Consider the following 62,190-nt stretch of genomic DNA (forward strand, 5'->3'; position numbering starts at 1 on the left):
GTGTGCAAAAAAACCTCCCAAGAACCCACCAGGAAATGCCTTCATCCCCCTTCATTAGAGTTTTGTGCTGCCTAGATCTTCCATTTCCCAATCTAGTCTACCTGAGCACATCTACTTGCGGTCCCTTCTCCAAATACTTACTGAGTCCATCCTGCTTAGCTTTTCAGGATCCGCCCAGATGTGCGTGGTGCTTTGCCTCACCCGATGGGGAGTGCACCACCCTGGCCACAAAAAGTGTCTCTCACCCCCCCTCCCCATTTTGTTTTGCGATTGCTAGACGGAAGAGTTGGCTCTGTCTCATTCCGCAATTCGGGACGGCGTGTTTAAATAACCAGATGGTTATTTTCCCGGAGCCTCCAATGTAGGCTACAGGGTTAGATTGGCAGCGAGTGATTCACTCTTGCTAAAGAACAGCTAGGTGTCCTTCCTATTTCCTTCACAGTAGGGGCAGCTTCTCCACAGCCAAGGACTCGTACTCAGCTGGCCCATTTCCTTCCATTGTGTCTACGTGTGTGAATATGTAAGCAGCCAGAAAACTGCTTGACCGACATTTTAATCCAAGATCCAGGCAGAGTGGACAGGGGGGCATAGCTGTCCCTAGAATCCCAGGGGGGGCATCACTGTCCCTCAATTTTTGGAGAGACAGTTGCTTACTTGATTTCCCAAAAGATTGTACTCTTCGACGTGGCCGAAAAAAGAAGCTGTATCTTGTGAATGCAGGTCTCTTCAAGTTGTCTCCTTCTTCATCTCCTAGGAATTCAGTCCAGCAGTAAGGTTTATGTCATGGTGACCTAACCCATTTCCGGTATCGGTTAGAGAGGGAATTTAACAGAGGAGGAGAAGGCTTTGTATTTCCTCTTGAGAGACCAGGACAGCTGCCTCAGACCACAATATGACTCAGGGCTTCCTAACCTTGGCCACCTTAAGTGGTGTGGGCTTCAATTCCCAGAATTCCTCAGCCAGCATCCATGAACTTCAACTCCTGGAATTCTCCAGCCGGCTGGAGATTTGGGCCATGCATGTTGACTGAGGGGCTGAGGTCCATGCATGCCGGCTGGGGAATTCTGGGAGTTGGAGTCCACCATTCTTAAAGTTTCCAAGGCTGAAAAAGATGGGCTTAGTGGAGCCGCTGTTCTGGTGTCACAAGCAAGGCCTCTGGGACTTGTGTCTTAAAGTTGCCAAGGTTGGAGACCCTTGCTCTAGGATACCTTGATCTGGACCAGACCAGAATCTCTTGGATCTGGAAGGTCCTATCTTCTCTCCAGGAGTGTCTGTTAAGGGCCAACTGCTCTGCATTCCACTTGTCTTCTGTCAAGGCATCCAAGGGACGTCCTCCATGACATTCTGCGGTAGGAAGTTCCAGTGAGGCAATGCTTACTTGAGAACACTTGAGGCCATCTAATTGTGCCCCTCAGAATGATCAGCCACTGCTTCTCTTTCCCAACCCTGGACCTTTATCGGTTCATTCTGGATCAGGATCTCACCACCAAGAAGGAATCAGCCCATTGTTTGGTACAGGTTTACCGTTAACCTCCCAGGGGGATGAAATGGCGCCCTACAGATATCCTGGTGGGGAAAATAAATTTCTTTTCTTCAGCAGAAACAATTTCTCTCTTGATTCTTCTGTCTCTGCCATGTCCGCTTGCTTGACCCATTGCTTCTTATTGCAAGGTTCTCCGCCTTTTTTTTTAATTCCATCCAGATATCTCTACCCCTCCCCAATTTTATCTTGCTGCTTTGCGATGAATTTTCGACAAATTCACAAGCTTCCTCTGCGGCTTTTTGATTTGCCCTCCCATAAAAGGGGAAAGTAATTTCCCATCTGTCTCTTCCTCCAGATGGACCAACACAGCTGTGTGCAATTTGGAATTGAGGCGGGGGGGGGGGGGGCAGGCAGAGAGAACAGAAAGAGAACAAAAGAACAACTCCAGCACATATAACACAAACACAAATCCATGCTAACTTTATTTCCTTGGCTTTTTGTATTCCTCGCTATACAACTTCGAAAGAGGCACCTATTGCTGGGTTTTACTGGGAGGCGGAAAGGAGAGATGCAAGATTTGCAATTCGTTGGGGGTGAAGCAGCCATTCCTAAAACATGTGTTTGTGTAGGAAGACGTAAAATTGTGGGGTTAGGAGAGCCATTTCCCCATGATAAACAGGAATGATGTTGACTCCCTCGAGAGCAAAATGCCTTTGTCCCACTTGATTGCAACCCTTGCAGGGATTAGAAAGTTCCTACGGCTTTTTCTCTTTTAAAGATGACCCCCCTCGTTCTTTCATCTCCCACCATTCAAACCACATGATCTTCCAACATTCCTCAGGACTGGTTTGAAGCAGCTGGAGACGTCAATCGATTCCATTCAGGAAAGAAACAACTACCCAAATCCCCCCACCCCTTTTAAAGGCATGACTTAGTGAAGTTGAGTCCAGCTGGGAAGGATAGTTGTTCTCTGCCTCAGTCTCAATTCTTCTGTCCAGAAGGATTGAAATTTTGGAGGAAGACGACCTAAAGACTTCTCCTCGGTTGGATGTCATGTTAAAAATAGAAGAAGCCCTGCTGGATTGGAACTCTGGCCCATCTCATCCAGTAGTGGTCAACCAGCTGCCCAAAGAGGTCCACCAGACTCTCAGCAATGGCTTTCAGGAGCCATCCTCCTGCCATCAAGGCTAAGATCGGCCGATCCCCATGAATTGGCCCAACTCATGTTTGGAAGCCAGCCAAGCTGGCAGCCAGCACCACTGAGAACCACTAGTCCAGTAGCCCTTTCCCCAACGGTTGACCAACATACTGCCCAAGGAAGCCCACCTTCAGAGGCCATCTCTGTGACCTCAAAGCTGATGATCCCCAGGACTTCATGAATTGATCCAACCCTTTTAGAAACTTGCCACGCTATAACAGTTCCTGATGGGATTGTATGTTCACGCACCCTCTGTCATCCATCACAGTGTCAGGCCTGCAGCCATCTTTTCTTTTGGGTCTTCGGCCTGCCACACTTTCTATTATTCTACTATGCATTTTCTATTGTGGGAAAATGGGAGGGGGAAATTGTACGGAGTTAGATGATAGGTAGCCATAACAAAATTCTTTCTAGAAATCCAAGGTCATCCTTTGGGTGGGTGGAACTGCCAGCATGGCAGTGGAAGATTGGACCATGTGATGGACTTGTGGGTATGGGGGCAAGATCTTGAACTTTCAACTGGGTGGGGAAAACTGAGAAGCTTTCAGATTCAGGTTTTTCCAGATGTGCCAACATGGCTCTCTTCATAAATTGGAACTTTGAGGACTCCTTTGCCTCGGACTTTGATTTTATTTTGGATGCCATTTGGAACCCTGACACATAGTGTAGGAGACAAAGTGGTGTAGGGTTTCCTGCCTAGGCAGGGGGTTGGACTAGAAGACCTCCAAGGTCCCTTCCAACTCTGGTATTCTGTGTATAAGAAGAGAGAGAGGCTCCATGTCCCTCAGCACTGATTTGTTACTAGCAAGCATTAGATCCTAGTTTTTGCTTCCTCCCGCCTTGATTCATGGGATGAAGAAGCTCCAGACCCTTATTTGGGGGGTGGCAGGGAAGGGGGAGAAGAGAATCCAAGAGTCTTATCAAGCCACCTTTTCCAAAAATCTGGGGCCTTAGAAAACAAAATGCCTCACCTTTGGAAAAAAAAAAAGTATACAGGAATGCAACTGAATTACTTTTGCAGGACAAAGTGAGTTTCACAGCTTCTAAATTGCTTTAAAAAAACTGGGGAGGGAGGAATGTTTTTTTTAAGTTATGGCTCTTAGCATGAGTCATATCAAATGCAAAACAATTTATTTCTCTCCTGGCCCCCTTCCCTTGAACTATAGTTGACACTTCTTTATAAAACTGGGGCCCTTAATTGCTGGTAACAGCGTGTTTCAAGCACCAGTGAGCAGAATGCAATAATTTATTAGTAATCGGTACCTGGGTCAGATTGGCAATTTCCACAGCTTCCTACCGTGTCAAAAAGCCATTCTGGAGCTCTGGAATTTCTTTCTCTCCCCCCTCTGCCCCCCCCCACCTCCCATGATTGCCAAAGGCAGCTCAGTGGGGTAATGAGATGACAAAGAAAAAAAAAGTTTTATCCACCGGTATGATTGTTCAGCGTTGCCTGACAATTTCTGCCAGCTGAGTCATTCTGTGCTTGTGTGATTTGTAAGTTTGTGCCAAACTCCAAATAAACCCCCCCAAATACAAGGGAGACACACAGTTACCTCTAAGCATCTTCCTTTATTGTTTTGGTTGCGAACAACTTGCGAATAGCATAGCATAGAATTAGAAATAGAAATAGAAATAATAATAATAATAATAATAATAATAATAATAATAATAATAATAATAATAATAATAATAATAATAATAATAATATTTAATGCTTCTAGACCGCCCCCTCTCCCAAAAGGGACTCGGGGCGGTGTACAGTTCATACAAAATACAAAATACAAAATATACCAAGATACAATAAAATTAAATATGTACAGTTGACAATTGACATGGAGGAGGTTAAAATGCAGTTAAAAGAACTGTACAAAGCAGATATAAAATAAATTCAAAACCCCTAAAAACAAATACAGTAAATTAAAAAAACCCTAAAATAACCAGATATAATACATTTGCCAGGAGGGACAGTTGAATTATGCCAGGCCTGCTATAGAAATGGAAATTAGAATAGAATAGAAATAATGGAATAGAGTAGAGTAGGATAGGATAGAATTCTTCACTGGCCAAGTGTGTTTTGGCACACAAGGAATTTGTCTTTGTTGCTTCTGCTCTCAGTGTACATAAAAAGACAAGATACATTCGTCAAGAATCATAAGGTTTGGGCAAAATTTGGACGAAGGGCCCAAACAGCAGGGATGGGAAGGGACTTTTGCAGTTGCCCTGTGACGGTAGACTTCCGTGGTCAGCCTTCTCCAGATCTTTGTGTTTGTTGGACTCATCAATGCCACCCAAACTGGTTGCTGCAGGAAGAGGCCTCTAATGGGATCCAGCAAAGCGATTCCTTGATTGACTCAACGGTTTGTCGTCTTTCCTTTCCAGGTGACTATTTTGGCATTCTTATGGAGACGAAGGTGACTTCCTTCCCCTTCACCGTCATGGAGAATCCGATGTACTGGGGTAGCACTTCCATCTATCTCGGATGGTCCCTCCTGTAAGTCCTGTCTTCTTTCTCTCCTGCTTCTTCACCAGGATAAAGGGTTTGGGACCCTGGAAAGAAATTACGTTTCATTTCATTTGGGGTTTGTTTTTTTTGCAACCCACAGCCATAAAAGAGTCACTGCTTGCTCCCTGCATTGACATAAAATATTTGACTTTTCTGCTTTGAGGAGATGCAGAATCCTTCCCCTGCCATGCCCACCAAACCACACCATGCCCACCAAGCCACGCCCACAGAACCGGTAGCAAAAAAAATTGAATTTTACCGCTGGTCTAAAGCCACCCATCCTAGGGAATCTGTGCGATGGTTGGATATGCTCTCATATCGGGTAGAGAAGGAGATGTCTAGATATCTGCCTGACTTCAGTGGGTCCACCCTCCTCGCCAAGCCAGGTTTGGGCGAGGCCGTGTGTCCCTCGGAGGAGAGGGAGTAAACCAGGATAGTGGTGGGGCTTCAGAGCTCCAGCTTGAATGACGCACTAACTTTTGCTCAGAAACATCTCTGCCGCTTTAATTGGCCGCTAAATGAGAGTTGCGATGAGCTGGCAACGGAGCCAAATGGCTCTCCATAAAGTGGGGATGAAAAACAATCCCCGAGCCAAGAAAGCATCAGAGAGGAAGACGGAGAGATTTCTCGGCCTCTCAAGGAGAGGCATTTAGGCGCTGATTTGGAAGACGCTCTTAACGGCCACTTCAGAAGTTGAACGATGGCCAAGAAACGGGTCTCGGAGGATCACAACTCGGTCTGCAAGCCTGCAGCTCTCCTCAGGAGCTGGCGTATCTCATCCTTGTGGTGTCCCGTTCTCAAGACTCATCTTTTTCTTTTTCCTGCTCTGACTTTGCTTTGCGGCCGCAGCATTCTTCTCCCCGTCCGTTTGAGGGACAGCCATCCCCATTCCAAGATGGCTCTTCCAATTAAAAAAGAAAGAAAGGCAACCGTGGGCATGCAGGAGAGCATGTGCGGTTGCTAGGAGAGGAGCCTGCAAATTTGGGGGCCCCAAGGTGCCCATCAGGCTGGGCCTGGCTGGAGGGGTTGGCAGGTGGGTAGGCCACCCCCCAATTTTGGGGAGAGCTTTTCAGAACAGTTTGGGGAGATGGAGCGGTCTGCTAGAGGCATTCCGTTCCCCTCAATTCCCCCAAACCCCCTTGCAATATAAATAGGGCCAATTGTTCTCCCTCTGACTCTCTCTCTTACACACACACACACACACACACACACACACACACACACAGACAGACTCGAAGGGGCCTCAGAAGAGATGTTAGCCCCTATTATTCCAGCACCATTAGGCTAAATCTGTCTGGCATTGCCAGCTTCCAACCAACTCTGCAGTAGGATATCTTGGTTCGAATTCAGACCTAAAAAGGGCAAAATATATTTTGGGAACCACATTTTCCTTCTTCCTGCAAAAAATCCCACCCTGGCATCATCACAGGAGGGACACAGGAGCTGACCCTCCGGATTAGACCTCCTCCCTTTAAGCCACCCCTTTAAAGCCTCCGTCAGCCTTGGCAAAGGTTTTCCCACCATCCGTGGCATTTCTGGGCATTCTTTTCCCAATGCTTGTGCCCTTTGGATCAGGCTTATGGTGAGCAGACCATCATATTTGGAGAGCCTGCGGGGTTTTCGAAGCACCCCCAAACCTGATGGGTTTGCAAGGAGAACATTAAAGCAAAATTTTTAAACCAGCTAAATGGGTGGCTCTCGCCATCCCTGGCCCTTCTCTCTGCTGATTCCGAGTGAAAGGCTGTGATTGTGTTATAAAAGCCTCTCAGTGGCTACCTCATCGCTGTCTCCATGACATCCGAGCCCCAAGGCTATTTCCTTCCACTTCATGACAACAATTTTTTGCTATGACCTCATGAAAAGGAGCAAGGGAGCAGATCATATTTCCTGGTCTGACACTAAACACACCCGGACTGGTATTAAAAAGCCCAGCAATAAGCATTTTCCTCTTCATAAATGTTGCAAACCTAGGACTAAATTAGACCCGACAATGGGATTATTTGCATCAACTGTTTCCCAGTTTGAAACAGTTCTAGCAGGGTGGAAAAAATAAATGCATTTAAGAAACGCAACGCTTAGGGTTTTTTTAAATGGCTACTGGTTGTGTGCTTATTGTTGGGACTGATACACAAAACAATGCACGAGACCAGGAAAAAAATTAAGACTAGAAAACAGCAGCCATTTTTTAAACCCATCTGCCTGTTTTTGGAAAGTCTGGTCAAAGAAATAATCTAAAATGTGTTTGTTGCTGGTCAAACATTCCTAAATAAACAGCATTTGAACTGGAAATTGAGGGAAAAGATGCCTAGACTTATTTGGCTGGCATTCTAATTTCTATTTGCCAAATAAAATCTGCAAATCCGAATGTAATTCTTTAAAAGTCAAGTTAAAAGTTCTACAATGACGTTTTCCAAGGACAGGAGAAAACAAAATTGCAGCCAAAAGAAGTCAGATAAGAAAAGTCCAAAAAAGAAGTGAATTGAGGAAAAGTGGGCTCTAAAATGCTTAGAGTTCCCTGTGGATTGGCATAGATGAAGATAAGGAGATATTATAGGCAGGTCGCACAATTGAGTGAGCTTTAGATTGGAAAAACCTAAGAGGAACTGGATTTCTGTAATTCCATTTCTTACAGGAAAACACACAGCTTGATGGCAAGTTTGCTCCTCCAGACTGGGAACCCCAAATGGATTGGGGTGGAATTAGAGCTCCCCACATGCTCCCTGTACAACGGGCAGAAATCTGGATCATATATCTGGAGGACCTCAGGATGGGGCTGAACCAAGGACCTCCAAAAACTGTAGAGTCCCTCAGTCTTCAGGCAAAGTTTTTTTGGAAGCCAGGTGTTCCCCAGCCATCTATTATGGTTGACCCCCTTCTGCATTTTACTTATTTGCTGGTTGTTCGAAAGTTTTAAAATAGAATAGAGCTGGAAGGGACCTTGGAAGTCTTCTAGTCCAGCCCTCTGCTCAAGCAGGAGACTCTATGCTCTTTTAGACAAATGACTATCCAATCTCTTCTTAAAAACCTCCAGTGATGAAGCCCCCCACAGCTTCTGAAGGCAACTTCTGTTCCACTGGTTGATTGTCTTCACTGCCAGGAAGTTTCTCCTGAATTCCAGGTTGCTTCTCTTCTTGATTAGTTAGACTGGTGTTGAGCCCTGTTAGTGAAATCTCCCTGGCCTTTGATCAGTGAGACACTGACTGGAAGAGGAAGAAACTGGAGCAAGAAAAATGGATACGTTTGGAGTGTCTCCTTCTCCTCTTGGCCCCATAGGAAAGTGTGAGTGTCCTCTTTTACGCAGCCTTCCTGTTGACAGCTAATTTTTTCCCCTTGAAGGAGAAAAAAATCCATGTTTATTAAGGGGTCTGAAAATGAGCTCGCCTATGGGGAGAAGCGTGATTAAGGACTAATGACTCAAATCTATTACAGAGCCGTATTCCAGAAGTTGAACTGAGGCTATTTTAATCTCCCTTCCACTTGCTTTCCTTCCATCTTCCCCCTCAAGATGTAGCTCCATCAGGTCCCCCAAATCGGTTTAGGCTGCCCTCCAAAAAGCAATCTGTTTAGAAAGAGGGAGGAGTGGCTCTTTGCGTCCTCCTTAAATCATCTTCCTGGAGTCAAACTCAGTAATTCCACTGCAAGGTCTAGGTGACTTCATCTCCATGCAGGGATGAGGTCAGTTTGAGGTCTCAACAGGCTTGCTAGAAGCTCTTTCATTGTGCGCGAGAGACAGAAGGTCTCTCTTTTGTTGGGGGAAAAAAACCTGGATAATACTCTGTGTTTACCGAAATAAAGAGAGTTCAGAATCAGAATAGAGCTGGAAGGGACCTTGGAGGTCTTCTAGTCCAGCCCCCTGCTCAAGCAGGAGATCTTATACCATTTCAGACAAGTGACTGTCCCAGTCTATTCTTGAAAACCTCTAGTGATGGAACACCCACAACATCTGGTGGCAAGTTGTTCCACAGATTAACTCTCCTCACTGTTAGGAAGTTTCTCCTCAATTCCAGGTTGCTTCTCTCCTTGATTAGTTCCTATCCATGGTTTCTTGTCCTGCCTTCTGGTGCTTTGGAAAATAGGATGACCCCCTCTTCCTTGGGGCAGCCCCTCAAATACTGGAAGACTGCTATCACGTCCCCCTCGGCCCTTCTTTTCCCTAGAGTAGCCAAACCCAAACTTCGTATGTTTTAGCCTGCAAGCCTTCAATCATCTTAGTTGCTCTTCTCTGCACTTTTCCCCCCCAAAGTCTCAACATATTTTTTGGAACGGGGTGACCAAAACTGGATGCAGGATTCCAGGTGTGGTCACCACACTCCAAAATAGCATTCTGGAGAGCAGGAGATGGCAACCTCTTTTCTAAGTAAGATGTTCCCCACTACAACTTTTATCAACCCCAACCTGCATGTATGTCCAAGGATGAATATGATGGAAATATGCTAGTGAAAACATCCGGAGGACAATTCTAGATTTGATGACCACTTCTTTGGAAGGGACCTTGGAGGTCTTCTAGTCCAACCTCTTGCTGAAGCAGGAGGCTCTATACAATTTCAGACCATGGACTCTTCTTAAAAATCTCCAGGGTTAGAGGACCAACAAACGGTTTAGTTTCAACCCTCTTGCAAAACTTGGCCGGAGCTTAAACCTACAGGCTGGATTGCAATGAATGAAGCCAACTCAAAGCTAGAATAAATCCTGATCTGCCGTATATGTTGGAAAGCATTTAGAAGCCATCATTATAGAATTCCACAGGCTGCTGAAAAGAAGGACGTCTTTATGGAACCCATCTTTTTGCACTCTTTCTCCTCCTCATCTGGAAGGCCCAGCAGTCTTATGGAGGACACCTGGTTTCCACCGGTTCTTTGTTTTCACAGCACTCAGCTTTATGGTCATGCTGTTTCTCTCCAACGGTTATGAAAGTCTCACAGCTGGGGCATCTTCTCCATTACAGGATCCTCAAGAGATGCTTGGTGACCCCCTTTTCTTCTGGCCTGCTTTCATAACTGGGCAGTGGAATGAGGCCATCCTTGAGCCCCCTCTCCCTTTCGTGGCTCAATCATTTTGGAAAATCTCAGTCACCTCCATGTTTCGTTTCTTGGAGAGGTGGATCCCCGTGGGTGAATCCGACTGAGGAACCAGGAAATGAATCTTCAATCCTCAGCATTGTATTTTGAACCTGATGTCGTTTAGATGAGTTGCTGACCGATTCTGTTTTTGGCTCAATAGAGTTGGCCCGTCTGATCTCCACTCCCTGGTGTTTAATTGTCCTCTCTCTCTCTCAGCGTTTCCCAGTGTGGCCTCTGTGAGACTGGACACGGTCACCCACTTTCCATCAGAAGGTCTGCCACTCACTCTTTAGCATCTGCTTAATCATGTCCATTCATTATTCCTTTGGTCAGTGACCTATTTCTTCTACAGCTAAGTCAACCTAGGCTAGAGGGGGGGGGGCAAACAGTGGAAGGTTTCCTCCTTACACATTTCTAAGAGGGATTAAGGCAGAAACAACATCATGAGTTAGTCTTGGCTGAAGAAAGGAGCAGATTACGTGGAGGTGAAATCAAAGCGGTTGCCAACGTTGTCGAAAGATTCTCTTGGGAAACTGGTTGGTGCCCAGTTAGACTTTTGACTGCCAGCTCCAGGGTGTCAAAGTGAATAATAACGCATCACAAACTTAGACCACTTTCCCACAAGTTTCTACAAATCCTATCTAAGTAGCAATTTTGGGAATTAAAGGGTTTGTTGGGTGCCCCGCCCCTGAGCAGCAGTCTCTGTGGAGGTTAGATGGAGTGAATAGATTTAGCGGTACTTTAGATCCTATGGAGATTTTCAGTCCTCCAGGCCATGCTTCTCCCAAAGGTGCTTTTCTGAAGAGGCATCTGGACTTTCTGGCTTTTCTTTGAAGAAGTTTCACTTCTCATTCAAGAAGCTTCTTCAGCTCTGAGGAAGCTTCTTGGATGAGAAGCAAAACCTCTCCAAAAAACAACAACAGAAAGTTAGGGAGGGATAGGAAGAGGAGGAGAGAGGAGTAGGAAGGGGAAGAGGAGGAGAGGAGTAGGAAGGGGAAGAAGGAAAGGGAAAGGAGAGGAGGAAAGAAGGAAGTAGAGAAGAAGGGAGGGAGGGAGAAAAGGAAAGAAAAGTAGGGTTATGGTAAAATAAAACAGGTGTATGGGATGGTAAGCAAAGCAATCCTGATTATATGTTTTAATTTTTTATATGGAAAAATGAATGTGTAAAAATGTTAAAGCACAATGTGAATAATAGCTGTGAGAATGTATACTTGCAAATGTAGGTATGAGATTTAAAAAAAATTTTTTTTTACAAAAATGAAAAGCCAGGAAATCTTGAAAAAAGCTCTTTTGGGATGACTTCTGACCCATTGGCCTTTATCCTGGAGAGGTTCCAAAGCTATCACTTAAGAATTCCTTCGGACAACAGTAGCCGAACTTAAGATATTTCGGGGCCAACTTTTTGAAGGACCCCAAGGCAATGTAGAAGACAGCAATGCAGTCTCTGAAGCATAAATAATTAAATCAGCATTACTCATTAAACGCCAGATGAAAAAAAAAATCACGGCTGGGCATTTAGAAGGCCAAATTGAAGAGATGTGTTTGCTCTTATTCTAAATTGCTAAGTGAGCTGGGACCTGCCTGAGCTTGGAAAAGAGACCAGAGGGGGAGGGACGGAGGCCCGCTCGTGTTCTGGCAAGGATTAACTAATTTGAAAGCCAGACCTGAGCCGTTTACAGGTTTAAAGTTGAATCGGAGGACATGGTGGCCCTCTAGAAGTCCTCCAGCATTGTTTGGATTGTCTCAGCACTGCCGGAGGCTCAGTCAGTTGTCCCCTGAATGTGGGATCCTTGGTTTTCTTGGAGCTTGGTGGTTCTCTTACAGAAGTTTCATGTCTGCAAGAAAGAAAACCAAGCTAAGGGAGCACCAAGGACCCCACAGTCCTCCCCCTCCCTGCAGATCCCACTTCCTTATGGTACCAATGATGCTGCCTAGTTGGGTCATGAAACGTCTGTGAGAAAGAGCCCAGCTCAGAGAACACCAAGGACCTCACAGTCCAACCCTGAGCTACAAATTTTCTCTTCCACTGGTCTTCCTTAAATAATCAGTCAACCCATCATTCCACACACTGATGGTCACTTTCCATCATAGAGAAATAGAGGCCTAGAAAGCTTCAGAAGTTGGATGATAAACCAATCTTGGAAGAACGTTGCCAGGATTATTATTATGAAAGAAAAATCTGTTGGTCCAAGACTCATCTCATTGGGGAGTGGTCTTCCTTTGGAGACCCATCTCATTCCTGTTCTGACTGTGGCCTACATTGTTGCCCTGGATTTGGGGAGATTTCTGCTCAGTTGTAGCCATTCTCCGCCCCCTCCCCATGTTGTATAACCAACTTCTTCAGAGCCGTCATAATCTCCCAGCTTTGTCCTCGTAGCTCCATCTCCAGAGAGCCAAATCACATTATTTAATATAGCCAAAGCCACCGACACCTTCCCATCCTCCCACCTTCCAAGATTTGATGGAGTTATGACTCAATTAGGTCAGGATAAATATTATTATTTTTTACAATGATGTTCTTTTTGTGCAACTTTTTGACCGGGTGACCTAGTTTGCCTGTGGACGGGCAAGTTCCCAGCTCAGGTATTGTCGGGAGGTGGGGGACGGATGACCTCGGTGTCACTCTTGCTGATTCACCCTTCTCTCCCCTTCCCAAATTTTGTTCTCCTCTTCTGCCTTTCAAATCAGGAACGCCAGCCCAGTGGGACTCATCCTGACAGTGGAGGTGGCTTTGTGCTATGCAATTGCTCTGCTCTACGAAGGGTGAGTGGCCTCCATGCGGGATGGAGAAAAATAATGAGGCATGATTTCATTTCAGGGAATTGTGTTGAGAAAGGGAGCCGTGTCTTTCCCCCCCCCCTCCTCCCTGCCTTCAGTTAACCTACTTGCTGTGTTTTCCCAGCAGACTTAATATAAAGACGTGCTATGATTCAGAGAGATGGTTTGGTGTTATCTACCCTGCTCATCAAATCTAGAATTGTCCTCCGGATGTTTTCACTAGCATATTTCCATCATATTCATCCTTGGACATACATGCAGGTTGGGGTTGATAAAAGTTGTAGTGGGGAACATCTTACTTAGAAAAGAGGTTGCCATCTCCCGCTCTCCAGAATACTATTTTGGAGTGTGGTGACCACACCTGGAATCCTGCATCCAGTTTTGGTCACCCCGTTCCAAAAAATATGTTGAGACTTTGGGGGAAAAAAGTGTCGAGAAGAGCAACTAAGATGATTGAAGGCCTGCAGGCTAAAACATACGAAGTTTGGGTTTGGCTACTCTAGGGAAAAGAAGGGCTGAGGGGGACGTGATAGCAGTCTTCCAGTATTTGAGGGGCTGCCCCAAGGAAGAGGGGGTCATCCTATTCTCCAAATCACCTGAGGGCAGGACAGGAAACCATGGATAGGAACTAATCAAGGAGAGAAGCAACCTGGAATTGAGGAGAAACTTCCTAACAGTGAGGAGAGTTAATCTGTGGAACAACTTGCCACCAGATGTTGTGGGTGTTTCATCACTAGAGGTTTTCAAGAAGAGACCGGAGAGCCACTGTTCTGAAATGGTATAAGATCTCCCTGCTTGATCAGGAGGCTGGACTAGAAGACCTCCAAGGTCCCTTCCAGCTCTATTCTGATTCTGATTCAACCAGGTGAGAAGAAAGTCATTCTTAATCTGCCGTGTCAGGCCCACCAGCTCAATAGGTCCAGACCCATCTTTGGATTTTCCTCCCTTCAAATGATAAACTTGTTTTGGGTCAGTGAGGCTGAGGAATACTATAAGCGTGGAGAATCCCATGCCATTCCCATGCCGACACCTGAGGCTCTTTTTCAGAGTTTGGTCACCAGGTGGGCCTGGGTTGGGCCAACCTGGGGCTGATGTTTCGTTTGGTCAGTTGAAACTCCTGATGGGAACAACCCACCAGCGAGAACATTTATAACCTGTATAATAATGTGGGGTCCAACTTTTCCAAGAAACCTTCTGTTTTGCAAGTTTCATTGACGTGTTGATGAATTTACCCACACGTCCCTGGAATAAGCCTCTCCGGCTGTGTTAATCGTATGCCTGCAGTTATGGATATTTCCAGGTCATTCATTCAGAAGTGATTCATCAAAGGAAGGGGAGGTTTACCTTGGATTCTTCTGAGCCACCTGCGGGGCCTGTGAGATGGCCACACTCTGAGTCTTTCCTTGCATGCCGGCTAAATGCCAATCAGCCCAAAGAGTGGGACAAGCTGTGTCCATTGTATCGTTTAGTGTTTATGTTCTATGATGCTATCGGGGGCGTTCAACCCTGTTCAACCCAGAACTTGGGTTTAGTTCCACTATGGCTTCTGCTTCTGTCTTTTGATGAAGCTCAATTGATCAATAACTTCTCACTGATCAAAGGAATCTCACTGACATTGCTCAATAGTGGAATACTAATCAAGGGGAGAAGCAACTTGGAATTAAGGAGAAGCTTCCCAACAGTGAGGACAATTAAACAGTGGACAATTTCCGAGCTTGCCTTCAGGAATCATGGATGATCCATTACTGGACGTTTTTAAGAACAGATTTGTCTGAAATGGCATACATTCTCCTGCTTGTGCAGGAGGCTAGACTAGAAGACCTCCAAGGCCCCTTCCAACTCCTATTCTGTTCTGTTCATCACTGGAGGTTTTATAGAAGAGACTGGAAAGTCGCTTGTCTAGGATGATATAGGTTCTCCTGCTTGAGCAGGGGGTTGGACTGGAAGACCTCCAAGGTTCCCTCCAGCTCTATTCTATTCTAAATCACTGTGCCAAAACAAGCCACCGCACAATGTTTCCAGCTGATAGTCGTTCCAACATCCCAGGCACACCTAGTCCATCCAAAGAGATAATAGTTATGGATAGAAAGCAGGTTCTGCTAGAAAGCAGGTGTCTGGAGGACAAATCCCAAAGGTCTTTTTTCAAAAGGCAACTGGACTTTGTTTCTCCTTGAAGACATTTCTCTCATCATCCAAGAAGCGAAAGATCTTCAAGGGAAAAGAAAGTCCAGTTGCCTTTCAAAGAAGCACCTTGGGACAACCATCACCTGGACGACTGAGAATCCCCATAGATATTTAAAGCATAAATGGTGACTGTGTGTGATTTTTATGGAAGAAGGTTCCAAGCATTCACTCAAAGAGAATGGAGAACAGGATCCAGGAGAACTTTACACCTTGGACATCCACCTCCCTCTCAGCATGAGAAGTGGAGGTTAGATGTTCCATGGGTTGGTACTTAGGAGTTCCCTCCAGGGACAAATTCCTGCTTACAGTTTTTCTTGCATACTTTTCTCAGAGGACATTAAAGAGACTGAAGGAGGACAGAGGTGGAGAGCTCCCTGCCTTGCCAGTTCTCCTTTTTCAGATACGATGACCTCTTTGCCCAGAGAAAAAAGAAAGAATGTAGGCCAGTTTTTCTCAACAACTTGACGTTGTCTGGATTTCAACTGGGAAATTCTGGGAGTTGAAGTCCACACAGCTTAAAATTGCTACGGGTGAGAACATTGATCTAGGTGGGATGAGAGAGGCAAGGCGAGGGCAGTAGGACCTCTGAATATTCACCACTTTTTTTTCTTGCTCCCCTTCCCACCAAACCCTGGTGCCCATTCCCTCACCCCCATCTCCCCTCTCCCTCTCCTAGGCCTTTCACCGAGGAAATCTACCGCAAGAAAGCCCCGAAGTGTAAATAAGGCCACCACACCAGTTGCGAAGGCCTCCCCCAACGCTGGGATTGGTTGGACACATATTGCCTGCCCTGCTGGTGTCTCCGAGATGGGACAATTGGATAGGATGAGAGAACTTCAGGCTGACTTCTGTCGCATTCCTCAAACTCCTCAACAAATACACAAACACACAAACAGGCCCCGTTCTTATTTTTTTGTTTGTTTCACGGGAACGCCCAACCCCGAAAGGAAAGACTTCACAAACACGCAGAGGCCAAGCCAGGCCCAGCAAGGGGGCTCTTGAATGCTGATGTTTGCTTTCCTTCGCCTTTCAGCCCCTTCCATTAGCTACAGTAATTCTGCATGTTTTGATTATAGGCTGGAGAGCATCGGAAAGGCGGCCCAGGCAGGAGACCCTGAGTGGTTTATCTAACTGGAACCGTGTGGGGGACACGTACAAAGAGAGGGATTGAAAGTATGAAAAAGCACAGAGTGTGTACATTCCTTGACAGGAGAAACAAAGCCACAAGGGTGCGTATGCGCTACACTCCTTGCCAGTATTTGTGGGGGGGAAGGAATTGGATGCTTCAGCGGGGAGGCATGGACTCCTTGTGAATGTGCAGCATCTGTATTTACGCAACAGACCTACAACTGGGAACGCAACTCATCCATTTTCTGGATTGGGGCCATGCCTTAAGATCTTAAGGTCACCAAAGGGCTGATATGCAAAGCCGTAAACAACCCCTAACCATGTTGGTCACAAATCAAGGTTAGCGTGTTTTTAGGAAGGCGTCTCCTTGGGTCATGATCTGACCTGCTTAAGCTTGAGGTGTTCTTGGTGCCCTCTAAGCTTGGTGGTTTTCTTGCCAACGTTTCGTGACCCAACTAGGCAACATCATCAATGCTAGAAGGGAATATGGTTTGTGGCAAATTTTGAACAGGGCTGCTCTTTAAACAAAAATGGGAAATTCTCTCTGGATAACCAGTGACGTCAGGAAGAAGACTGAAATTCGTGTTCTCCAGAATTTGGTAGAAAACAGTATGTTCGCATTGTATCTTCTCCATTGTCCCTCAGCTGAAATAGTGCACCCCTTCGAAATGACTTTTTCAGTTTTGGGGTTTCAGATACACCCCATTTATTGCTACCACGGCCTTTTCTCTATGTGCTGTGATATCTTAACTTCTTAAAGCATCTTCTTAGCTTCTGGACCTCACCACCGATGGTGTGTTTTCTCAACAACGTTGGTGGACTTTTGTAGCCAAAGCAACTATGGTTTAGTTTTTGTGGTGTTCCAGAGAATGTTAGATCTTGGAAGCATATCCATACGGATATCCATAAGCCCCAGAATGTTGCTTTAGGTGCTGAGTTTTACTCAGAGAGGTAGGAATGGGTCAGATTCAGCGGTACGGTTGGTTAATCTCGAGTTATCATTTCTGGAAAAGGAACAAAAACAGCAGTATTTTTTTCATCCTTTGAAGAGTGCAAGACTTTTGCCACACATTTTTGACTCTCCTCCGTGATGTTCATCTCCTCAAACTTCTCCTGAGGCTCCAAAGACAGCTGTTCTTCAATGAAATGAACATCTGATGAATGGATTCTAAGAGATGTAGGTCACTAAGAGATGGCCTAGATTCTTCACCCATGAAAAATGCTCCGTTTGTCTCTGTCTCAAGAGTGATCAGTGGTAGAGAACCTGGTGGCATCTCTGAAATCCTTTGAAGATCAAAGAATGGAAAGCCATCAGGTGAAGTGAGCACTTTCACAAGGTTTTCTTCTTATGTCTTAGGGGGCTATAAATTCCTTTCTCTTTGTTCTCCATTACTATCATTTTCTCCCAGCTATCATGAAAACGTTGTAAATGCCTTTCACCTCCCATTGTTTTCACATTTTTCCAAACAATCTCCAGATACTAGCTTCTGAGAATTACACACACACACACACACACACAAACACACACACACACACACACACAAACACACACTGATGTCCTGTCCTTCCCAAGTTTGAGTTCTCTAGCCCAGCAGGAGCTGAAGAAGAGATGGTTTAACCATCACATTGGACTCGCTATGAGACAACATACATTTTGGGTGGTACATCACATGGATTTTATGTCCTTATATTTCACTATGTCCATAATAATTGTAACTGAAGTGCCTGCAGACAAGATACCATTTCAAAATAAATTTCAAAAGAGAACCACAACCATCTCAAAGAAAGTTTATTGATATGCATTCCTTCTTTCGGCTGGATGCATATTGCCTGCTGCCTGTCTTACTTTCTGATCCCCATTATTCATAATGATCTTTCCTGCAAAGGAATATTTATATTTAGAGTCATTTTCTACAGCCCCTTCTCATGTATGCTGTACCCATAACAACCGAACAAGCAGGAATACGCTGCATTATTCAGGCAACCGTTACCAGACTGTCAATCTGAGTTACAGTAACGGGTTTAAATTTGTTCTTTTATCATGAAGAGGAATTTTCTGGAAGGAAACAAAACCTGTTATCTTTCTTGAACGGTTTACAAAGACAGTCCCAGTTTTATCTCTATTTTTTCCTTCCGTTTTATCTCTCTTTGCCCCAGCTTTAAAAGAAGCATGATTCACATTTTGTTTGCAAGAATGGCTTCTCCATTTTTAAACATTTGTCCTTGGCCTCTGCAGCCACCAATTGTACAATCTAACCTAATTTTTTCCCCTGTCTGTGGCATGTAAACTGACAATGTGAAATTTGGCATCCCTAAAATTTTAGAGAGGACTTGATACTCTCCAAAAGATAATCCCAAATTCTACTGTATTTTATGCACTAATGGAGAGGAATCGGGTCATTTTTGTTCCATTTAAATGCAAATGACATCTCTTTCCATTTTCCTCCTGCCACTAGTAAACCAGCCATAGGCAAAAGGCAGCTTACTGCCCAGAACAAAGTATATTGCCCATGTCAGATATAAATGCCAACCCACTAATATTACAAAACAGGGAAGCTCTATAAACTCTGTTTTATAAATGAAAGTTGTCCCTAAATCTGATGCAATTCAGCTGTTAGGGATGGAGAATAATTCTTAGTCCTACAATGTTATGCTCAACCGTAAACCACAAAGAAATCCTATTTTGGCTCAACTGGAGGAAGCTGAGTTTCTACCTAGACCACACCAGAGTCCTGCATCCAGTTTTGGTCACCACGCTACAAAAAAAGATGTTGAGACTCTGGAAAGAGTGCAGAGAAGAGCAACCAGGATGATTAGGGGACTGGAGACTAAAACACAATGAAGAATAGTTACGGGAACTGGGCATGGCTAGTCTAATGAAGCGAAGGACCAGGGGAGACATGATAGCATCTTCCAATATCTGAGCGGGGCTGCCACAGAGTGGAGGGGGAGAACCTATTTTCCAAAGCACCCGAAGGCCAGACAAGGAATAATGGATGGAAACTGATCAAAGAGAGATTCAACCTGGAAATGAGGATACATTTTCTGACAGGGAGAGCAATCAAACCATGGAACAGAAGTTGACTTCGGAGGTTGTGGGAGCTTCATCCGTGGAGGCTTCCAAGAAGAGACTGGACTGCCATCTGTCAGAAATGGTGCAGGGTCTCCTGCTTGGGCGGGGGGTTGGACTAGATGACCTACAAGGTCCCTTCCAACTCTGCTAATCTGTTACCTTGCTAGCATTGCCCACTCTTATCTCCATCAAAACATGGTGCAGCTCAAGTGTCTTGTCTGAACCAGGGTTGTTGGCAACTGTAAGACTTACTGAGGAATTCTGGGAGTTGAAGTCCACGTGTTAAAAGTGGTCAAGAACCCTGATCTAAAAGGATGGCTAAAGTGGAGTCCTCCCCTTCTCTCTCCATTTCATAAACCCAAGACAGGTAAGTCGAGCCGAATCCCCTTCCTTTGAGTCACCTGGGGCTCTGGTCAGCTGATCTGCACCAGCCAATTCCATCCTCCCGAAAAGTACCTTGTGTCTGAGTGTTTCTGTATAGAGAACAATTTCCAGAAGCAAAAGGGACAGGTTTTTCTCCTTTTTCTAGGAAAAAAATATATAGCAGCAGCTGTTCTAATTAGTTTTCAAGAGGATTGTTTCCAAATAATGCCATCTTTTCTTCTAAACATGGATGGCAGGAGTGCTTTATTGGTTATATCACCCCATTGTCCTATCGCTGTGCCAGTTTTAATGCTCGAGTTTAGATATGCCGAAGCCTAAAATTGAACAAATAGGGCATATTAACATGATGGAATTGTGGCTGCTGTTGCTTCTGCACAGACCAGAATCTGTTTCTAAGAATTGGAGATGCCAACAGGCATTGTGTAAAGCACAGGACGGACTATTTTACAGGGGATTAGGACAGAAATGTCCTAGAAATCCGGCTCCTTTGGTGAAGTGTACTGTGTGAACTCAGGAAATGGGTTAATTCGGTGAAGGGAGGCTCTGTGTGAACCCAGAAAATTGGGCTAATTGAATAAACTCAGTTAAGTTATCAGGGAGAAGTATATTGTGCGAACAACACGAATCAGTCAATAGTTTTGCATGCAGCAGCTATGATTCAATACCGACCTTGCTGATGTTCCTTTGGACGAGGGCAGGATAAACATTGGAAGGTGCGAGAGGATGGCCATAAAGGATGCTTTAAAAAAACTATGAAGAGGGCAGATCTCTCTAATCAACATCAATGTCCAGCTGTTCGTGGTGTGCATAACCAGAAGAGGATAGAAACTTGTCTGAAGTTTTTTAAATGTTGCCTAGGTGCTAAAAAAATAATAATTGGTTGATAATTGCTCTATCAACCTAAGCAGAGCAGGCTAGTTTCAACATCATTACTCTTGGCCAGACCTGATCCTTGCTGAAAATTCTTGCTCCGTCTTCCCTTGAGAGATTCAGTGTTTTGTTTTGTGCTCCTTGGAAGGAAATGTAACCCTTTGAGCAGAGAAAACGTTAACATCCACTGGGTTGCCCTGCCTCAAAGGAAGGTTGGTCTGTGTAGCTTCACCATTCCAATAATACTTTCTCCCTGCAACTCTTGGTTCCTCTTTCTTTGTGTGGCTGGAAGACTATCCAGGTAGACTATGTCCTTGCTGGTCTTCTCTTGACTATTCTTAAAGGTAAAGGTTCCCCTCGCACATATGTGCTAGTCGTTCCTGACTCTAGGGGGTGGTCTCCATTTCAAAGCCAAAGAGCCAGCGCTGTCCGAAGACACCTCTGGGGTCATGTGGCCGGCATGACTCAACGCTGAAGGCTCATAGAATGTTGTTCCCTTCCCATCAAAGGTGGTTCCTATTTTTCTACTTGCATTTTTTATGTGCTTTCGAACTGCTAGGTAGGCAGTGACTGGGACAAGTCACGGGAGCTCACTCCGTTATGCAGCGCTAGGGATTCGAACTGCCAAACTCCCTACCTTTCATTTGACAAGCTCAGCGTCTTAGCCACTGAGCCACCGCGTCCCCTGACTATTCGTAGGAGAACTCAAAACCCACAGGGTGATGTTTTGCCCACAAAGAAAATCGACTCAGATTCATTGCTAACCAAGGCTCATGAATGCACGTCTTCACGCCTACTAAGTTGCGTTTGTGCAAATGAAAGTCTTGTTTGGGGGCCTCTGAGCTTGCTTGTTTCCATGCAGATGTTCCTTTAATCAGTGCTAGTAAGGAGTGATGTTTGCTGTCAGTTTATATTCTGGTGGCTTTCCCTGTCAATGTTGGTGCCAACGATCTTAGAGATTCTTTGGTTGAGCTGTTTGCTGTTGGCTTCTTTGGCAGTTCCTTGATTTGGGGTGATTGGTCTGATGCTACCTTTAGAATTAATCTTTGCTGATATGGGTAGTGGGGGAGATGCTGGGGTCTTTTTGTGCTCTTTTTGGCTGGTTGGTTGTCTCTTTTGCATCGTCTGCAGATGTTATTAACGTCGTATGTGTCCATTGATGGCTGATTTGTAAGTCCCATTTCTCATAATTGGATTCAGCCCAGTGAAACAGCATTGATTCTACCAGTGTTATTTCCTTCAAAGTGTGAGAGTGTTTGGCCATTATTTCCAACAACTGTTGTTCGTTCTTCCTTCAAAAAGTGCAACACTGAACTTATTAATGGCTTTTTAAAAAAAAGATCACCTGACTTCTACTTTCCCTTCACTTCTAACAAAATAATCTTGGGGAACTTTAATTTGGCAGAAAATTCAGATCAAACGTGGGAAGCTCTTCCTTACCTAAAGCAGGAAAAAACCCACGAGTTTTATTGCTGTAGTAAAGTCTATTCACTCTTGGCTTATGTGTGTAAGCCAAGCAGGGGTGTTGAGCAAGCCCCCCCTTTTTTTAACAGCTCCAGAAACTCCCCAAGATGGCATGGCCAACTGTTGCAGCATACAATGCCAGTGTCATTTTCTGCCTGTTTGTTGTAGGCAAATAAAGGAGGAGAATTAGCCTGAAGGAAGCTACAATGTTGGGGGGGGGGGGTTACACACAGACACACACACACCAAAACAAGAAGGAAGGCAGGTAACAATTGCAACCCCCAGGAACTTGGAAATGCAAATATCCCAGGTTCTGGGATTCCAAGGACTTAAAACTGGGATGCTAAGGACTAGAAACCTAAGCGTAGTAGACAAAATTATCTGCTACAATGTCCTACCTGTCAACGACTACTTCAGCTTCAACCGCAATAATGCACGAGGACATAATAGATAGAAACTCAAGGTAAACCACTCCAAACTCGATTGCAGAAAATACGACTTCAGCCACAGAGTGGTCAACGCCTGGAATGCTCTGCCTGACTCCGTTGTTACATCCTCAAACCCCCACAGCTTCAACCTCAAACTGTCCACCGTGGACCTCACCCCATTCCTAAGAGGTCCGTAAAGGGGGCGTGCATAAGCGCACCAGCGTGCCTTCCGTCCCCATCCTACTGTCCCCATTTATTTGCACCCATTTCATGTGTTCTTATTCCTGTTTATTCTTATTCCTGTAATCTTGTACATGAATGACAAACTAAATAAATAAATAAACTGAACCTCTGGCCCTGCCTGCAAAGCATCATTTGCAATCAGTTTGCTGGCTGAACCGAATATGGGTGGCCTGAGCTCTACCCAATACAGGGGGTGCCCCCTTTCCATTAAAATATCTTACAGCTTTGCCCACCCAACGTCTGGGTGTCCCAGTTGTCCTCTCTGTGGTCTCCTCAACGCAGGTCTTTTTCCAGAGCGCGTCCCCTGCAAATAATCCTTTAAAAAAAAAGAGAAAGAAAGAGAGAGAGTGTGTGTGTGTAGCAACACAAAATTCTCCAGGGACTTAATTAAGCAGCTCGATGACATTTATGAATGAAGGCTCGGCGGGAGGGAAGAGCAGCAGGCTAAAAGCCCCCCAGGCAAAGCTGCGTTGAGCCCTGTTTGTTGTTGATTTAAGAGATGGTTGTGTTTGAATTTCTGCATGGTGGGGTGCAGATTAATTGGGGGCCTGGATAGTCGGTGTCAGATCCGACCTGCCTTGGCTAATCGGCAGGTGGAAAAGCTGGTTTTCCCCCCATTCACCCCAAGTTGCAGTCATTGAACCAGGCTTGACTGGCTCCTTCACGAGAACGGTCGGTTTGGGGAAAATGCGAGATGGTGAACTGGGGGCCCCTGGAAGAACGCAGCTGGGGCCCAAAGAAAGGCCGCTCCATGACGGTTTTACCTGGCCCTGGGGACAAATGAGCCTACTGTCCCTGTCCTTCTGTCCCCATTTATCTGAATTTACTTCCTTTGTTCTTGTTTAGGTTCACACCTACCCTTGTTATCTTGTACATGTTTGACAAACAAGCAAACAAATAAACAAAGGAGCTGCAATTGCTCCCAGAGACGCAATCACGCCGTCCGTTTGCAGAATGCAGGATCCGTTCCCACTCTACGCTGCTTCCTGCCTGTGATAGCGATATAAGTGTTTTGCTAATAACTCCTATCAGTGTTTTCTTCCTGTTTGGTAGACGTTGTAAAACATTTCTGCCATTTGCAGAAAGGCCTGCAGTTTCTCTCTCTCTCTCTCTCTCTTTCCTTTTCCCCCCTCTCTCCATCTGGTCCAATCAGCGTTAATATTTGCCTGGCTCTTTCTGAACCTGGGGCCATGTTTGCTTTTCCACATAAACGAAGAGTTACCTGGAAATGCTCGCCCTTCGGAGTCCTTCCCACCCTGCACCCCACCCACCACATGTTCGTTTCAGTTCAGGGCGAGCAAACATTTCTCACTCCAAGCAAATAAACGGATCCACGTGGGGAGAGAAGCAGCAATCCAGCTCACAGTAAATAAATAAACAGCGGAATGCCTACGAAAGTTAACACTGGATTCACTTCCTGGGCTAAAATTCATGATTTGGTTTCAATTAAGGAGAAGGTTTGTAGTTCAGGGTTGAAATGAGGGCTCCTTGGTGCTCCCTGAACTTGGGGTTTTTCCTGCGGACGTTTCATGACCCAACTAGGTAACATCATCAGTGCTAGAAGGAAGTGGGACTTGGGGAGGAAGAGGAGGAGGAGGAGAATGACTGTGGGGGTCCTTAATGCTCTCTGAACTTGGTGGTTTTCTTGTGGACGTTTCATGACCCAATTAGGTAACATCATCAGTGTTAGAAGGAGGTGGAGAGGAGGAGGAGGAGGACGGCTATGGGGTCTTTGATGCTCTCTGAGTTGGTAGTTTTCTTGCCAAATTTTGGGCAGATTAGATCTTCCTTTGCAACAAAACCCAACTTGGTGCTTTTTTTAAAAAGAAAAAAATCCTAATTTATTCATTAAACTTAAATGCCATCCATCTGACTGTTGGAGCCACTCTTTAGAAAGGTAGCAAACCATTTGGCTTAGCTCACTTGCTAAACAAAGTACCATTTATTGCAAAGCATGACTTCCTTTTCTTAGGCTGGGAATGATTCGAAGGAGCTACGGTTTGCTTTTGAAACAAAAATAAAAACTTTGCTCTTAAACAGAGTTCTGTTGGAGTTTACAATCCCTCTTGCGGGGAGTCAAACCTACCCACATTCGCAAACTCTCAACCCTTGGTGTCATCTTTAATGCTTGGATTCATGAATACGGTTTCATAATATGGTTTCTCTGGCCTTATGGTGGTCATTTGTAAACATGGTTGGTGTCTTGGTACATTGGGTGACCAGCAAGTTGATTGCACCATAAACCGCGAAGGCTTAAGCACACTAAGGGTTACCCTGAGGCTGAAATAGGCTGAATAGTTTTCAGCCAAGTCATCATATGGTCTTAGAAGACGCTACAATGAACAATTCCCCAGGTATGTTCACAAATCAGAATTTTCTGGGGAGGAGTGCCTCCTTCTAAGAGACTTTGTGTTGGAAGGGAAAAAGCTTGGGACATAGAACATAGAATAAGAGAGGGGGCTTGGAGGTCTTCTATTCCAACCCCCTGCTCAGGTGGCCCAATATGATTCCGAACAAATGGTTGTCCAATCTCTTCTTGAAACCCCGCAGTGATGGAGCACCTATGACGTCTTGTAGAGGGAAAAACTTGACCTTCCTGGCTTGAAAGAACTTGTTGAGTGGTGAGGAGGAGGAGGAGGAGGAGGAGGAGGAGGAGAAGAAGAAGAAGAACCAAGCCAATGTTGAGACCAGAACATCTGCTTTGGTGTTTTGGAGCGCAACAGCTGGGCTCCCTGTTCTCCGTGGCCTATATTTCACAGCAAGGTGTGCAGAGTTCAGACTGTCTCTGGTTACCGCTGACATTTGCCTCCTAATCCTGCCCTCTTTTAAAGCCAGGCCGAGGTGTCAGAATGGCACTTGCTTTCTGGGTACAGCCGCACAACATGCTAATGCTTCGGTCTCCACCACCAGAGGGAACAAAAACCAGCCCTGCTCTTCTCTCTCCCCCCACCCAGGGTTTTGAAACACAGCGGGGTCCTCTTTCTAAACACCGTGTTCCGAAGAACCAGCGTAGCTGCCAGCTAACCAGGGGGTGATAATTTCAACCGAGGATCAGGCTGGAACATTGAGTGCGTCGCCTGTGTAACCAAGCAGAGCAGAGAAGGATGAACATGAGGGAGACATGTTGGTGGGGGGAGGCTAGGAACACAGTCAAAAGGGGGGAGGGATTCCTCTAGCCCCATGGCCAGTGGGACCCCAAGGAGCTTCATCCCTTGCAGCCTGGAGGGCTTCGTCACTACTGAATGCGCACCCCGCACCCCTTGGTCTCCGAACAAGCCGAACTTTGCTTGTCCTTCTTCCTCTTGTCTGAAAAGTCCATATCAGAGAAGCTGATTTGGGGCCTTGAGGAAGCTCATTTCACCCCTTAATTATTTACAATGCGATGAAATGTTTCTCTTCATTCCTCTGACTCTCTCGCGCTGTTTCCTTAAGCTGGTTTGCAGCAGTGGTGGGATTCAAATAATTTAACAACCAGTAATGATTTCCTCCAACAACCAGTTCACCAAACTGCTCACAAACTTTACAACCAGCTCTCTCGAAGTGGTGCGAAAATGCTGAATCCCACCACTGTTTTGTGGGTTTCTGCTTGTGTATTGCGCCCCCCCCCCCAGCCTTTGCGGTGTGTACTGATGGTTCTCGCTTTACAACTATTCATTTAGTGACTGTTCAAGGTTGCAACAGCCCCGAAGAACGAGTTACAACCAGTGCTTGCATTTACAAATGTCTCCATATGGTCACGTGTTCAAAACTTGGGCATTTGGCAACGGGCATACATATAGGATGGTTGTGGTGTCCTGGGGTCATACCAGCCTCATGCGCAACCTTCCCAGCTGGCTCCCGACAAGCAAAGCCAATAGGGGAAGTGTGATCTGCTTAATGGCCGCATGCTTCACTTATCCATCAGGAAAAAAGTCACTGACTTGAGTGGGACTCACTTAACAGCAAGGGAAATTCTGGTCCGAATTACAGTCGTGAGTCCAGAACTACCAGTAAATCGTGATTTACGACTTGGCGTGTTGGGTCTCCCAGCTGAAAGTGGTCAAAGACTGGCTAAACGTGATGGGTGAACTGGGCCGTGAGTTCAAATCTCGTGACCCAAGTAGGCAGGACATCTGCCTTGATCAAAACAAGCGTTTTCAGAGCTGGGAGATTCTTAGATAGTTGAGTCCAGTTGTTATTTTACTCCATTCCTGTTCTGAGCGCCTTTTGCCTTATCTGCAAACACCGTGTGCTTTTCAAGGTCTCGGTGTGGGAGTTTCCCCACTCGGAGATCAACAGCCAATGTTTATCAACACCGCCCGCTTTGGATTTTGACGCTGGCCTGCGATACCTTCATCCCAGCAGCAAACACGGAGGAGGGGGGGGGGAGGAGAGGGAGATGCTCCATTTGGCCCTGCTGGGATGTCCTGATTCAAGCAGGATAGTCTGAACCGTGGGTGCAAAAGGACGACATGAGCTGCTGCCCGAACACCAAAGCTCTTTGACATGGTAGTTCCCACGTGTTGCCCTGACCAAGAAGCTCTCGCCAGCTTTTCCCCAAGGGCTTTGGCAGGTCAAAAGCAATGAGTCACTCCCCATTAGGGCACACCTGTGGGGAGAGAGGTGGGGGTGGTGGTTCCCCCTCCCCCCTTCGGCGAAGGAGGTGCCATCGGTGACTCAGTATGTCCTTTGCAAGAAAAGATAACTGGCTGCTGCTCCACAAAAGTCACTTTTCTTGAAAGGAAAGGATTTAAAAGAGCATGAATTTAACAGCATAACAGAGTCGGGAGGTATCTTAGAGGTCATCTAGTCCAACCCCCTGCCCCTTCTTCAAAATCTCCAGTGATGGAGCAGCCACAATGTCTGTAGGCAAGCAGATAAATGAGTGCAGTTTAATTAATTTATGATGGGCATAGATGGGAGAAGAGGCACGCATTGGGCCATAGGCTGCCTTTTTCTTGGCCATTTCTTTGCAGGCGGTCTTCGTTGAGTGACTGCACCTGGGAGGGGCAATTCTGCCATCAACTAAAGCAGTCGCTAAGTGAAACCAGCTTACAATCTTCCTTCAGCTTTCTTTGCTTCGCCAACCTGCTGAGGTCACAAGTGATGAGAACTGATCGCTATGTTAACGGTTGCTAAATGAAGCCGTTGCTAAATGAGGACTACCTCTCAGCAGCTGGGGAGTTCTGGGATTTGAAGTCCACATATCTTCAAGGGGCCAAGGCTGGGAGGCACCTGTGTCCTGGTTTGGCCTCCTTCGTGCATTAGAAGGACATTGAACCGTTTTCCCGTCTTCCTGTTCAGCAGGTGTCCACAACGGGCCCCCATCCTGTTTACTTCTCTTGGGAAGGAAATGAAAAACTCTTAAGGCGACTGATTTCTCCCCACATGACAGGCCCAAACTTTGCAGATCGAGCAGGTTAGAGGTGACCTCAATGGCTCGCCTAATGAGAAAGGAATCGATACTAATTCCGTAGGGCACTTCAAATACAAAAATGAAAGTATAAGCTACAGGGTTAGGCACATTAGGTGTCACCTGCCTTTCTCCTTTGCCTGTTTTCTTGGCCCAATGCAACCCCCAGTTTTTCTGAGTGTCTCCCAGTTTATTTCCACTCTTCTGCTTGGTGGGTATTGGCAAACGGAAAGAAAGAAATTAGTTGAAGAGAACGCTTGTGGCTAAACCCTAGGAGAAAAAGAGAGGAAAAAAATGATTATGGACTCTGGAACCTTGTAAAATTCTCTGTATGCGGAACAGGGCAACTGCACCATCAATTCACCTACCGCTAGCACAGTTCGGGCTGTATGAATCCTCCCTATCCAGAGGCAGTCTATCCCCCACAAAATTAGACAATGTAAAATTCTTTTTTTACATTGCAGAACAGGGCATTTGCACAATAAATATACCCACCCCAGTTACTGTTTGGACTGCATGAATCTGCCATATCCAGAGGCAGTCTACCTCTGAATGCCAGTTCAGAGGAATGCCAAAAATAAGAGTAATTAGAAAGTGCCCAGAATGGGTTGCCCATTTTATGAAACACGAAAGCTGCCTCTTTTGCATGATCCCTGCTCTTCTTGCCTCATCCAGAGCCCAAGGTGGGGCTGTTTTTTAAAATTATTATTATTATAGCATGGGGTCTCCAAACTTGGCAAATTTAAGACTTGTGGACTCTGACTCCCAGAATTCCCCAGCCAGCTTAGCTGAAGTTGAAGTCCACAAGTCTTAAAACTTGCCAAGATTGGAGAGCATTAGAGGGCTTGTGTCAAAAGGCTCCAAGGCAGGTGTGCCATTGTTTGATCTGCTTTGATGACAACCTCAAAGAAATCACTCATATTTCAGAAGATGCTGCGAACTCCTCAGCTAATAGCAACTGGCACCGTGCAAACGTCAGCCGCATTCGACAAGGCTGCCTTTGTATTTGTGTGTGTGTGTGTGTATGTGTATGTGTACTACTTGTAAAGGAGAAATATTAATAAGTCATGTTGCCTCCCCATCCCCAGTTCTCCTTGACTTTGGGCACAGGAGGCTACAAATGTACTTCTTCAAGGTTGGGAGGAGAGAGAAAGAGAAAGAAAGGAAGGAAGGAAGGAAGGAAGGAAGGAAGGAAGGAAGGAAAGAATGAGAGAGAGAGAAAGAAAGAAAGAATGAGAGAGAGAGAAAGAAAGAAAGAATGAGAGAGAGAAAGGAAGGAAGGAAAGAAAAGAAAAGAAAGAAAGAGAGAGAGAGAGAGAGAGAGAGAAAAGGAAGGAAGGAAGGAAAGAAAGAAAGAGATACGAATGCTACTGAAGTTCAAGAAGTCACAGGCTATACTAGTGACCCAGAATTAGATCTGAAGCCTTAGCAAAGTGGTTTGTGTTGACTTCAAACTGCTACCACTGTTCCTTTGATCTGAAGTCCCCTCGAGGCCAAAGTCAAGATGCTTTGATAGGTCAGCTGGCTCTACTGAGATGAAAGAGGGTCATTCTTTTCCAGATATTCCTATTAAAAAGCGAATAGGCCAGAAAGTCAACTCTCTGGAAGAAATGAGAAGATACAAGCTCCAGCTCTCAACTTCATAATAATCTTCAATGGCCATTGAAGATTCGTCTTCAATGGGTCTGCTAAATAGCTGGATAGATTCAATTTCATTGATGAATGTTCATTCATATGGACTTTAAGAAGGATGAATAAGCTAGAGGTCTTGTGTCCCCACAGACTTCCCGAAAAGATTGAAATCCATTGACATTCTCAATGCCACTTTAGCTACCAAGGAAGTGGAGCATCATAGACCAACATCCCCCCCCCCAGATATGGACTCCAAAAACCATCAGGAACAGCATCACTGATTTTGTCCAGCTTCCTTCAAAACTGCTGTCCAAGATGGCAACTTGTAACTTTGTGCTGCAGAAAACAATCCCATAATTTTCTTTAATCGCTACCACCTATTTAATTCAGTGGGGAAAAATATAATTCTAAAGTGTGGACTTTGCTCCTGCAACCCTCCAAAGGTGGATTTAATCCCTCTCTCGGTTTCTACAATGCCCTGAGTCATAGCCAAACCAATTGCCTGGATTGCCACAACATGCTAGGCTAGAAAAAACAAAATGAAAGAAAGATTGGTAGTGATGTCCCATCTTAGTTTATTTTGCAGGTCTAACTGTTAGGCCTTTCACTAACCTGATTAACGTGTTGTGTGAACACAGCCTGTGAATAGTGGAGATTTTCCATTTTCTCCCTCCCCCCTCCCCAATAATTATTTTTATTTTTTTTAACATTCTGAGAAACACACTTTCTGAACAAAACAAAAACCCCAATGTACGCCGAATAAAACAGTTTTACCATGTCCGATTCTTGGTATCTGATTTATACCTTTATAATCCAACCTGGATTGGAAATGAAATTGCCAGGGAAGTATTACCTGTTGGGTTTTTGCGCTTGGGGCTCTTCTAAAAAGGAAGAACTGATAAACCTTGTTTAGTCAGAGAGAGAAACAGACCAGATAATTTCTGAGAAGGATATTTTCTGAACTGCCAGAAAACACTTATTTTCTTGGGGTTGCAACTCCTCCATGGTTTCGAAAAAGGCAAAGCGCCACCGGGAGCATCAGAGAAGAGTGTGGGTCATATTGTTGATTTGTACAAACAGCAGACCTCCCGGGGCTCAGTTGACTGGAAATGGCTTTGTATTCTTGATGCCAATCTCAGGTTCTCATAATTCTGCCCATGTTAAATGGAAATATTGTGGACCGCATGAATCAGAGGCTCCCCTGGCAGGTGTGGAGAAACAAGAAATCCGAGCAAGAAATGCTGGGGTTGGACTGGGTGGGAAGAAACCCGGTGAAGAATAATCTCCTAAAACCCCTCAGAGCCAAGAAAAGTGATAATTTGTCCTTGCAAGTTATTGTCTTCTGCCTCTGTGATATAAAATATTGCTTTCTTTCCTGTTGAGAAGAAAAGATGACTTTCCCAGGTGGTTAGAAAAAGGCAATATTTGAAAACACGCCGCTTTTCAGAGAAGGTGGGGGCAGCCCTGGAGAATCAATTTTAGAAGTTCAAAGGCTCATCTAGATCAGGGGTCTCCAAACTTGGGCCCTTTAAGACCTGTGGACTTCAACTCCCAGAATTCCCCTACGAGCAAAATCCGGAGAGTTGAAGTCCACAGCTCTTAAAGGGCCCAAATTTGGACACCCCTGATCTAGAGGGGCAGCAACGGGTGGACTTCAGGACCCTGGACAGTGACCCCACAGCAACTGCCAAGCTTTTGAAAGAAGCCTTTAGATAACTTTCTAACACTCCATCCGGTCAACTAAGGGACATTTTTTTTTTAAAAAAATGGTTGGAATTATGGAAAATGAATTAGAGGACTGCATCTTTGGATGGTTTGGGATCCGTGTCGTGTAATCTGAGGGGCAAAGATAACTCATCAGTTCAGGTGAGAGGTCAGAGAAGGTAGCCTTCAAGGATGGACCAAGGAAGACCCCTGGACTCAATAACCAGCTCCTTCTCCACTGCTTGAGCTCCTTTTTTGAGGACCTCTGATCTCAAGTGAGCCAAACATGACTCCTCCAACAAGTCCCTGGGTTGAATTTTATGGGTATTTAGGGACACGAGCTTCTTTGAAGGCCTGTTCTGGTTCCTTCCAGAACCTTCTGTAGTCCTGTTTCCATTCTGTTTATACAGCACCCCAAAAACCCTTCCCACCCAGATCTTCTCCGACTATCGATGGCACCGACTCATGGACGAGAGCAAATGTTTCCCGATGCCAGCTATGCTCAGAGGAGCTGGTTATTTTTCACACACACACACACACAAACACAAACACAGACATGCACACAAACACAGTGATGTATCCACAATCCAAGCCATTACGGATAGAATCGTAATCAATGGTTTAATTCGTACCCAAAGGAATAACAGTTCTCCCTGGTGGTTATTGCTGCTGCTAACTATTGTTCTTTGCACGGTGTTTATGGATTGGGCAGGGGGGAATCCTGTGGGTGGCTTTTATAATTAGCTCATAAACCACTTTCCCTGTTTGAATTGCCTGAACAAAACAAAGCTCCGGGGTCTAAACTGTTGGATGGGGAGAATTAATTTTCCATCAATTCTCACCCCAGGTCTAAGGGCTCCAGTTATTTCTTCTCCTGACTGTGTTCCTTCATTTCTGCCCTCCCAGCTGCCTACTTCCCACACTGGCCGTGTGTCTTATTTGCTTGACGGGGTGCACGTAAATATTGCTCTTTCTCTACCGGTGTTCCTGTTTTCAGTCCTTCCCCACCCTTCCCAGATGCATGCAAACACAAAACTTTGGGGCCAACAAAGGATGCTTAACATCGCCTCCGCCTGGGGAAAGGTTCATGAAAGGGGTGCAGAAAATTTCCCTGCTCCCCAAAACTTGCAAAGAAGCTTATGTGGAGCTTCTGGAGAAGGCCTGGTTGCAGCTGCAGGGCCCTCTGGCGCTCCGTAGTGGCAGGAGAGGGAAGTGGTTACAGCACTTGGTGCCTCTTCACTCTCTGCAGTGATGCCATCTGATTGGACAGAGCTGGAAGGGACCTTGGAGGTCTTCTAGTCCAGCCCCTTGCTCAGGCAGGACAGCCTATACCATTCTGGACAAATGTCTGTCCTATCTCTTCTTGAAGACCTCAAGACCTCCAGTGTTGGAGCGCTCATGATTTCTGGTGGCAAGCTGTTCCACTGGTTAATTGACCTCACTGTTAGGAAGTTTCTCCTTAATTCCAGGTTGCTTCTCTCTTTGATTAGTTTCCATCTGTCGCTTCTTGTCCTAACTTCTGGTGCTTTGAAAAATAAGTGGACCCTCTCTTCTTTGGCGCAGCCCCTCAAATATTGGAAGACTGCTATCCTGTCGTTTATTTTCCTCCCCCCCCCCCACACGGGGGCTTGGAGTAAACATAGAGACGTTCATATATTCCTCCAGTTCATTTTGCTGGAATCTCTTGCTTTCTGAAGCAGATGCTTTAACTTTAACTTTTATTTGATTTCTAGACCGCCCCTCTCCCGCCCCTCTGCGGGAATAGTGGCCTGCTTTTGGGCTTCTTTCTCATCATCACCCCTTATCTCAAGGTTCTGAAGAAACTGAAGAAGTTGGATCTCTTCCGGTGAATGAGCAAACGTCACTCTGCTTCCTTGGCAGCCTTCACAAGAACTGTGCTTACTCAAACTCACACTCATGACTGATGGGAGGATGAATTTCCATCTTAAAGACCCCTTAAAGCAGGGGAGTCCGACTTTAACAACTTTAAGACTTCTGGACTACAACTCTCAGGTGCTGGCTGGGGAATTCTGGGAGTGGCAAGTCCGCAGGTTTTTAAGTTGCCGAGGTTGGACGTCCCTGCCTTAAAGAAACTTTTGTCTATCTCGCTCCTGGTCGGCTCTCTCCTGATGCAATCCCATTTCACAGAGCGACATGCAATAGATCCTCTCGATCATGGCTTAAAGATTAACTTTGTTCTCCACTGCTGCCCATTCAGAGGCATCCTTTCCCCAAAGGCAGGGCGAGAGACTCCGTTCATTGCTATGGCAAGAAGGAGAGGGTAGTGCCAAGGCACTCAGGCTTTCTGGAACTTGCCAAGATATGAGAGCTGGAGCTGTTTGGGGGTTCCTGTTCTTGCTCACATAACAATGGGGAGATGCGGAAGGGAACTCCTGCAAGGTTGTGTCAGTGTGTGTATTTTGGAAATGGATTGGAGCAGGTGATGCATTTGCAGGGAACACTATGTGGGTGTTTTTATCTTGCAAAAATAAGGTAATTGGGCAACAGCTGGCAGCTTTGCATGATAGATTTGCTAAGAATTCAGTGAACACATTTGCAAATAGTGCCTTTAGCTGTAAATGACAAACATCAGAATTCGATCACATATTTGTTTAAAAGATTCCCCCCCCCCCAACAATTTATTATTTTTTATAAGCAACTTTTGGAGCAAGGTCTGCCTGCCTCACTGTCTCCTTTTCTCTATTTGCCCCCTCCCCCTTTAAATGGAAGACCCCAACCCAGCTCGGAGCGAGCTTTCTCATTTCTTCCGGGGATTTTTCTTGTTCTTCCCATGCCTCTCCTGGCTTGAAAACGGGGCCGTGGATGGAGTCCTTCTCATCTCGGCCAAGAATTCGGACGGAGTGAGGACCAAGGGATGCTTCATCGGAAGAAAAGAGGGGACCGAGGCTGCAGCCACTCGCCTCCCACCCAAGCCCCCTCCCTGAGCTCCATTCAGACCGCGGAGCCTCCCTTCCCCTCCTCGTTTCTTCGACAGAACGACTCGCTCTCTCTAGGAGGCTTCCCCCCCCCCAATCTGGCGCCCCAACGGCGGGACTATAAACTCCTATCCGCCGGGTTTGTGGGCCACGGAGGGTGGACGTGTAAGGCAGAGAAGGCTGCCTTAACTGAGCGCCCGTCCGGCTCCTTTCGCCGCCTCTCCGCGGTGCCAAAAGATCGCCAAAATGTGGCCAACTTTGGAGGCGCCCGCAGCTCTTTCTGGGGGAGAGGATTGGGTTGGGGTGAGAAAGAGCGTGCCCATAACTCTCCCCAACCGACCCAGCTGTCTTCCCATCCAGCTCCCCAGAAAGAGTCCCAACGGATGGCGTCGGGTCGGCCCCCGCAGCCGCCTGCGTCCCTGCCCGCACTCGGAGAGCCCATAGCCTGAGGGCGCACCAGCAGAGCTCCGCGTTCGCGTCTGGCCAGCTAGCTCTGAGCCCCGAGCTGGGCAGGCAGGGAGGCAAGCGGCGCAAGCCGGCCCCCACCAGCTGGCTTGCGCCGCCTCCAAGGGGGCGGCGGCTCTGTGGCCGCTATAAAGGCAGGCGAGGCGCCTCGGCAGGGCAGAGTCGAACTGACCCGCCTGCCTTGAGCGAATCTCCTCCTGCAACTTCTCACCCGGTTCTTAGCGGGCTCCTTCGTTGCTGCTCCGATCCTCCCGATGCGCCTGGCAGAGATGATCAAGAAAATGGGTCCCAGCGAGGCGGAGTTGAACATCCCACCCAAGAACTGCTACCGGATGGTGGTGCTGGGCTCGTCCAAGGTGGGCAAAACGGCCATCGTCTCCCGCTTCCTCAGTGGCCGCTTCGAGGACCAGTACACGCCCACCATCGAGGACTTCCACCGCAAGCTCTACAGCATCCGCGGGGAGGTCTACCAGCTGGACATCCTGGACACGTCGGGAAACCATCCCTTCCCGGCCATGCGGCGCCTCTCCATCCTCACCGGTGAGACGTGTGTGTGTGTGTGTGTGTGTGTGTGTGTGTGTGTGTGTCTGCGCGGGGAGGTCTGGAGGCAGTCCGGGGAAGGGTCTGCCCTTTGGGTTCTGCTCTGCGAACCAGTCGGAACAGGACTGAGAGAGAGAGAGATACAGAGAGGGGAAGAGAGAAAGAGTGAGAAAGAGAGTGAAAGACGGAAAGAGAGAAAGAGATGGAAATAGGGAGAGAAAGAAAGGCACAGAGAGAAAGAAAGAGAGAGAGAGAGAGAGAGAGAGAGAGAGAGATGGAAAGAGAGAGAGAAAGAACAGAAGCGGGGAAATAGAAAGAAAGGAAATCAGCGTTTCTCAACCTTGGCAACTTTAAGATGCCTGGACTTCAACTCTCAGAATTGTGGTGTTTGGCTATGCGCAGCTCCTACAACATTTGTAGGAGGGATTGTTTTTCTTGAGTGCCTCTCCCCCGCCTCCCCTTCTGTCCCGAAGATGGGCGCCAATGAAGGAGCGTTCCCCTCTCCCGCTCCCTTCGCCTCTGGCGATTCCTCCACCCGTAGCCTTTTGCAAGCGGGCGCCCACGGGCTCCTCTCTGCCACATCGCGGGGTTCGCAACTTCTGCCTAGCTCCCAAAGCCGCCTGGTTGCAGCCAGGGACGGGAAGAGGGGAGAAGGCGAATCTATGCACTATGGATAAAAAAATAAAAGATAGCCCCCCAATGTTGATTAATTCACTCCGGGATATTTCCCCGCTTCTGTTCTGTGCTCCGTTTCTCTTTGAAGCGGTTGCCGCTTGAACCCCTCACCCTGGCCAGTTTCATGGGGAAGCTCCCGCAGACACGTCCCCTTAAGGTCAAGTCAAGACTTCATAAATCTGAGCTTTCAGTCCCGGTTTTACAACCCAGCGATAAGGAGTTTCATGGAAGCGCCTTTGGCTGCTGCAATCTGATTATTCTGGAGTTGTAAAGAAAAGGAAAACAAAAGGCAGAAACCCGGAGCTGATAAGCAAAGGACAAGCCTCTTTATGGATGCCCATCCCGGCTCTTCTAGCTGGGATAAAGCCCCCAAAACCTATTTCTTTAGGGCTACTGCAGCAATCTAGAGGGAACGCCGCATTTCTGATCTGAACTGAGCTTTCTGGCTAATGCTTCAAAAGCGCATGAAAAGGGTGAGGAGAGCGAAAGAAACCAGCATTGGCAAGAAAGTTGCATTTAGTTCAGAAATATGCATTGCATTCATCTCCTTGATTGCTCTTCTTTCCCTAGCCTTGCATGCCTCCAATAGTGAAGTTTTGAAACTTGGCGCCTAACCTTCTCCCTTTCTGCTCCTTCTCCTGCAGGAGATGTCTTTATCCTCGTCTTCAGCCTGGACAACCGCGACTCCTTTGAGGAAGTCCAGCGTCTGAAGCAGCAGATCCTGGAAACCAAGTCTTGCCTCAAAAACAAGACCAAGGAGAACATTGAGGTTCCTCTGGTCATCTGCGGGAACAAAGGTGACCGGGACTTCTACCGGGAGGTTGAATCCCGAGAGATCGAGCAGCTGCTGGGCCAGGACTCCAAAAAGTGTCCCTATTTTGAGATCTCCGCCAAGAAGAACAGCAGCCTGGATGAGATGTTCCAGGCACTCTTCACCATGGCCAAGCTGCCCAACGAAATGAGCCCAGATTTGCACCGCAAAGTCTCCGTGCAGTATTGTGACCTTCTGCATAAGAAGACCCTCAAGGGGAAAAAGCTCCTGAAGGACTCCTCTGGAGACGGGACTGGGGAAGCCTACGGCATCGTGGCCCCCTTTGCTCGCCGGCCCAGCGTCCACAGCGACCTCATGTACATCCGGGAGAAGGCCATCCGAGGCAGTCAGGCCAAGGACAAAGAACGCTGTGTGATCAGCTAAGGCTTCCCTCTCTGGCCTTCGGACCTTCTCGACCAAGAAGGGGCAAAGAGGTTCTTTGGTATCCAAACTCTGCCAGCCCATCTGGGGGGCATGCAAGCCTCGGGCTGGGCCTGTGGGACACAGGGGCCTCCTCAGCTCTCCATGGGGAGCTTTCTGCCATCGGCTCCCCAAGATTATTTTCCTCTCAGCAAGAGTTGGAGCTGAGACTTGAGCTGAGCCTGGAGAAAGGACATTGCAGACTCCGTGGTGGGAAGGAGACCACTCAAGTCTACGCCTGTGGTCAGAAAGACTGGGGGGAAAGGGAGGGGGGATTTGGTGAATGGGCAGCTGAACTCCCCAACTTTCTCATGGCTGTCTGTGATGCTTTTTGTGTGCTGCCTCTGAGCGTGTTGAAAAGTTTCATTTGCTGCTGCTGAAAATTATCCACGGCTTCTCCTCTTCCCCTTCACCCCGCATTTTGCGGGAGCACAGAAGGAGGGGAGACGGCAGGGAAGCTGTTGGAAAAGTGAACCTGTTTACACCCCTCCCCCTTTTTTTCCGGGACGTTGTTGACAAACAAACAAACCGACCGACAACCACATTGCATTAAAGCCAACAGGCACTTTACACACACATGTAGAACGATCCGGTTGATTGTCAAGATGGACATTTTGCTTTGACAATGTTTGACACTGGTTCTTTGTTATATTGGGGGTTTTCTATGAAATAAAACTTTTGAAAAGAAAAAAAACTTTGGGGTTGACTTCTTTGGTGGGGTGAGGGACATGTGGGGGGGGGCTATATATCTGTTGGACAGCGTTGAGTTTTGGGGTCCAACGACACAGCAATTTTCCTGAGGTTTCCACCAGCAACTGTGACTGGGGTCTTGAAAATGCCCAGTTGAAGCTGGAGATACGACGAAGATGGGATCCATAGTGTTGAAGTAGGGTTGTGGAGATCCACATTCAAATCCACCCTTAGCCTGGGGGATCATGGACCAACCTTTTATTCAGCCTGGCCAAATTGACCAAGGTGTAGTTGTTGAGATAAAAGTCCCCACAAAGGCCAAGGAAGACCTCTTGAAAGACACATATGAGACCACGACTTCCAAACTTGGCAACTGGAAGTTGTGTGGACTTCAACTCCCAGAATTTCCCACCAGCAGGAATCATGTGAAAAGGTTCCTCTGCGTTTTTTTTCTAATGTTTTTTATTAGATAAACATCAAAAACATTGGACAAAGTGCGACATTTCTGGCATAATCATTTCCATAGAGTGTTTTGATCTTACAGCAATAAGAGTTTATATCCGTTACACAGGCATGTATAGTCAGTCAAATTACCTGCCCATTAATCCCTTCTTTTACCTGATTACTAACCATACAAACACATATCCGATTCCTACCTATCACACAATCTTAATGCCATATTTTCCAATTCTTTACTTATCTTGTTTTTCTGTCCCCGCCTTTCCCCCTCGTTTCTAACCATCCGTACCGTTTGTCCCAGATTTTGTGGTATTCTGTCCTTGTCTTTGAGCTCTAGAGTCAGTCTTTCCATTTCTGCGCAGATCAGTATCTTCTTTATTATTTTTTGTTCCAGGGGGAATCTTTGTTTTTCCAGTTTTGTGCAAAGACCAATCTTGATGCAGTTAAAATATGCAACATTAAATATAATCCACCTTTGCCATATTTTTCTTTCGTGATCCCTAATAGAAATAATTCTGGTCTCAACTCCATCCTTTGATTTAGCATCTCTTCCAAATACTTTCTTTTCTGGCCCCAAAAAAGCTCTTGCTCTCAGGCACTTCCTCCACTTATAGTAAAAGGTTCCTAGCGCAACATTGCATTTCCAACATTGTGGTGATGATTTTTTGTTAATTTTAGCTAATCTTGTGGATGGGGTGTGCCACCTACAAAACACTCTGTGTTTCTCTTACACAAGAGTAGTCTTCTCAGCAAATGGCCCACTTTTCAAGCAGATCACAGTTCCACCAGTCTTTATAATATGTTCCTTCTTAAAAGGCTTGAGTAATTTGATTGTTTTCAATATACCTGCTGGGTTTGAAGGGCAGCGTCCTCTTTTCCCATGCAAACAACTTTCAGACCCTGCTAAGACCCCCTGCAAAGCGCTGGGGGACCAGGGCTCAAATCCCACTTCTGCCTTACAGACTTGCCTTTCCTCACCAGATTGTTGCAAGGGGAGAAAATAGCAGAGTGTCTGCTTTTGAGAAAAGAGGCTATATACGCAGAGATTATACCTGCCCTCCTGGTGTCTGTCCTTAGGTTTCCAAGCTGTGAATGCCAATGGGATAAACAAACACCTGCATTTGTAATAAAGGCCTTGGAGACAATTTGCAGTTATTTCAACTATTAATAATAAAAAGGTAGAGGTTGGTGGGATCTTAAAACATCTGATGAAATTCAGAGAAGAGAGATGAAGTCATTGGAAGCATGGAAAATGAAGTTAAATAAAAGGGAGGTGAGATCATTATTCCCTTCTCACTTTCCATGCGTCTCCTCTGGCATCAGTCTTCCACACAGCCGTAAATACTAAGGGCATGATGCCCGCCTCATGTGCCCAGTGGAAATTTCCCAGTCATCGCGAAGTCAACATGGCTGCCCTCTCGGCCAAGTAGCATTAAATATAACAAGGGTGAATGGCAGGAATCCAGACCTTGCTGACCCCTTCCGTGTGCTCAGCCCAACCCTTTCCATAAACTTTCCTTTATCGCACTCCTGGTCTGGAGAACAATAAACTTTCATCTTACGAGATGCTGGGAGGAGGCCAAGACACTGGATTCACATACCTGAAGCTGGGCAAGAAGGAAGAGAAAGAAAGAAAGAAAGAAAAGAAAGAAAGAAAAGAAAGAAATTAGACTCTCAGATTTAAAAAAGTGGATCATGGGAACACTATTTTTTTCCTTGTTGTAATTGCTCAAGGAAAGCCAACATTTTGGGTCAAGCTATGCCACACTCAGGGTCAGCCCACCTGAAGTCTTACGTATCCTGAAAACAGTCTGTTATGGTGATGCTCCAGGAATGGAAAGAAAGAAAGAAGAAAGAAAGAAAGAAAGAAAGAAAGAAAGAAAGAAAGAAAGAAAGAAAGAAAGAAAGAAAGAAAGAAAGAAAGAAAGAAAGAAGGGATTCACTGACTAGCATGTGGGGGAAATTTAAGATGGATAGATGTCAGTTCCTAGAATTGCTGGTTGGGAATCCTGAGAGTTGAGGTTCAGCCGTTTTAAAGCCCCCAAATTAAAAAAGTGTCTGAACTGCATCCAATTCTTTGAAATTGCAAGTTATTTTATTAATGATTTTCACAGACTAGAAATAACTTTAATTACAGAAGCCATCACGTCGCTCAATGTCGCCTTAATTAATAGTAACCGTCCTAGGGTACCAGGGGAAAAAAAGAGGTGTGGGGAATCAACATTCTTACACCTAACAAAGAAAGAAGAAAAACAGAGAAAAACAAATAACTTGATTTTTTTAAAAAAAAGAAACCGAACATGGTTAAGGATCAGGATTGAAAGAATGGTGAGCAAGAAGCTTAAAATAATCCCAGCTCAGCCCTTAAACAGCCAAGAGATCGGATTTCTATCTTTTCATCCTATTGGAAGTTGAGACGATGCTGTGATGTTTAAAGAGGGCTATTTTGGAAGCAAAAAGGCTCCACAGCTGGCAAACCTGACAAAGAACGATGTAAGTAAAATAAACCAAGAGTGTAAAGACATGGCAGGCCACGTCAGTGTGTGTGTTTGTGTGTGCACACAGGCAACCCCAGAATATTAATAGAATCCCCCCATCATCTCTCCCTCCCCCTCCAAATTTTGTTTAGCAAAGCCATTAAGGAAGCAAGGAGTGTTTGCTCCCAACAAGCAACATAAAAATAATCGTAGGGAGATTCACACATGGATAAATGAAGACCTTCTCCATCAATGACACTTTCCTTGGAAACGGATGATTTGACGTCATATAAATTTAATAAAATTCAGACATAAGTCACGCGGCGTTTTTTTAAAAGTTGGTGAAGATTTTAAATGTTACTTCCATTTTCTACTTTGCTGCGTTAAGAAAAATTATTTCCTGGGGAGCTGAAAAACGGGATTCAAAGACCCTCCCAGCATTTTAAGCCTGCGCTGCCCCTTCTATTTCAAACGTGGTCCCTTTAAGAGGCGTGGACTTCAACTCCCAGAATTCCCCAGCCCCAGTCAGAATTCTGGGAGTTGAAGTCCAAGCCTCTTAAAGGGACCACGTCTTGCAAACGTTGCTTCAGATGAACTGTCCTGTTCGCAGAGGGATCGAGGAGGTCTCCTTTACTCCTTGGGGATTTCAAACATGCACAGAGTTTTATATTTCTGCAGGAGTCTGTTCTTGGTTTTCACTTGTTCTCGGAGATTCTGCAGCTGCTGCTGTTGCTGTTCAGGGCTCAGGCTGATGCCTGGCATGCTTTTGATCAGCTTGTGGGTCTCCACAAACTTAGTCCTCAGCTCGTTCAGCAACTGGTGGACCTCCTGGCTGTCTTTATTCATGCTACAACAAAGAAATGGGAAGCAGAATTAAAATATATTCCTTCGGTTAAACCACCAACATTATTCATACACAAGGAAGGCAGGAACAGGGAACCGGGCCACCCTCCGATCTTTGAAAAATAATTTTTAATTAAAATGTCTTTTCTAAAAATGTTTTTTTAAAGAAGCAAGCCCTTGGCCGCACGCTTACATTTAAAAAAAAGTAATAACAGTCCTCTATTTAGCATCCTGGATTTTAATTCTCTTTTCCTTTGATTTCTTTCCCTTTTATTCCGTGCAAGTCACTTCAAACAGGACTTTATTTATTAATTAATTATCTGTTTATTCAATTGATTGGCTGCAAGGCAAACTTTGCTATCCTTGGTGCTCTTGGAATATGACTTTCATCGAAGAACCCTATTTTAATCATTTTCCAAATTGGAAGGTTTAGAAATTCCACTTTTTTGCCCTTCCCCCCAGCCCCAAAAACCCCAATTCTCTGAATCAAGGCACCCCATTATTCCTATTCCCCCCCAGGCCCCTCCCCACCTGTGTTGATGGCCCAAGAAATCATGGAGAGATGGGCGGTTAGGAAGTATGAAATATAAATAAAGATACCTTGGGGAGGAAGGCAGAGAGAGAGAGAGAGTTGCTAACTGCAGAAATAAATATCATGTTTTTGAAAGCAAAAGAATTGTGTCCCTGTGCTAGAAGCAACTCCCACGTCGTTGGAAGAAAGCCTTATATTTGGGATTTTCCATTAGCAGCTGGCTGGCCACCAAAGGTTAGAGACTAAATAGGCTTTTGCAAAACAGGCAGGAGAAAACCAAAATATTTATTCTGTGTCTCTTGGGAAGGAATAGCCCAAAAATGATTCCTTCTGCAAAGGCAGGTGTGAAGATCCAGATTTAGAAAAAAAAAACCTCAGAATAACTTTATTGTCACTTTGAAGGAACACTAATCAGCCAACATCAAAATGAAATTTTGTGGCATGCAGCTCTCAAGGGGTCACCACTTCCCATATACACTACATAAACATGACAAAATAAATAAATAAATAAATAGGTAAAGCAACAGGTTTCCCTCGCACATATGTGCTAGTCGTTCCTGACTCTAGGGGGCACTGCTCATCTCCATTTCAAAGCCGAAGAGCCAGCGCTGTCCGAAGACGTCTCTGTGGTCATGTGGCCGGCATGACTAAACGATGAAGGCGCACAGAACGCTGTTATTTTCCCACCAAAGGTGGTTCCTATTTTTCTACTTGCATTTTGTATCTGCTTTCGAATTGCTAGGTTGGCAGAAGCTGGGACGAGTAACAGGAGCTCACTCTGTTATGCGGTGCTAGGGATTCGAACCGCTGAACTGCCGACCTTTCTGACCGACAAGCTCAGCATCTTAGCCACTCAGCCACCATGTCCCTTATCTATAATAAATAAATAAATATGCATATACCCACATGCATTATATATTATTCCAAGCCTCAACGTTATAAAGTTATTCCAAGTCCAGACAGGCCTTCTCCGAAGGGACCCTCCTCATCCAGGGGTGCAATCGCCCCCCACCAGCATTTAGGGATGATATCAAAAACCCTCCCTCCCTTTGGAGCCTGGAGGGGTTCCGTCCCTCTTATTATTTATGCCTCGGGTTAGCATCTTTCTTAAATTCTGATTTACAGCTTGGGACGTTTTGGGGATACGGAGATGCTCTGCATCCGGTGGGGTCAGGCTGATCCACAGTCGGAGACTCCCCTCCCTCCCTTCCCAGAAGCCTCTAGTTGTGCAGATGTGGCAGGAACGGAGCCCGTCCAGCTGTGCACCAGGATGCTCCCCACCAGCTGAGCCAGAGATGCCAAGCTGGAGGAGCACCAGATTCAAATCCTGCACGGTGTGGGGGGGGGGGAGCACCAATCTTGCTGGAGATCCTCATCCGAAGTTTGAAATCGGGGGTGGCCCCCTTCCCGGGATGCCTGGGAGATTTCCCAACCTCTCCCCCCTCCGAGATAGACTGCTCCTGTCCCCGGAGGCTCATTTACCATTTGATAATGTCGCGCACCAGGGGCAGGAACGAATAGTCCTCCAGGCCCAGGCCGGGCGGGGCGGCGGGGGCGGCGGGCTGCGCCTGGGGCGGCAGGAACTTGGGCTCGGGCGCGGCGCAGGGCTGGGGCGCGGGGATGGGCGCGGGGGCGGCGGGCAGCGGCTCTCCCGGGGCCGGGGGGTTCCCCGAGGGTTGGGCTCCGCCGGGGGGCGGCTGGGGCGGCGGGCCCGGGTCTTCCAGGGCTGCCCGCGGACCTCCGCCCGCCGCGGCTCCCGGGGTGGCCATGCGCGCCTTTGCGCCCGGCGGGGGGCTTTGCTCCGGAGAAGCCCCGCGATGGACGCTCGGCCCGGAGCCCGGCCCGGTCCCTCCCCCGCGAGGCTGCCGCGGTCGCAGCAAATGCACGCAGGGCTCTGCGTTGCAAGAGGGCGAGGCTGCAGCGCCTCCTCCCTCCTTCCCTCCGCGGCCCTTTTGCGCGTCAGTCCCGGGCAGCTCCTCCTCCTCCGGCGGCTCCCCTGCGCCGCCTGGGCTGCAGCGGCTGGATGGGGAGCTGTCCAAGGGCTCGTAGGTTTTTTTCCCCCTTCCTCTTTCCCTTCTTTTTCTCCTTCCCTTCCTCCTCCTTCCTCCTTTCCTCCTCCTCTTCCTTTTTTCCTCCTCTTCCTTTTTTCCTCCTCCTCCTCTTCCTTTTTTCCTCCTCCCTCTTTTCCTTCTCTTCCCCTTCCTCCCATCCTTTAAGTCACCATGTAAGGATTCAACTGCAAAAAGGTTGTGAGCCTAAATTTAGGGAGAAGAAGATTTCATCCTTCCAGGGAAGAGAACTGATTGCTATTTAATCACAGTGTAGGATCCCTGGGACTTTTTTTTTAATTAATCAGAAAAATGATTTATTGGAGCAGGGGACTCATTTATCCCCCCCCCCCAAAAAAAGCCTGGTTACTTCGGCAACAGAAGAAAACAAAAATAACACTCCATTTCTTGTAGGTCAGATTGCAATAATCCGTCCACAGAAAAATGACTCGCAGGAAAGCTGCTTCGCAAATTGTTTTAAGTAAATATTAATAAACAGGTGCTATTTATATCTAAACCAACTCTGGGATGAGTGTCTGAGCTCGGCGGATGCTACTAAAAATAACTAATGTAATCAACGGTTTCCAGGAAAAAAAGAAAAGAAAGAGAGAAAAAGAAAAGAAAAAAGAGAGAAAGAAGGAAGAAAGGAAAGAAAGAAAAAGAAAGAAAGAAAAGAAAGAAAGAAAGAAAGAAAGAAAAGAAAGAAAGAAAGAAAGAAAGAAAGAAAGAAAGAAAGAAAGAAAGAAAGAAAGAAAGAAAAAGAAAGAAAGAGCAGCTCCCAGAATTCCCCGGACATTTGTCCTTGCTGTACTTGCCCAACCCAAGGAATCTATTTACTTAAGACCCCCCACCCAAAGGGAAAAACAGTGCAAACTTTCTTGCCCCTTCCTTGCCTAACTTCACTACAACAGCAGCTTCAGGCTCCTTAAAATAGGCCATTAAAAAAAGAATAAAACAAACAGGATTTCCTTCCAAATAACTCCTGATCATATGTTTCAGATGACCACACAATAAACCAGACTGAGAACTGCATCTATTAAGACTGCAACTAAAACCCCCAATATGAGCATTGAGAGGCATTGGAAGCAGGCGGAAGAAGGCGAGAATCAACACTTGTATATGTCGTGTATATGTCTTGGTACATGTTTTGTTATATGTATGTCGATATATTTATTTCCTATGTTTTGTTGTACGCCGCCCCGAGTCCTTCGGGAGAGGGTGCGGCTAAGAAATAAATATTTATTATTATTATTATTAACACACACAAACACAAACACACACACACAGCCTCCAGTGGTGAAGTAAGGAGGGATAAACGGTCCCTCAGACTGTTGTGGGCTGGACTATAGTTTGAACAAAAACATGAACAAATTTCTATGAACATTGCACATCTCTTCATTTGTAGTGCAAAAAAAAACAAGAAATAATGCAATATTTAAAATGAAGAACAATTTTAACCAACATAAATATACTACTACTTCAATGGGAAGTGTGGGCCTGCTTATTTGGGATTACAGGGCTAAAGGTTTTTTAAGCTTGGAGGAGAATTCACAAACTGATTGGCTTTTTGCTACCTTTTGCAGGTCCAATTTAGTGGATATACTTTATATATGGGAAGAATCAAAGCAGTGGGTGAATTCTCCTTCAGGCCTTAGACTGCGGTTGCATTTGAATTAGTGTTAGCCAACTTCATCTGATTTTGAGAAAGCTAGGACAGACTCACTCATTCACTTTTAAAGTGCTACTTTAAAAGCAGCCCCTTCCATACTCACCCACCATCCCTGGATCACATGGCTGTGAGAAACATCTGAAAGGCTGTTTTTAAACTGTTTTTAAAGCTTTTTAAAGCCTTTTAAGGCACTACTTTACAAGCTGATAGCTGCTTTGCAAGCTGGCACCACCCCCTCTCCTACTCACCCACCAACCCTGAATCACATGACTGTGAAAAACATCTGAAAGTCTGTTTTTAAAGTCTTTTAAAGACTTTTAATGACATTTAAAGACTTTTAATGGCTCACATGGCTGTGAAAAACGTGAAAGGCTGTTTTTAAAGACTTTTAAAGACTTTTAAAGCAGTTCTTTACAAGCTGGCAGCTGCTTTTCATCCCATCACTCCACAGACTGGATAGTTTGCATTGGCGGGCTGTAGTTTGAGGATGCCTACTTTAAGGGAACATAGTTTCCAATTGTCCACAAGGGTGGACCTCTTCATCCTTTAGTTCCTTAGCCAATTCTGACTGTGTCCCCCCTCCCCCCCATTACACCAATAGATATAATGCCACGTGTGTGCTAATACGGAAGGTGAGAAGGGTGGCCCAGAATGGGCTAAAGGATGAAGAGGTCCACCCTTGAGGACTATTGGAAACTATTCCCTTAAAGCAATGTTTGTCAAACTTGCCAAGTTGAAGACAAGTGGACACTCTGGGGAATTCTGGGAGTTGAAGTGTACGAGGCTTAGAATTGCCACTTTGAGGGACCCCTCTTCTACCCCAAACAGCCTGTTAATGTATCAGCCTTTCTGAACATTCTCGGGAATTGAGGCTCCCAAAGCTGATTTCCCAACTGCAGGTCCTGGAGAGGCAGGCTTGACTCCAGTCAAACTTTGCTCTGCTGTGCGAACCTCTTGAGATACGGCCTCCTCCAGACTGCCTTGGGATCCCTCTGCAAATTTGAACAGCCTTTTGGGGGAAGAGGTGAAGACACCTGGAGGGAGAGAGATGGGGAGGCCCTGCAGATCCAAAGGTTAATAAGGCCAGGGAGGGGACAGGGCAGTGCAACAATAATAATAATAATAGCAATAATTTATTTTATTTATTTTGTCAAGCATGAATGAGATAACAGATAAAAGTGTAAACACATCTACAACTACAAGGGAATATTAGGACTGGGACGGTAGGCTTATGCACACCCCTTAATCCAGCTTTTCTGGACTCTGGCAAGCTCACTGCTTACACAAACGAAACCCTCAGACTGCTGTAACTCCAAACAGCGATGAAACAAATGGACGTAAGTTGAGGACCATCTCTAAGCTTGCTGGAAAAAACCAAATTGGCCGTGGTCATTGTGTGCTAGGCCAAACCCAAACACACATCATGAGATTTTAGCCTAGCCAAGCAACTATTTTAGCTTTATTTTGCCCCGAGGCCTGGGCTTCTTTTGCTCTTGTGTGTTTAGGCAACAATAGGTGTTTAGGCAACAACAACACCTAACCTTTTCAGTTAGAAGTGGACAAGGGGAGGAAGGGCTCAAGCACTTGGAGGTTTATTCAACCGGATTAGAAATAAAAACGGTTAATTGCCCCACTTGGGCAGCATTCAAAGGCCTTTTCTTTCGCCCTGCTTCAAGCCCAGAGGTGTTTTCCTTTGTCTGCGTAGCAGATGGGCAGCCCAGCCTTTAAAAAGTGTGACTGGTTTTTTACCATATGTCCTTCCAGATGCTGGAAAAGAAGTGATCTAATGCATTCAATTAGCCGAGAAACCTTCTCGTTCAGAGGGTGAAAGAGTAAAAATTAGAATCCACCTTTTAACTAATTATATTTCCCAGCTGCAGTAAAATAAGCGAAGGCCCAGGGATGCTTTTCCCCCCCCTAATGTCTCTTCCCTGAATCCTTCTTTAGAGCAAGCTCGTTCATCACCAAGAAATCCGATAACTGGCGATTCTCAATGTTTATTGCTGGTTTGCCGAATGGCTGGCTATCTTAGAGCGGTGATTTTCAAACTTGGCAAAGAAAGTTGCCTCCAGAAGTGGTGGGTGCCCCAACACTGGAGGTTTTTAGGAAGAGATTGGGCCACGGTTTATCTGAAGGGGTATTGGGTTTTCTGCTCAAGCAGGGGGCTGGACTAGAAGACCTCCAGGGTCCCTTCCAATTCCTGTTCTTCTGACTTCAACTCCTAGAACTCCCCAGCCTGCAAACTCAAATTCAGAGACCTGTTTCTTTTATCAAACATCCAAACTAATCGCTAGTTGGACCAATTTTTTGGCTCTTAGAACCCCAAATCCCTCCTCTGTTCACTAACCCCACAGCGTGTGGTGGGGTCTGAAGTCCCCTATTGTTGCTGATCTGTCAATCACTGGCGCTTTCTCCTGCTAAGGTGCCCATGGCTCAAAGTTACAAACCAGCCACTTGATCGATAAAGCATCTTTTCCTCTGCAAAGGTGATTTGTGAGAGTTTTGCAGGATGCAGATTTGGCAGTAAATTTGAAAAAACCAACAACAATAAACCACAGGGGATTAATAGTGACATCGTTTGTGGCTTTCAAACTTGAAGTTTGGATCCCTGCATTTTCACCTAAATGTCTGTGGAACGTCTCAGTCATCCAGGTCACAGTTGTCCCAAAGGTGTTTTCCCAAAAAGCAGCTGGCTTTTCTTGTTGCTTTTCTTGAAAATGTTTTGCTTCTCATCCAAGAAGCTCCTTCAGTTCTTTCCACCTACACTTCCTTCCCCATTAAAAAGTCACATCTTTAACTGGATTAAAATGTGTGGCCCTTCTATTCCACTGAACTGGGCCGATAGCCTGGACTCCCACAACTTTTCCAATAGCGCTTCTTCAGAAATAAATTAACGTAGCGGGTTAATTGCCCTTCGCCTCCCTTTCATCCGTCAGCCTGGGAAAATGCGGCTGTGTTTTGAATTTTTCCGTTGAAATCCTAGCAACGTGTTTTCACTGCCTCACTGTTGACATGTGTGCTTCTCTTAAACACAAGGACTTGGAATCGGGCCATCAACTCACTGCCCCCTTGGAAAAGTGCAAAGCTGTTTAAAAATCCTGATTTCCAAATATTTTCCTTTTTTTTTTTTAAAGGAGCGGGTTGCTACCTCTGGTGTTTGCAAAGCCAACTGACACATGGGTTGGGGGGGGTGTTATTCCAGCACGATGCATTCAGTGGCAACCCTCCTTAGACACAATTCATCTTGCAATTCACAATTCATGACAGGGAGAATGATTAATCAACGGAACAGCTTGCCTCCCGCAGTTGTGGGTGCTCCATTGTTGGGGGTTTCCAAGAAAACATTGGACAAGTGTTTGTCTAGATGGTGTAAGCAGGCTTAGCGAACAAGCCACAGTTAAGCAAGTAATGACTGAGTGTAATGTGTAGACCTAGCTCCATGATGGCAAACCTATGGCATGTGTGCTACAGGTGGCATCTCTCTGGGCACACGAGCCGTCGGCCAGCTCAGCTCCATACGCATGCGCTTCCCACCGGCCACCTGATTTTCAGGTCTCTGCTGCAGGTGACAGGTGCACGTGGGTGGGGGCAGGGGAAGGGGCACACCCCCACACCCTGTTTTTGGTTCCAGGAGGCCGCAGGGAGGCCTGTTAGGCCCAATATGGGGTGCGGGGGAGGGAGGTGTCATGCGTGCATGCATGAGGGGAGGCACATGGAGTGTTGTGTGCGCATTGCATTATGGGTGTGGGCACACATGTGCTGTCATGCACGCATGCACTTTAAGCACATGACGACAAAACGGTTAGCCGTCCCTGACCTAGCTAATGCCGAGCTGGGTTGTGGGAATAGGTATTTTTAGAAGGGACGGAGAAAGCCGGTTTTTTTTTTAATTCAGAGTTCAATGATGGATGAGCTATTGAAGAAGAATCCCCCCCCCCCCCCCGTGCCCCCTGGCAGCCTTTCTGTTCCAAAGAGAATTAATCATTGCCTGTTAATGAAGAAAACATGTTTTGAAGCAGGCTGGCCCAACCAAGCTTAGCAAGACCTGGAGGTTGGATGTCCACCTTTGACTGACCTCTCCCTGGAGACGCCTTTGATTCAAACCTTGGTTCTTGGCACCTCTTCTCTTTAGATTCAGAGAGAAAAAGGCTGACGGATCCTGAGTTTATTTTAATGCTAAATCCCAGGTTGGATTCTGAGGTCAACTTGACCAGCCAACGTTCTCTGAAGATCATCAAAAACTCCTCTGCACGGAGACTCAGAAGATCAGTCTTCTAGGCTGTTCTGAGCAGGGCTGGCTGGGTGGCTGAGAAGACTTCAGAAACATGTAGAGGTTGACCTCAGAGTCCCAAGACCCTTGACTTAGGGGAAGCACTGACCGTATAACTTTCCCCAATTCACCTGGGTTATCCGCAGAATGTCTTTCCCAGGTTTCTCCCCTTGTAGCTTGCTTTCCTATTAATTCTGCTTTTATTTTCCCTGCTCAGAAATCCTGGCAAAGAAGGAAGACAGAGCCCGTTTTTGAAGAAGGTGGACAGTTTAGAAACATAAAAAATAAATAAATTTAGATATAGATAGATAGATAGATAGATAGATAGATAGATAGATAGATAGATAGATAGACAGACAGACAGACAGACAGACAGACAGACAGACAGACAGACAGACAGACAGACAGAAGGACAGACAGATAGGGGGAAGGAAGGAAAGAGGAAAGAAAAAGAGAGAAAGAAAGGAAGGAAGAAAGAAAGAAGCAAAGAAAAAAGAAGAAAGCAAGCAAGGAAGGAAGGAAGGAAGGAAGGAAGGAAGGAAGGAAGGAAGGAAGGAAGAAAGAAAGAAAGAAAGAAAGAAAGAAAGAAAGAAAGAAAGAAGGAAAGAGAAAAGCTTCTCTGTATCTTGAGGGTAGGATGGGGGAATGAAACACCCTTTGCTTGAGAAAAGACTTGGCAAAATCTTGCAGGGACCTCTCTAGATCAAAAGGCAATTTATTTCATTCTGTTTTCCCCGCCTTTAGTATATTTGTGACCGAACAGGTGGCAGCCACGGACTCCTTCTTAGTCTGAGTTTAGAAGGTAAATAAGATCAGTTTTCGCTAGTCCTGACCTGAAGCCCCACCAGCCAACCCCAGGCCTGGAAGTGAGTTTGGGAAGCTGAAGAAAACACGGCTTGGAAGAAAACAACGGCCAATTATTTTCACACTCTTGCCAAGAAAACAGGAGAGAGTCCTCTTTGCAACCACTGCATTGAAGCACCGGCACCCGCAGGGGTCAGAAAAGTCAAGATGGCTACCACAATGGTGCAGTCAAGGCTGCAATTCGGCTGGCAAAGGCCAGCTACGAACGGGCATCCCTAACCGAATGGATCAATGGATCCACGTTCTGCGAGATACCTGGCCTGTGGCTCGCAGGGAGTCGGACAACGTGAGAGAAGCGTGTAAGAGACCATCTGAAAGGAAAAAGGTGCCCCAGAAAGAGTTCAGAATAGGGGGTAAGGTGTATCTTTCCACCAAGGTCTTGCAGTCAAAGCAACCCTGTAAGATGCCAGCCTCCCAAAGTCACTTGCTGGGAATGTCTGCAAGATGAAGGGTCCGTTCCCCAAAAACAAAATGAATGCAGCTAATTGGACTGTAAATAATAAGAAGTGGGAAGGCCAGGAGGGAAAGGGAAACTTAACAATGCTATTTGCACGTGAAAATATCAGATCTGGCTGCACTCCTTCTCTAACCATGTTGGCCTGTACTCTTGCAGAAAAGAAATGTCACAGAAGTGTTAATTTACTGCACGAACCAAGTGGGACAGTTGGCACTTTTGCTTGTTTGTGTGTGTGTTTTGCACCCTTGTGGATCTCCCTGGGTTGAAGTCAACTCAGAGGGGATTTTGCCCAAGCTGATTTACAGGGTGTGTTGCCCTGGAATCCGCAGCTGTGCCTGCACAAAATGCAATAAATCCAGAAAAGGTTTTGTCTCTGCTCTGCCACCCGTCCAATTGTCTCTCCCTGGGGGAGAAAGTTGTGTTGGACTAGGGCCGCCTCTTAAGGAGGGAGTTTGCTCAAGCAAAGCAGAGAAAATATGTGGATCTGGGCTCAGCTGGAGAGGCCAAGGGTGAAATTTTACGGTTCCTTCTGGGTAAAGAGCCCGCAGCTTGCTCCAAACAAGCTGGTGGACGTGCTCAAGTTGCCCTTTTAGGGTCCTGGGTGACCCGAGTTGTCACGTCATCACAAACAAGACAAACTGGTATTTGCAGCTTTCTTCCTTTGAAGCATTGAAACTTTCTTCGGAAATATTTTCCTGGTCATCAAAGCATCTATTTGTGGCTTCACAAATGAAAACCATCAAGATTAATAGGAACAGAGCTGGTTCTTTGGAAGCCTTCCAGCTCCCTGCAGGCGCCCTGTGGTTTTCTCTTTAACTCTTTCTGTTTAAGGCAGAAAACGGGGGGGAAAGAAAGGCATTTTCTGAATTGTCCTCTGGGACGGTCTGATGCATGGAGAGTTTAATCAGAATAGAGCTGGGAGGGACCTTGGAGGCCATCTAGTACAACACCCCACCCCCACCCCGTTCAAGTAGGAGAATCTATACCAGCAGTCACCAGCAGGGGGTCCATGGACCACTGGTGGTCTGCAAGAAAATTTTGGTGGTCCACAGAAAAATTATTTGCTTTTTTAACATTGCACTAAATCAGGGGTCCTCAAACTACGGCCCCTGGGATGGATACGTGCAATGAACGCTTATCTTGCTGCAGAGATTCTCCCCCTTTGGGGTCTTTTTATGTGGGTCGGAGGGGGGCAGAAATCCTGACTTGGTTCAGCCTCCTGGTGGGGGGCTTTGGGCGAAGGCTGGAGGGAACAGCCGCTGGTGGCGAAGAGCCAGAGGGCCTCATTGCAGTGGGACTGCATCATGGCCTGGAACTGGCTGATCATCTCAGCCCGCTGAGCCTCCGGGCGCCTGTCCCTGGCCTTGCACTCCCGCAGGTCTTCTCTCTGCTTGGAAAGCCTATGCTCCTAGTCCTCAGTGAGGTGCTTCTGCTGAGCCTCCTTCTCGGCCAGATCCAATTTGAACTGAGCTGTTTTGGGTTAGGGTTAGGGTTCACTTAACGAATGTTCTCCCTCAGCAGCATCAATTTTGGGCTCAGGGGCGGTTATAAGCCGAGGACTACCTGTATAAGGAAAGAGGTTGGTCTGCTGGACCTTTGGGGACCTCAAAGCTTTCCTCCCCGCTGGCCTTTACATCTTGAGCAGGAGAATCCTCTCCCTGCTTGGCCGGAATTGACCGCTTCCTATAAATTCTTCTCCTCCTCTCTCCCTGTAGGAAAATCGGGGACAAACGACCCTCCATGCCAGCTCTGGGGGATGAATCAGCCAAAAAAACAGAAAAAGAGAGGGATTTCTATGGTTCTTTTTAACTCCGTCCTGGGCATCTTGAGTCTCCCAGGGCGAAGAATGTGGCTGAGGCAGTGCGCCACCCATCAGGTCAAGCTCTCAGGCCTCCCGAGCTGAGATGACGTCTTTCCCGGCCTCTTTGGAAGCTCAGAAGCAGCCACTGCGGTTCCTCTCCTCCGGCTGGGGCAACCTTTTCGTTCTTGCCAGGAGCATCTGGAGAAGGTGGCATGACAACCGACCCAGGGAGAGGCTGTGTGTTTGCTCCAGCGCTGGATGTATTAGTGGCCTAGTCACAAACTGTTCTTCAAGGGGGCGAGAACACCTTGTTATAAAGCCAACGGCTGAAAAGGGAAGGCAATCAAATGCAAGGACACGAGATCAAAGCTGGATCCTAAAGGGAGGAGGGGAAGCCCTGCTGGAAAAGCAAAGCTAAAAATATAACAATAGTGCAGGTAGCAATTGCTGCAAGAGATGGGGAAGAAAAGGTGGAAGGCATAAACGGTTTTTGAGATGTGCTTTGAGAAGCTGGAAGTATCTAATTATACACCCTTATCCCACGAGGGTAATAGCAGCTTTGCTTGGCATGAAAAGGAAAGAAGAGAAAAGAAAAAGAGGACAGGACAGGAGAGGAGAAGAGAGAAAAGAAAGGAAAGGGGGAAAGGAAGAAAAAAGAAAATAAAGAAAAGAGGAGAATAGAATATAATTAGAAATAGAAATAGAATAGAATAGGATAAGATAGGGTAGGGTAGGGTAGGGTAAAGTAGAATGCAGAATAGAAACCAACTGAACCAACTTCTTGGGTGTAATATTGGCTGTTGGGACCTTCCCACAATGTTGCAAATGGAAACTGGAAACTGGGAAACAAACGAATGTGTGAAGTTGCCTTATTTGTCCCTCCACTCTTTCGCTCTCTTCCTCTTTGCTTTACACAAACGTTTACATGAACTGGTTTTGCACCATGCCACTGCTGGTGAGATAAGAGGCTCATTCCACAAATGGAGAAATCCACAAGTCTTAAAGTCGCCAAGTTTGAGAAACACTGAACTAGACCCAGAAGCGTACAGGAATGTTCTCAGAAAAACTCCGAAGGCGATTGAAATGCCAGCATCTGTTTTTAAGATGTGACACACTTAAAAAAAGGAGGCGGAGCTTCCATTGCATTCTGGCTGCCATCTTGACTTTCCTGACCCTTCTCTAGGGTCCCTTAGAAGAGGACAAATGTCACTTTGAAAGTTGAGCCCTGGATGCCCTTTTCCTTTAAGACAGGGGTCCCCAAACCTGTCAACTTTGAGACTTGTGGCTTAATGCGGCTGGAGAATTCTGGGAACTGAAGTCCACAAGTCTGAAAGTTGCCAGGTTTGGGCACCTCTGCTTTAAAACCCCATTTCTTTGGGAGAAACTCCCTGGGGTGGTTCTCCTCGCAAACCCAGCTGGAGATGAAGACAGGTGGTCGTCCTTCGCCAGGGACCCAGAGACTCCCCCAACCCTTTTTCTTTCCGTCCTCCTGCCCTGCAAGGCCAGCAGATCAATGACATCAAGCGATGGGCCCCCGGGATGGAAAAACGAAAGCTTCGTTGGGGTGGAAAAGAGATAACATTTGTCTCTTGACAGGACGTAACCAAAGATCTTCCATCGTGAAACTGGAAGCCGTGGGGATTTGACTTGATGAGCCAAAAGGGAACAAGAGAAAAAAAAGAGCACAGGATGAATGAGACGTGGCATAGGAAGGGGAGAACAAGGTGATCTTTGTCTCCCTCGGCTTCTGATCGGAGAGTGGGAGCAGACGATGCTGGGAAAACAAGGGGAGGTTTGAGAACAGAAGGGGCCTTAAACAGAAGGAGTGTTCCCTTCGGCCCTAATCCCTTTTCAGGATACAGTGGAAAGAAAGGAGGCAGGGCGCTTTTTGGGGTGCAGGAAGGGCCACAGCAGCCATGCCAAGCACGTCCCAACCTTTTGAGGAGCTTCAGAGGATGAGAACCACCTGCCTATCCCCGATTCGAGAACTCCATCTCAAGGCGGATGGGGACTCTGCCTGGTTTCCCCAAAAAAGATCACAATGCCATTTGTAAGCTAGAAGGAAGGGGGGAAAGAGCCAATGGTGGGGAAAGGAGGCCACCAGGAAAGGCTGAACGGGCACCAATCCCAATTCAGCCCCAATGCTCAACGATTCTGTTGGGAAGCGCCCAGGAAGGAGGAGGGCTTGAGGAGAGGTTAGCCTGCACCATCGCAAAAGGACTAAGGTCGTCTCCTCATTTAGTTCCTTGGAGCAGGGGTGAAATCCAGCAGGTTCTGGAGAACCAGTAGCGGAAATTTTGAGTAGTTTGGAGAACCACCAAGTGCCACCTCTGGCTGGCCCCAGAGTGGGGTGGGAATGGGGATTTTGCAATATCCTTCCCCTGCCACGCCCACCAAGCCACGCCCACAGTACCGGTAGTGAAAAGTTTTGAATTTCACCACTGCCTTGCAGCCTTTTCTAATGACTCCCAGGAGTTGGCTGGCAGATCTGGAAAGATTCCTGTACTAAAGGCAGAAAATAATAAAGTAGTTAGCTTGTAGTCTGCACATGCAGATCTGGTTGTTTAAGCCTGATTGAGTCCCGGTTCAAGGCTGGTCTTGCCTCACCAGACACCGAGGCTAAATTGGGATGGGAAAGGGGGCCTGTTTGGTCTTTCCTGCTTTCCCCATTTGAAGAGCCCTGGTGGTGTAGGGGTTAAAGTGTAGCATGGCAGGTAAACTCTGCCCACAGCCTGGAGTTCAATCCTGAGTGGGCTCAAGGTTGACTCAGCCTCCCATACTTCCAAGGTGGTTAAAACGAGGACCCAGATTGCTGGGGGCAAGAGGCTGACTCTGTACACCACCCTAGAGAGAGATGTCAAGCACCGTGAAGCGGTATGTAAGCCTAACTGCTATTGCTATCTTTGGCATTTTGGCCCTCTCTGGCTTAGATATGATGACAAGTCTTTGAGAAGAAGAAGAAGACAGAAGATCAATCCACTTTGGAACGGAGAGGACTTTCCGATTCTGAGAACATTTGCCCTCCTGGTTGAAAGTCAGACACGTGGGCTCTCCTTCTGACTCAAGGAGGGAGCTGAGGCGGGCATTATCATGCCATCCTCAGCTTGTGGGCATCATTTTTAATCAGTGCAGCGAGTTTGTCAACACGGAATCCACAGAGTGGACTTTTACATGCTGGGAGGAGGCGAAGAGCCCCACCGAGCCCTGCTAAGAACATTCTGAATCCCACTGCAAAGATATCATGCTTTTTGGTGCGTTCTCATGTTCGGCTCCTTGTACATTAGAAGAGGGAGGGGGGGTGACTTGTTCAGCTCTATAGAAAAGCAATTAATCCATGTTCTCTTTGTGATTGAAATCCGTTGGGGATCCCTGGGGCCAGCTCAGCTGCTTCAGGATGGGACAGGGGCCTGAGGGCAATTGCTCAGCTTCTCAAGAACTTTGTTGAAGAAGGGAGGGGTGGGACAAGAAAGCACAATCCTCACTGCCACAGTTTTCATTCATGCTCAGCATTCTTCCCTGGAGGTTTGGTGCTTCCTTTCTGTTTGATCAGCTGTGAGGAGAAGGAAATACTTGGATTTTGGACCATTGCGTTGGATGTTCTGAGGTTGGAAAGGAAGAACCTGGAGCTCATTGAATGGAAGAGAGGGGTGGATTACAATTCGGAATCTGACAGATCCCATACTGGCCCAAGAATGCATCCATATGAGAACATTTTTCAGAAACCAAGAAATATCTCCTTTCCTTCTTTCCTTCCTTCCTTCCATCCATTCATCCATCCATCCATTGATTCATCCATTGATTCATCTATCCATCCATCCATCCATCCATCCAATGCATAGGAGACAATTCTTCACTGCATCACAATAGCTGCTAGTGCACATACCCAACCATGAACAGTTCCAACAACACAACAAGATTTTTCATTGAAATGTCTCTGGACACAAACACAAAACTGGCCAAATGTGGCATTCCATTGCCTTCTGTTGTTTAAAAAAATGCGAGAAGGAAAATTAAGCAATGGATGCTTTCTAAATGACCACAGTGTTTTATTCCTCTTACACCAACATAGCCAACAGTCACACTGGGCTGACCTAACATGTTACACCCTCTCCTTAATTAAAACTGTGGTGATTTGAACATGTTTTCCAAAAGAACAGCAAGCCATGTTGGTCATTTCAAGGGGGGGAAAAACACCCCACAATTTTTGCTGCTCAACCTCCACTTTATTGTCATGCTAGCTTTGGAGAATCAAATGACACAAGTTTGCAGAGTCCATTTTTATTCCTTGTTCTGCAGCACACGACCTTTTGTTTCGCAATTTCTCCCAAGAATTGGCTTCCAGAAGGTCTGGCTCGTGACATCTCCTCCACCCCTGGGTTACCAGAGTTTGGCATCAAGGAGAAACATGCCAGATCTTTCTGAAGGTCAAAAGCTCTGGCTGGTGGGGAGAGCTGGCAAAGCCCCCCCCCCCAGGTCTAAAGGACTCCAAGCAGTGATCATGAAGGAAGATATACCTGCCTAAAGCAGAGAGAGGACCATGTTGTCACTGGAAAAGAACAGCCAGTACAGGGCCACCAAGAAAAAGAGGCAAAGGCGACGGAACAGAATTCGCTTCATGGGCAGATCAGGTGGCTGCAGAAGACCTTGAAGGACACGATGGGATGAGCGCAAAGCTCAACTGCGTTCGCAGACGCTTTGGTAGGGATTCCGTGGAGAGGAACACAGTGTTATAGTGAGGGCCATTGGTATCCTGAGATGGGAGGCCCTGTCAGCTCTGACAGAAGAGCTCAGAATGAGATCAGCCCATCCAAGGTCTGAGGGGCAGGGGGAAGAGGAGGAGGAAGAGGAGGAGGAGGAGGAAGAGGAGGAGGAGGAGGAGGAGGAGACTTCTGGAATTGATGAGAAGAAGAAGAAAAAGACTTCTAGAATTGAAGAGGAAGAAGAGGAGGAGGAAGACTTTTAGAATTGATGATGATGATGATGATGATGATGATGATGAGGAGGAGGAGGAGGAGGAGGAGGAGGAGGAAAATAAGAAGACCACCAGCAACTTGTTCTGCTGCAGAAAAGATCTCCAGATGCCTGCTCTGTTTTACAGAGCAAAATACTTCAGAGGCTCAGAATCCAACAACATAACTTTCAAAAAACCATTCTGGAAATTCAATTTTAGCAGGCAGAGGGAGGGACATCTCCTGTGCCTGCAGGCTCCTGGCCTCGTCACGGGAATTGCCAAGCAAGACACTTACGGTCCACGAGGTTAATGAGGTTGTCCCAGCACCAGACCAGAGTCACTTTTAGAAATCAGAACTTTGCCCCACGATACAATGCCATGATGCAGAACAGTGTGTGTGGAGGGCCAAGAAAATCCTGAACCTTGGTCCCTGAGCGGCTCAGGTGACCCCCAGCTGTGGGTTCTGAAATTTTCCCTCATGTCAACTCAATGAACCCTGAGGTGCCATTTCTGCTAAGAAGACAAGCACAGCTCTGGACCCAACACAAAATATCCCTGGTTTTCAAAAAGCAACTGAATTTGTTGGAAAGGTTTTAAATCCTACGGGTTCATTTTAGCTATTTTTTGACAGACAACAAGGCTCCCAACATTAGCTCGGCCTGAAATGCAAAATCTTATTAAAACAGCAAACATGATTTGAAAAAGAAGAACAACTCCACGTTTGAAGCTGTTTTTCCATCCCCCAGTTTCTCTGTTCCCTTAGCCAGTTTTTGAATCTGCCTCTGTCTAATGAGAGTGGAGTCTATTCTCAGCTTGGGAAGTAGCTAAAGCAGTGCCTCTAATTCAATCTGGGCTCCTATTGCCTAATTTAGATTGCAGAAGAAAAATAAGTTAGGCCTGGTGAAGCATCTCTTAAGATACCAGTTGTTGGATTTTTGTAATGCAATTGCAGAGGGATAATTGATCAAGACGTTCGTTGCGCCATAAATTAATTACAGTTTCTTCTGCAAATCTAATTATTCACTACGGAAGTCCGTATCGTATGCTAATTCTGTCATTATTATTTCTGTAATCTTTGTAAATATCTGCTGGCTGCAGTTGTCTTACTGAGCGTCCCAAAGCCTAAGAAAACCACAATAAATACAAGGAAACTGTTCTCACAACTTTTGGTGGACTTTTGCAAGAAGAATAGATCGCCAAGGTGGCTTTTGGTAAAATTTGAAGATGCAATCCTCTCCTTTTCCAAAATTTGCAAGCTTCCACAATCTGAAACCTAGATCTAGTTCAAATATTGATCTCATGATCTTTCAACCATTGGCATTTCCTCCCATATTGAAAATGCAGTTCTATTTGCATATTTTGGGGAGTGAAAAGCGTATTTTCTTCCAGAATGAGATGAAATGTCATTGTGACCTTCCCACCAAAGGTGGTTCCTATTTTTCTACTTGCATTTTTTTTGTGTGCTTTCCAACTGCTAGGTTGGCAGAAGCTGGGACAAATAACGGGAGCTCACTCTGTTACATGGCGCTAGGGATTCGAACTGCCAAACTGCCGACCTGTCTGATCGACAAGCTCAGCATCTTAGCCACTGAGCCACCGCCATGCCATGTATCCTATGGCAAAATGTATTTATTTTTCTAGGAAAATCACGCAACCTCAAAGTCCATCCAAACCATCTCGGGACCAGCTCAGCAGAGGAAATGCACAGGTTTATCCCCAGGTGTTTGCAAACAGATTTTGCAAACATTGGTGCAAAATGTTTGTCCCTGACCTCGTTTTTTTTCAGCGGTGACTTCTTGAGCTGAGTCTGGCTTTGCCCGAATTCCAGTAATTACCGTTTGCTTTGCAATCTCTAATACGGGAACAATCAAGGTATTTTTGTATTTACAAGGCCAGCAAAAGGGGATAACAAAGTATTGGGCCCACGCCACGTGAATGAGGTCCGCGAGGCGGGAGGAAGTGTGAAGGGGATAGAATTCTTTTTATAGATGAGTGTTTTGAAAGGCAAGAGAAGGTGTATTGATTTAAAATAATCATCCTCATCTGCCTCTAGCCTTTGGCTCCCTTGCTGTGTGGCTCTCTGTGGCAGACCGAGAGTTGGGGAAAAGAAACGGATTTGTTAGCACAGAGCGGAGAAGGAGGAGGAGGAGGAGGAGGAGGAGGAGGAGGAGGAGGAGGAGAAGGAGAAGAAGAAGAAGAGGAGGAGGAGGAAGCCCAGAAAACTCAACTTGTGAAATAGGGTCTCTTTAATTATCCTGACAAAAGTCACGCTTTGAAGATGAAGGTGAACTCCAGCAAAATTTGGGGCAGAAATCCAGGTGGTATTCAGTAACCCTTGCAGGTGGACGGTTGGGCCACATGAAAATATGTCTTGCAGGAAACCTTACACCAATACCATTTCAGACAAGTGGCTTTCCAGTCTCTTCCTAAAACCTTCCAGTGTTGGAGTCCCCAAAACCTCTGAAGGTAGATCATTCCCCTAGGTTGCTTCTTTCCTTGATGAGTTTCCATAAAGTTCATTATTGAGGTGGTATATAAGTCTAAGTATTATTGCAATATGGTCCAAACATGGGAAGCAGAAAGAATTTTGAATGAGGAATGAATTTCTCATGCCATGTACCCTTCATACATTGACTTAAAACACTCACAAAGCAGATAACATGTACTCTGTGTTTTATTTATTTACTTATCCCTTGATAAGTTGAATTTGAAAGTTCAATGCAGTACACAGGTCGTTCAGGGCAAGCATTATTTGGAAGGAAGGAAGGAAGGAAGGAAGGAAGGAAGGAAGGAAGGAAGGAAGGAAGGAGGGTGAGAAAATACCTTATCAATCTCTTTTCTGATAAAAGCATTAGAACACAAGAAGACTCTTAGAAGCAAACAGTTTAGCAGAAGATGGTGACTGAAGCATTCATTAGTGAGTGAAAAAAAATGAATCAATTCAGAAACTACAGATTCAAGCCCCCAAAACCTTCCTCTGTAATTTACACTGTGATATATGCATAGAAAATTAGCATGTTGAGGTGAGTGTGGTGCAAGTTTTCTATACGAAGGACAGTTGGATGAATTGGGTATGTCCGGTGTAATGAAAAGAAGGTGATATGAGAGCACCTTTCCAATATTTGAGGGGCTGCCACAAAGAAGAGGGAGTCAAGCTATTCTCCAAAGCACCTGAGGGCAGGACAAGACGCAGTGAAGGGAAATTAATCAAGGAGAGAAGCAACCTAGAACGGAGGAGAAATTTCCTGACAATGGAAAAACAATTGATCAGTGGAACAACTTGCCTCCAGAAGTTGTGAATGCCCCAACACTGGAGGTTTTTAAGAGGAGATTAGACGGTCATTTGTCTGAAATGATATAGGATCTCCTGTTTCCACTGGGGGCTGGACTAGAAGACCTCCAAGGCCCCTTCCAACTGTTATTCTGTAATTCTGCATGTAACCACATCATGCAAGATGGAACTGCGTCTGTAAAGAGTCTCAGTTATCCAGGTCCTGCTGGTCTCAAAAGTGGTTTTATTTTGAAAATAAACCAGATTTATTTTCTGAGAAAAACCAAGGCATTTCGCTTCCTGTCCCAGAAGCTTCATCGGTTCTATTGGATGCTGTGGGAGATGGAAGTTAAGCTTTCGGAATAGGAAGCAAAACGTCTTGTTTTTCCTCAGAAAATCAGCCCAGTTGCCTTTTCAAAACAAAAACCACTTTTGCTGCAAGGTGGAATCATTTCCTTGGTCTGCCTCATCTCCACCCCAATACTGT

The 62,190-nt window shown here is 46.2% G+C and overlaps 3 protein-coding genes across 7 annotated transcripts in view; 2 read left to right on the plus strand and 1 right to left on the minus strand.

The window, feature by feature from the left end:
* The window catches only part of PEMT (phosphatidylethanolamine N-methyltransferase), a 36,626-nt gene extending 18,519 nt beyond the window's left edge, over window positions 1-18,107 (plus strand). For 3 of the 4 annotated variants that reach the window (XM_081965652.1, XM_081965651.1, XM_081965650.1), the window contains exons 5-7: window positions 5,061-5,172; window positions 12,933-13,007; window positions 15,883-18,107. In XM_081965652.1, the coding sequence (XP_081821778.1) occupies window positions 5,061-5,172; window positions 12,933-13,007; window positions 15,883-15,931 (236 nt within the window). In that variant the 3' untranslated portion in view covers window positions 15,932-18,107. The remainder of the gene's footprint in view (window positions 1-5,060; window positions 5,173-12,932; window positions 13,008-15,882) is intronic. The other variant, XM_081965653.1, reaches the window with a different exon arrangement.
* A 16,988-nt stretch (window positions 18,108-35,095) lies between these two features.
* Window positions 35,096-38,065, plus strand: RASD1 (ras related dexamethasone induced 1). The gene is made up of 2 exons (XM_081965647.1): window positions 35,096-35,465; window positions 36,785-38,065. The coding sequence occupies exons 1-2, from the start codon at window positions 35,180-35,182 to the stop codon at window positions 37,333-37,335; spliced, it is 837 nt and encodes a 278-aa protein (XP_081821773.1). The 5' UTR covers window positions 35,096-35,179; the 3' UTR covers window positions 37,336-38,065.
* Window positions 38,066-40,593: 2,528 nt separating this feature from the next.
* On the minus strand, window positions 40,594-44,269 carry MED9 (mediator complex subunit 9). Of its 2 annotated transcripts, XR_014176404.1 has the most exons (3): window positions 43,855-44,269; window positions 41,567-41,844; window positions 40,594-41,459 (listed from the first exon to the last, which is right to left on the minus strand). XR_014176404.1 is itself a non-coding variant. In XM_081965312.1 (2 exons), exons 1-2 carry the CDS (start codon window positions 44,139-44,141, stop codon window positions 41,628-41,630), a joined length of 504 nt encoding a protein of 167 aa, XP_081821438.1. In that variant the 5' UTR covers window positions 44,142-44,268; the 3' UTR covers window positions 40,594-41,627. The 2 variants fall into 2 exon arrangements, 1 of the variants encoding a protein (XP_081821438.1); XM_081965312.1 differs by having other exon boundaries at window positions 40,594-41,844; window positions 43,855-44,268.
* Window positions 44,270-62,190: the final 17,921 nt, after the last annotated feature.

The sequence above is a fragment of the Natrix helvetica genome, assembly GCF_964273705.1.
Source record: "Natrix helvetica genome assembly, chromosome: 13".
In the NCBI taxonomy this organism is placed as follows: domain Eukaryota; kingdom Metazoa; phylum Chordata; class Lepidosauria; order Squamata; family Natricidae; genus Natrix; species Natrix helvetica.

Coding starts and splice junctions, on each gene's coding strand:
- MED9 (XM_081965312.1), bottom strand. CDS start 44,141: ATGGCCACCCCGGGAGCCGCGGCGGGCGGAGGTCCGCGGGCAGCCCTG. Junction 41,845..43,854: donor GTGCGCGACATTATCAAATG/GTAAATGAGCCT, acceptor TCTTTGTTGTAG/CATGAATAAAGACAGCCAGG.
- RASD1 (XM_081965647.1), top strand. CDS start 35,180: ATGCGCCTGGCAGAGATGATCAAGAAAATGGGTCCCAGCGAGGCGGAG. Junction 35,466..36,784: donor GCGCCTCTCCATCCTCACCG/GTGAGACGTGTG, acceptor CTTCTCCTGCAG/GAGATGTCTTTATCCTCGTC.